Source organism: Lytechinus pictus, chromosome 9, assembly GCF_037042905.1.
Source record: "Lytechinus pictus isolate F3 Inbred chromosome 9, Lp3.0, whole genome shotgun sequence".
NCBI lineage: Eukaryota > Metazoa > Echinodermata > Echinoidea > Temnopleuroida > Toxopneustidae > Lytechinus > Lytechinus pictus.
Genome location: NC_087253.1, coordinates 5,250,123 through 5,322,211, shown reverse-complemented (window position 1 = coordinate 5,322,211; position 72,089 = coordinate 5,250,123).

Genomic DNA, 72,089 nt, shown 5'->3' with positions numbered 1-72,089 from the left:
TATGGGTTAAGAAAGACAATAGGTGGTTTCAGACCGCCTCGAAGTTCGCCAGTTCCAGGTATTCTCTGATCGGGAAATTTACCCTGATCAGAAAATACCAGGTATTTTGGCGGTGTGAAAGCAAACTACGCGTAATATCCCCGAACGAAAATACCCGATAAATAGTAGGTACTTGGCGAAATTACGAGAACTTTCGTGGGGATTTTTCCAAGGTCGTGGGTATTTTGGCGGTCTGAAAGCAAATTACGGGAACTTTTAGCCCAGCGTGTCGTTGGGTGCGGCGCCATGCATGGGTTGCTGCTGGGCTAGTGATTTTGAATTTCGCGCCTTGCTGCTTATCAGACCATACTGCGCATGCTCGTAACTTCAGGAACTTATCCGAAGGGTATGTTTCAGGGCGGTGTGAATGCAGGAATAATTAATGGGTATTTTTCAGCCTAAAAAAGTTCTCGTAATTTAACGGGGATTCTTGTGATCGAGGCGGTTTGAAACCACCTAGTGTGAATCCTCCAAAGATAGTATGAGGTGTTAACGATAGTCCGTGGTTAAGGATAGCACAGGTTAAGGAAATTCAGTGTGAAAAGCATATAAATGTAGGTATCAACAGCCTGTGAAAAAACAATGTCATAATTATTTAACCAACTATATCCTTTTTTTTCTATTAAACTAGGCATATACATGTAGGCGATATATATGCATTTTAATGGGGGTAAGAGTGCTCAAAATTTAGCATGAATCATCTGGAACATACAGTAAAAAAATCCCCTTTTTGGCACCACAATCAGTACATAAACATGAAATTACAGGAAATTTCCTTGAATTCTATCTGGCCCCAAACAGATAAAACACACAAAAAAATGCAAGCCTTTTTCCTATACAGGATATGATTCAGTCACGATCATATAGGCCTATAGTCCTGCTATTATTCAGAGCAAATGTCCAACAGAACAGAACAAAACTGCGCAAATGGTACTCAAAGGTTGAGTAAAACATTACCTAAGATTGTGTAAAAGTCTGATATTGTGTAAAAATCTAAAATTTAAAAAGAATATGCATCTTTGTTTTTTTCCTGAAAAATAAATTTGGTAAAAAGCATGTTTCATAATGGGTGAAGATCTGTGTAAATTTTGCACAGTATTTGGTAATAGTTTACCCAACAAATATGTATGTTCCCTCTTTTCCCAATATTTGGTTAAACCAAGGAGATATTAGGGGTGATATCTCCTTGTTTAACTTTGTTTGATTGTATTACAAGAGGGATATAAAAACTATACTCTAAAATGTAAAGACCTGCTTCATTAAGACCATGATTAGACCAACTCTACTATCAATTTGTCCAACGTACATGTAACTGATACAAGACTACCTAACGCCTACATTCTGAAAAGGTCATATAAACTTACACCAATATCCGTTAAAATGACATAGAAGTTTGTTTTCAGTATTAATGTTAAATTACAAAATGATATGTTTCAAGGCCAAAGCATTGTGTACAGTACACTTTGCACAATATTTGGTATTTTTTTTACATGCATGAACACTTAATCAAACATTGGCTGAAAATGGTGCACTGCCAAAAAAGGGGAAAAGATAAACATAGTCAATTTTCTTCCTCCTCCTTTTCATACTGAATAGCATTCGGTATCCATGGCCGTACGGAGCAGGGGGAAGGGGGGGGGGGCAGTTGACCACCAGAAATTTTTACTGACAATTTTCACAAAACTCACCAAAAGTATGCAAAAAATCCTTCAATTCCACTTTAAAAAGGGCAAAAAGCGCCCCAATGCCAAGCACGGTCGCTTTGCTCCCTCGCTTTTGAGTTTTTTTGGAAAAAGTTTACGCGTTCGGTTCTGCCCCCCCCCCAGCGAAAAATACACGTAGGAAGTGATGTAGGCCTATGTTTCAGTCTTGTGTGATTGTGTATACTATCAATTTATCGTTTATAATCGAAGTGTGACAACATCATTTTTGTGGGTGCACACATGTGTGCATTTAATAGTTTATAGGGGAAGTTCACCCTGACGAAAAGTTTGATGTAAAAAAGAGAAAAAATAGTAACAAATATTGGTTAATGTTCAAGGAAAATCCACAAAAAATTAAGTTATTAGAATTTTAATTTTTTTTTTTTTTTACTTGTGACGTTATATATGAGCAGCTGCCCCATATGTTAATGTATGTAATATAAAGAGCATACATTTCATCTTTTTATGGCCAGGTTCGTGATGAATAAAAAATTCTTCTTTCACAAGTGGGTGAGAATACCAGCCTGTTGATATAAAAGGTACAATAAAACCTATCTTCATTTTCAGTGGGTCCCTTCATTTCAACAGATATTGATAAGTAATGTATGATGCCTCGCTCTTACATTTTATGTTTACTGTGATAAAGAAGAATAGTATGAACAGTATATACATGTACATGTACCTTGATTTATACTGTTTAATGATTACATAAATGTATAGGCCCTACATACAATGTCATAATATTCTGTTTTCTGTTGGAAATGAAATCAATATGAATTTGAAAAGTCCTTCACAAGTTTGTCTGTCTGATGGTGTACATGTATAGTTGTCAAATCTGCCAGAGTGCCAGACAAAAATAAATGTTGATGAAATGCGCCAATGTTACCATGGCAATATTCTGAACCAATGACCCCATCACATCCTCTGACTTGTAAAACACAAGGTGTATATAGGACGACAAGTTTGAAGGCGATATGGCGACAGGGTATTTCCTGTGGTAGGTAGGACTCCTATCTATTCATGGTCCCTGTTAGACCGTTGACTTTCTGGAGATGCAAAGTTCAAAGACCAGCTTTGTGCGAGTAGAGGTTTTGGGTAGGGAATCGTGAATTGGCGTGAGATCACCATCCACCGGGCTTTTTGTATGATCTATATTGGGAATTGCTGCGATACAGGCATGAGGAAGAGATTTGAGCAGATCAGGGCCCCCGTTGCATAAAAGTTACTATTATGGTAACTTGATCATTCAACTAATAAACATGGTAACGATGATCAACAACCAATCAGAATCAAGGATCCCATGCAAGTTAGCACTGGATGGCAAAGTTACCATAATGGTGACTTTTATGCAACGGGGGGGGGGGGGGGGGGGTTGCCTGAAAGAGTGCTAATGCAGAGAGTGTCATGCCAAATGTGTGACACTTGGCAGTCTGGCTCTCCTTCTCCACATGAAAGGGGTGCTCCAAATCAAAATTAATGATAGAGCCTATAGCATGACTGCATCACCAATTCCATTGCACTATAGAGCACCCCTTTATAACTCTCGATTCCTTAACCCTGACCCCCTTTCTCTGAAGTTCTCCCCCATTCCTACCCCTTTCTATGTCCATATTTCATGACATTGGAATCAGTTGCATTGGTGAAACCAACTCTATGTACTGACCACTGTTATCATGGAAGAAAGGCGTTGCTGCACCAGCCCGAGTTTGCTCAATTTCGAGATTCTAGAGCGATCAGCACTCTTTGCGATTAATCTCGAGTTCAAGAAACCTCATCTCAACCAGCGAAAGAAGAGTGATTCCTGCTCGAGCAAGGCATCGGGCCCGATATTTCGAGCAGCATGTGACTGTGGCTGATACACCTTGATGCCAGCAGACTGTCGGGTGATTTGGAATGCACTGCTGGTGTAGCGATGAAAGCATGACTCATTTCATAACTTTGGTATTCCAAAATGATAGGCAAAGTTCCGCACTGAAAATGATCACACAAACCACACTGTATTTGTCATCAGTAGGTGGTTTCAGACCGCCTCGAAGTTCGTCAGTTCCAGGTATTCTCTGATCGGGAAATTAACCCCGATCAGAAAATACCAGGTATTTTGGTAATGTGAAAGCAAACTACGCGCAATTTCCCCGAAAGAAAATACCCGCTAAATAGTAGGTACTTGGCGAAATTACGAGAACTTTTAGCCCAGCGTGTTGTTGGGCGCGGGCGCCATGGGTGGCTGCTGGGCTAGTGGTTTTGAATCTCGCGCCTTGCCTGCTTATTAGACCATACTGCGCATGCTCCTAACTTCAGGAATTTCGGGGCGGTGTGAATGCAGGAATAATTAATGGGTATTTTTTAGCCTAAAAATGTTCTCGTAATTTAACGGTGATTCTTGTGATCGAGGCGGTTTGAAACCGCCTAGTGAATGAGGACGGAAAGTCAATAGTGCAATGATTCGGTGATGCAGGCATATATTTATAGGCCCAATTTGTTAACAATGTTGCCTTGTAAGCTGTACGTTTGCAGAATATATTCCCATATGTTCACCTGTGAGTCTTGCCTGCCTCTGGTTATAGGAAAAGAAACTTCACATTATTTGTTTAAATGTTTGCATATGATCAAAAGCTGAAAATAATGAGAGAGAAAACAAGAAGAGAGTGAGGCACAGGATATGTAGAAAGAAAAAGAGATAAAGACCAAAATGGGCCTACATGTACAGAATAGAACCCCCCCTCCCCCAAGGGTAAATATAAAAAAAAATCATTAGGTGGTTTCAAACCGCCTCGATCACAAGAATCCCCGTTAAATTACGAGAACTTTTTTAGGCTGAAAAATACCCATTAATTATTCCTGCATTCACACCGCCCTGAAACATACCCTTCGGGATAAGTTCCTGAAGTTACGAGCATGCGCAGTATGGTCTGATAAGCAGCAAGGCGCGAAATTCAAAATCACTAGCCCAGCAGCAACCCATGCACGGCGCCGCACCCAACGACACGCTGGGTTAAAAGTTCCCGTAATTTGCTTTCAGACCGCCAAAATACCCACGACCGTGGAAAAATCCCCGCGAAAGTTCTCGTAATTTCGCCAAGTACCTACTATTTATCGGGTATTTTCTTTCGGGGATATTACGCGTAGTTTGCTTTCACACCGCCAAAATACCTGGTATTTTCTGATCGGGGTAAATTTCCCGATCAGAGAATACCTGGAACTGGCGAACTTCGAGGCGGTCTGAAACCACCTAATTAAAGGAGAATGAAACTCTTGGAGCAAGTTAGCTTTTGTGAAAGCAGACAAATCAAAGAATAAGATCAACAAAAGTTTGAGTAAAATAGGACTAGCAATAGAAGAGTTATGAGCATTTAAATGTCGAGATCACTAATGCTATGGAGATCCTCCCATTGGCAATGCGACCAAGATCTATGATGTCACAGATGAACAACTCTCCCCTTTTGGACGCTGAAAATATACCCCAAAACATCTCTTTTTGCTCATTCTAATCATATGACAAACGATTCATCAATGATATAATGTTGTGAAACCTTTGTACTTGTCCTCTCATAAAGAGAACACCTCACCTTGTGCTAGACTCTGTAAAAGTGAGAATATAAGTGAAATAAGTACTCAAGTAATGAGGGAGTTGTACGTGTGTGACATCACAGATCTTGGTCGCATTGCCAATGGGAGGATCTACATGGCATTAGTGATCTCAATATTCAAATGCTCATAACTTTCTTATTATTCATTCAATCTTCCTCAAACTTTCAACAATATGTTTCTTTGATTTTTCTCTTTGATATGGATTTAGCTGGTTTCAAGGGTTTCATTCTCCTTTAATGAATTTAAAAAACTTACAAATAAATACTAAAATAGGCCGGGGAAAAAGGGGTATTATAGAGCCATTTTTTTTGGGGGGGGGGGGGAAGAAAGGGCATATTATAGAAAGGGATAAAATTTGCCTTCATAATACTATATGCTCTCTAAACTCAACATACACCCAAAATTCATGTCTCACAATATTTTCAGAAGACTGTTATAGTGTAAAGTTGATTGCAGTCTTCGTCCTATATTAAAGCCTATATGTAGAGTGTATTGAAGCAATAGATCCTGCATTATAGCAGGGTACAAGTAAAAAAAAAATCAATGGTTCTCCTATCCTGCCTGTTCATCACCATACAGTTTCCTTTATCTATGATTTCGATCAAATTTTCATGATGGATGCCGTTTCCTAGCAACCAAAATCCATCATTACTTTCTCGTGGTAGTATGCGTTTTGTTAGCAATTATGGCTAAATAGCTTTTCTAATACACAGTAAATCCATGATTGCCTTGTATGCATGGTGGTAGTATTTGCAAACAAAGAGTGTTTCATCTATATATATCCACTTTCCTTGCTACTACTAATACTATACTACCAGTGCTACTACTACTACTCTACTACTATTACTACTACTACTAATACTACTACTCACTAGCGTACCTATGGGGGGGGGGGGCAGTCTGCCCCCCTGACGAGCCACAACCCATGCAAAGGACGTATCCCTGCCCCCCCTGACGAGCTTGAAAGACCTTTTTAGCCCCCCCCCCCCTGACGAGCTTGAAGACCTTTATTGCCCCCCCCCCCTGACGAGCTTGAAGACTTTTTTTTTTTTTTGCTTGTCATATTTTTTTCTGGTACGAAATCCGTTATTTGTGATTGAAGATCTTTTTTTTTTTGCTTGTCATTTTTTTTTCTGCTACGAAATCCTTTATTTGTGATTGAAGACCTTTTTTTTTTTTTTGTTTTTTTTTTTGCTTGTCAAATATTTGGGCGGATGGTTTTGCCCCCCCCTGTGGAAAATCCTACAATGTAGGTACGCCACTGCTACTACTACTACCACTACTACCTCTACTACTACTAATGATCTTCCTTGCTCTTAAAGCACTTATTTCAGGGTAAAAATACACAGGCCTCAATGACATTTTGGCCCCGTAAATGCTCAAATGAGCCCTGGAATATAGTAATATACAATTCACTGCAATGTAAAAGCTCACACTCATACAATGCTCCATATGAAAAGAACCCCCCCCCCCCCCCGAAATAAAATAATGATTTTTTTTTTTGGCCCACTTATTCACAAATTCGGAATTGGGTTTTCAAAGCTCACACATTATGCAAATATGGAATAGGCAACAGAAAATTAAAGTCCCAGAGAATGTTATGTTGTAACAGAAATATTAGAAGTAAACAGGCATGACCTACTGATAAATTGTAACTGATAACAAATTCAGACCAACACACTTCTGGGGGACATGCTTGTGATTACTAAAGCCAAGGTAATATAATGGCAGCTGAAAATTACACCATGCTAGGATAAACATGTCATGTTTGGTGTGGGCGGGTATATGAGTGGGATGTTGGAGAGACGAGACACCTTGACATGTTGTTTTCTGTTCCTCATCATCCACGCTTCATTTCTTCACCATACTCTTCTCTCCCAAATCTACAAGCCAATATCGCCTCCCTGTAATAACAATGATTTTGTGTAGTAGGTCCATGGTACAGCCATGATACAGCCCAGGAGCTTCAAACAGAATTCAGCTTACTTTAACCTGCCATGGTTAACCCATAGTAGAGCCTGTATCCATAAGGAGACACCTGGGGGGAGGGGGTGTTTCACAAAGATTTAAGTGTGTCTTCAGAGTGCTACCAGTAGACATACGTGAAGCTAAATCGGTCGATGGTTTTAAGACAAGGCTAAACAAAATTCAAATGTCTACTTTCATCGGGGGGGGGGGGGGGGGGGGGCACATCATTAATTCAAATTCATCACTAGCCACACACGCCTGCAGCAATTATATCCCGATTGAGGAGTTTGCCTGCAGTAGAAGAAGAGTCGCACTTAACTTCCAAGTTTCATGAAAAAAAATGTATCACCTCATTGGTCAAATCATGCTAAGCAGACGCTTGCTAAGCATATTGATCGATACGACAGTGTGCTAAGTATCGCATGCAAGCATGATTATTTTGTCACATTCTACTCTTTGTGAAACACCCCCCTGGTCATAATAAAAACTAAAAAAGCTAAAACAAATCTTGAGAGTTGAAAGTCTGTATCAATCTCATTTAAAGTCTTATCATGAGACTACATATTTCTGCAAAGATCCTGGGGAATTCCATAGCTCGAAATCTGTGTCGATTATAATAAATGTGATTACACAGTGCCAATTCAATTTTACTTTCATTTTGAAAACCCCTCAAGACTATTCATTAATTAATTTATCCTTTCATTTTCACTTAATAATGTATCATTATTGTAGCTTTATGTGTTTGTCTGGCTAACAATTTATATATGAAAAGTGAACAAAAATATATAAAAATTATAAAGAGGTTTTTACCTATCCTTGAAGAACATTTAGGCACAAATTTTCTTTAAGGAATGTACTCAGTGACATGTAAGGGGCTCGGGCAAACATACACAATCAACAAACTAGTCAAAATGACTATTTTTAATATTCAGCTGGTTGCAACTATATATGTCAATCTTCTTTCTCATTACTTCTACATCAAAAACAATAACCATTAAGAGTCAAATATGAGTATAGGAAACAATCAAATATGACTATTAAAACTAAAAGTTGGTCTAAGCTGACTTTTTATTAGTCATGAAAAAAATAGCTTGTGTTTTAGAGATCTTTATTTTAAAGTACTTTCAAACCCAGCAAGTATCGATTGACTTGTAAACAAAGGGAGAAATAAACTGGCAATGAATTTTGTAGACTGCTTTCGGAATATTCTATTATGATCAAAACAAAATGACAGAGAAGAGGAAACAATGATATTCTTCCTGGTTGCACTGTATATTTATAATGGAAATGATCGTTGTAGGACAAAGTGTGCATTTATGCTAAAAAGGAGTTAAAGGTAAATGCTAGTTTTGGTAACGATATCGAAATTAGTTCGTACAGAATCCAATGAAATGACCACCAAAGTGTCTGTTTGTATAAATAAAACGCATGTGCCAAAGGATTCTGGAAGAAATTGTGTGAATTGCTGATAAATCAGCAAATAAGCACAGGATTCGGGTAGAGCGTCGGGCCCGACGCTCAAAGCAATAATTATACACAGTCCCACGTGCGCTTATCTGTGTTGGGGAAGTTCAGTCTGAACATTTTTCAGCGTAGATTTCAAGATTTCACAAAGTTCAGTTTATGTAACTGTACCAGATCTAGATCCTCGATGATATACTGACAATAAAGCCTGGTTTTACAGACTTTCTCATGAAATCAGTGTTTACTGCAACTACTGGAATTTCTCTTTAAAGGAAACCAAAACCTAAGAAGAGAAGCCATCTTATTGGAAAGAGTAAAATAAGAGGAATAATTTCAAACAAGTTTCATCAAAATCGGTTATGAAATAGGCAAGTTATGGACGTTTATAAAGTCTTGGTATACTTTCTATGGGGATCCTCAAATTGGCAAACATGCTTCAAAATGGCTGATTTTGTGGACAACTCTCCATTTGTTTTGTTCACAATTTTTCAGATTTTCCCTATTATCTTTAAAATTGCATATTGCCTCATTTTGAGCATATAACATATGTCATGGGAAAATATCATTAACACCATATATGTCAAGGTCAGGAGGAGATGATGTGAAATAAAGGGGAAAAATAAAGGGGAAAATTTGAGAGGTGGTTTTCTGAACCAGTTTGGAAGATCACTTTCAAGATCGTTTCAACCATCCTCACTGGAAGTTGAACCAGTTTCCACTAAACTAGTTTGTAGTAAACTAGTTTTAGGAAGGTAGTGAGAATGGTGTTTATGTGATTCACACTGTTGGAATGCCCAAATTTAACAGTGTGAAGGTGATTTAACACAGTGTGGTCCACACTGTGAATACACTATGGCACACACTGTGGGGCATTGCGTTCTTTCCAGTAGGGATAGGCTAGGCCTATATCTCAAATATACAGCTCCAGATCACTTTGGTCTCTTTCATACTTTCTCTTCATAATGCATCATTTCTTTAGAAATGCAATTAAACCAAGTAGAGTTAGGGTGATACGACTTTGATTAGACTATATTGCCCCGGTCAATATTCAATTAGTTATCAAGAAATATTTCAATCAACAAAACACGTCTGTTGATGGACAACAAAAATGCAATAAATCCTGCAAATACATGTATGTGATCAAACCTTTAAAACCAATACTACTAGCCTACTGTATGTATATTTGATGGCCATCATATGCCAATGGCCTTACAAATTACTCCCAATCTAGCCCTTGACCCATGACTTTAGTGACTTGATTTATGAGGGTTAACCAGAAATGTTGACAAGACAGTAGCAACAAAATCTAGGCATCACATATTTTATGATCATAGTTCATTTTACTAACAATTTTCAAGCAGAAAATAATGAAAAGAGATTTGAAGTTTCAATCTGAATATTTAGAATAAAAGGGGGGGGGGTTAGACTATTTTAAATCCATGTTAGTTGAGGATTCGTACTTTGCCTTTGCTTTTGGAGAGATGATGCTGACATTATTATTAAAAGCATAAGCAATATGTCTGTGCAGCGAGACTATATCAATAACACTCCTGTCTTGGTTTAGTTGGGTTTTTTTTAATTTGTGAATTCAGGCCAATATGTCTCTCCATCACTCCAGCTGTACATGTATGTAGGGGTACTGTACATACTACATAAAGACACCTTAACATTCTAAATACATTTAAGTACTTAGCACTTAAATACTCAATTTAGCTTGAGTTGAAAGTGTTTTTATTTCATACATTAAGTTGAATTTAAGTTGTTTTTTCCTATAGGCCATTTGCTTTTGGTCGATGCTGGATTTCTGACTTTTTTTTATCAACAGAAATTGCAGCATGCAGGTCCCATACATGTAGGCCCAAAACCTATCTCTCAGTGAAATGAAAATAATTTCTCAATCGCTTTAAGATTAAATCATCAGAACATTTTTATCTTCGCGTGACTAAAGTAAATGTCCTACAGTTGTATCATTTGATAGTAAGCATGCAGGCCTAGAGCAAATTATTGTTAATGATTCCTTTTTCAAACAAACGTTTTATAGAGAGCCTTTTTCATTACAGGCGGAATAGTAACGTAAAAAAGCAATTAGATGAGTCAATACAATCCTCTGCCGATTCAGTCGAATTGAATACTGCTATTTCATCCGCTTAATTTAGAACCCTCTTCCCCAAATTACAGCTCTCCATTACTTCATCAGGAGTGCAGTCGCACCAACGAAAACAAACTCCATACACTGCAAAAACACCGGTGTTGATGTAACACCAGCCTGGAAGAAACTATATATGTCCACACCAGAGAAGTGTTAAACTACACCAGATTGGTTTTGGTGTAACACCAGATAGGTGTTTATACATTAACACCAATTAGTATTAAAACAGCATGGGTATGACCATGGTGTTGTTTCAATACTTCTCCGGTGTGGACATATCTAGATTCCTGGCTGGTGTTAAATCAACACCGGAGTTATTTAAGTGTACGGACCAATGATACGCCATTCAAAATAATGGTAAAAATGGTGGTGATTTCAAAGGCTTGGTCCCACTGCACTTACAGATGCAGATATGATGTAAAACGCAAAAGAATCTTGCCATCTATTAGAAAACGTTATGTATCCATTGTATACTCTTTGCATACGTGTTTCATACGCTCTATATCCATCAAGCATTCCTCCACTGTGATTTCATTGTTCGCCCAATTTGTCCATTGTCTGGAGAGGATGAAAACGGAAGGAGCCATCCCGAAATTTTGCTTGTCCGCTGTATCAGTTAAGACTAAGAGTACGTTTTGTGTCCGTTGACTTTGCTGGCTTTCCATAGTTGCGATTGATCGGGTCATTCGCAACTCTTTGTAAGACGGGCCCCTGGAGTTCATTTGCTGGTGAGAATGGGGTCTGAATATGAACTTGGGAGGGTAAGTGGGGCGTTCAGGTATGCTAATATTCACATAGCTGGAGCATGGACCTACAATGCATGCACGTATACTAGCTGTATATCTTCAAGGCTAGAGACAGAGTATAGACGTAGGCCTACACTCTTGTACTACCCGAGAATGACATCTGCGCCCTAAATGAAAATAAAATTGAATCAGGGCAGACTCCATCAACCCTAGGCCCAGTTACATGAAGCTTTGTGATCGATCATAGGACTTATTTCTACGACTGATTGCATCGACTATTGTGTATGATGAATCGTAAAAACAGCCCTTTAATCAATCGCCAAGCTCTATGTTATAGGGCCCTGGATGAGCTGCTAGATTCAAGCTTGAAGCGCTCTCCGCTCTCCTCCCTCTTTCTTCCATCATCTCCCTATCTTCGATGTTTTCTTTCCATCTTTCCTATCCCACATAGGCCAAGGCTTATCTCCTCTCTCTCTATTTCTCAACCCTCTATATCCTTCCATCAGCCTTTTCCTTCTTTGTACTGCAAGAGAGGCCCATTTTTCTATGTTTTTACTTTGGCTCAATAAAATAATCTATTCTGTATCTCTCTTTTTCTTTATCTTTTGTCATTCTTCATCTGCTCTATTCTTCATCCCCAGCTCTCTCTCTCTCTCATTCTTCTCTATCTTTCTCTCTGCTTCTGTCCTCTATACCTTTCTACCCCCATCCCATCTCTCTTGCTCTCTCAAATGAAGTAATGGCAAGCTCTCCCAACTGAATACCATTATTCTCTCCCTTCCCTTTCTATTTTGTTCAACACACATACATGCTCTATCCCCTCCCTCCACCTCTCGCTCTTTCTCTCCTCATTCATCCCTTCATTCAAACTCTTTCCATTTCTTCTCATTTCTTATATCTTTCTAGTTTCTACCCCCCCTCCCATCTCTCTCTTGCTCCATCAAATGAAGTACTTGTAAGCCCTCCCAACCATTCACCACTGTTCTCTCCCTTCTCCTTCTATCTTCTTCAATTAACACACCCTTCCTCTATCCCTCCCCCTCTCTATCTCTCCCTTTCTATCTTCTTCAACAACTTCCCTTTCTCTCTCTCATCAATCATCCCTTCATTCAAACTCTTTCCATTTCTTCTATCTTTCTACCCCCCTCCCATCTCTCTCTCTTGCTCCATCAAATGAAATAATGGCAAGCCCTCCAAACCATACACCATTCTTCTCTCCCTTCTCCTCCTATCTTGTTCAACACACTCTTTCTCAATCCCTCCCCCTCCCTATCTCTCCCTTTCTATCTTCTTCAACAACCCCCCTTTCTCTCTCTCATCAATCATCCCTTCTATCAAAGTCCTTCCATTCTCTTCCCATCCCCCATCCCCTTCCCCCTATTATTTTCTTTTTCTCACTCCATTCCATCAAAGCCTAAGGGTTAATATACTCTCGAAACCATCTGGAGAGCTAATTACAACATCTCACAGAATAATTGTATTATCTAATTACACAAAATGTAGGCCTTCATAAATGTACTACACGTAATCTACTAAACACTTGTACATGTAGTTAGTATGAATATAATCAAGTTACAGAGAAAGAGGTAATTGGAGTCCTCGCTGTGGAGTGAAGACATTATGAAGAAGAAATGCATCATACATAAATAATGTTCTAAACAAGATTAATTGGCCTGAATGTAAACATAGTCACTCAGGCCTATATATATATTTCTCTATGATATAACACAACATTCACGGTCACCGAGGTCCCCCAAATAACCTTCAAACATGAACTTTATTTTGAAACTGAGGTGTTATTAAAGCTGTACATATATATAATTTAGTTTTCGCACAAACTGGTAATATGCAGAACAATGCATTGGGCCTACAATTTCTGCATTGACAATTATCAAGATGTCTTAAAACCAGAATGAAGGTGATAATACTTGAGGTCAAAGAGGTTTCAAAAGATCTTGTCCTCCTGTCATTTATTATATCCATGCTGCTATAGGCCATTGTCCTTGTACAAAAATGTTTAATTTTAGTACAAACTAATAGATGAAACTTGAAACTATACAGCATATCCATACAGAACAAAAATAAGACATCTGCAGACAACATTTTCAGATAAAACTGTATACTTTTCTGCAACAGTAGGTATTTCAGGATTTGTTTCTTGAGCTTTCACTTAAATAATAAAACTAGGTCTGGAGAAGTCAAGACTATGTTTAATGTTCTTAGGAATATGAAGGTATGGTATGCACAGGTCACATGACCTTATTTATGTTTAAGGTCACCTGTCACTCGAATCCTAAAGTAAGTAAACTTTGGGGAGGCCAGGTACTGAACACATTAATGTTCCAAGTTCATCTCTCAAAGACTGCGATCATACAGATTTTAAGCCAAGAAACACATTTGGGAGTGTTTTTTTATTTGTGTAAGCTCACAACATTGCCATTTCCTAACTGGAAGTGGGGAACGAACACAGTTGTTCCACAGTGTGTTCACAGTGTGGAACACAATGTGAAATCACCTTCACACTGTTAATTTTGAGCATGTCAACAGTGTGAACCACATATTCGCATAGTCGACAATGTGAACACGCTTTGGTCAGTCACACTGTCGAGGTGTCCACAGTGTGAAAATATTTTCACACTGTTGAATTTGAGCATTTTAACAGTATGAATCACATATTCGACAATGTGAACACGCATTGAACAGTCACACTGTCGAGGTGTCCACAGTGTGAAAATATCTTCACACTGTTGGATTGGAGCATTTTAACAGCGTGAATAATATTTTCACACAGTCCACACTGTGAACACATTGTGTGACACTGTATTCTTTCTAGAGTCTAGGCAAATCTTTGTTCAATATCCCTCCCTCCTCCCTCCCCCTCCCACTGAAAATGTTTCTCCATTGCATTTAAACTTATCACTCCAAACGTCCAACTACATGTAGGACGACATAATCATGTAGGCCTTCTTGTTACAGTGTGAGTAGAAGTTATTTATGAGAGCTCAAGGCTGACATTTAAAGGATGAATCTTTCCTAATCAATAGACCACATAAACATCTTTGCGTTGTACTCCTACTCTCCACTATTCCATCATTACAATTTGGAATTACAATTAGCAATCACTGTTGGTAAACTGCCGATTCGTCTATTGCCAACTCGTCTACTCATCACATGGTCTACCTTCATTTTAATAGTCTAATGCCATTTCGTCCATCAACATTCCGTCTAACAACCATTTGGTCCAATAATCACTTCGTCTCATCACCAGTTCATCTATGACCATTTCGTCTAATAACCAGTCGCTCTAATACCCATTTTCTTTCATTCATTTCTCCCAATTAACACTTATCCAAATAGACCAAATGGTTATTAGAGGAAATCGTGAGTGGACAAAATGACAATTAGACCATGTGGATAGTGGACGAATTGATGATAGACCAAATGATAAAAAAGGAGTTGGCAATTAGACAAATTGGCATTGGACCAATTGGAAATAAACCTCACTGGTTATTCCTTGGCTAATACTGTAGGCCTAGACTGCTGCTACCAGCAAATTACCAATTAATAGGTCTTCCTATCTTTGATAAGATTCTGCTTGATTTGAATCGTTGTCAAACCACACACATTTCCTGCTCATTGTTTAAAGATTTATAAGCTAAACCTACAAGCAAAACATGAAAGGAATTGAGATAAACTACTTATTGTTTAAATAGGCCCAATCAATAGGTGGTTTCAAACCGCCTCGATCACAAGAATCCCCGTTAAATTACGAGAACTTTTTTAGGCTGAAAAATACCCATTAGTTATTCCTGCATTCACACCGCCCTGAAACATACCCTTCGGGATAAGTTCCTGAAGTTACGAGCATGCGCAGTATGGTCTGATAAGCAGCAAGGCGCGAAATTCAAAATCACTAGCCCAGCAGCAACCCATGCACGGCGCCGCACCCAACGACACGCTGGGCTAAAAGTTCCCGTAATTTGCTTTCAGACCGCCCAAATACCCACGACCTTGGAAAAATCCCTGCGAAAGTTCTCGTAATTTCGCCAAGTACCTACTATTTATCGGGTATTTTCTTTCGGGGATATTACGCGTAGTTTGCTTTCACACCGCCAAAATACCTGGTATTTTCTGATCGGGGTAAATTTCCCGATCAGAGAATACCTGGAACTGGCGAACTTCGAGGCGGTCTGAAACCACCTATTGTCATCCAAACTTTGTAATCAGAAGGTGGTTTCAAACCGCCTCGATCACAAGAATCCCCGTTAAATTACGAGAACTTTTTTAGGCTGAAAAATACCCATTAGTTATTCCTGCATTCACACCGCCCTGAAACATACCCTTCGGGATAAGTTCCTGAAGTTACGAGCATGCGCAGTATGGTCTGATAAGCAGCAAGGCGCGAAATTCAAAATCACTAGCCCAGCAGCAACCCATGCACGGCGCCGCACCCAACGACACGCTGGGCTAAAAGTTCCCGTAATTTGCTTTCAGACCGCCCAAATACCCACGACCTTGGAAAAATCCCTGCGAAAGTTCTCGTAATTTCGCCAAGTACCTACTATTTATCGGGTATTTTCTTTCGGGGATATTACGCGTAGTTTGCTTTCACACCGCCAAAATACCTGGTATTTTCTGATCGGGGTAAATTTCCCGATCAGAGAATACCTGGAACTGGCGAACTTCGAGGCGGTCTGAAACCACCTAGAGTAGGCCTATTTCTTTCCAGGTATGTACATGTATCAATTACTAATTCAATAGAAAGTGTTTAACATATAATATAGGCATGTCTGCAGTTTTAAAGAGCAATATCAGTCCTTTATTTTCATCAAGGCACATTACATGTATAATCACAAGCTTGATGTTAAAATTTGATAAATAAGGGTACTTGATTGAAAATACAAAGAGCCCTGAAATTCCCATGGGTCCAATGTAAACTGTTATTCAATGTAGCAAGACTGGTCTGGTCAGCTAAAAGTTACATGTCTCAAGGAAGGTCCTTGCATGTCTGCAGGCACAGACAAGGTTTTGCATTTTGCATAGTGCATAATACAGAGTCTGAATTAGTGAGACTAGATTAACTATGTGCTGTCACTACTGTCACTGGCTTTATTTGACACAGATATGATTTTCACATTGCATTTCCTTAACCGAGACTATCCTTAACCCCATACTATCTTTTTTTGGATTCACACTGTCTTTCTTAACCCCATACTATCTGCTCAGCCGGGGTTAACGCCTTAAACCCGGACTATCCCACCGCTCATGAATATTGATTATTTTACCATACAGAGTGTGATTAACGTGGAATTTCGACTTCTGTGATTGGCTATTGCTTAGCCCCACTTTTCCTTAGCCCAGTTGCGTTTCACACTGCATCTCTTAGCACCGCAATTGTGGTGCTACATGTAGCTAACCCTGCATTTTTGCAGGGCCAGATAGTACCGTACCATTTACCGTGCTAGCCCATGTTGCTAAAACGTAGTGTGAAAACAAAGTGGGCTAAGCTTAACCCCGGGAAATCGGTGGGGCTAAGGCCCCCCCCTTAGCCCCACCAATTTCCCGGGGTTAAGGAAAAAGAGTACAGTGTGAAAAGCATATTTGTATCTGGATTTTAGTCTTTACTCTAGACCTGTCATTTACTTATTAGTTAAAAAGTGTCAAACATGAGTCTGTGTTTGCAGACTACTCAAAAGTAGTCGTGTAAAAATATATACTGATTTGTACTGTCCTATAGGAAATAGGCCTACATCCCTCTACTATCAAAAACATGAGTGACCTGAGAATCACCCTCACTGGAAGATGACCTTCAACCTTTGAACTCAGGCCTCGACCTTGCTTTAATTGTCAACACTACTTTGTCAACATGATCTCATCTTGCGCACAAATATGTGGATTCCATCTATTTTTCATCTGTTCCACATCATGGTGGCTGGATCTGGGAAAAAAAGAAGCAGCTAAAAATTCCAGGCTTGCATCTATAATCAAACAATTGGTTCCCAGATTGAACTCTAAAAAACACTTGTTCATGGAATTCATTAAATAAGCTACTTTTACAGATCTGCCAGACACCCCCCACTAAAAAAAAAACAATTTTACTGATCAATCAAGAATTCTACACCAACATATAGGCCTATAAACCAAACACATTAATTACAAGCACATGAAAACTTGTTACATCTCCAAAAGATTTTACCTTCACATGTACTAAAAGCTTGTACTTCTGAACATTTTCAGGATTTCCAATAGTAGTAGACAAGGGAGTGAGAGGGAGAGACACGTCCCTGGTAGGACTATGTAGTAAATCCAGTTTTGTCCCCATGAGCCGGGGGGGGGGGGGGGTGGTGGCCAGATTCACCTCACACTCGCAGCAATCATCCTTACCCCCCCCCCCCTCTCTTTAATCAGTGCAAAGTGAAAATAACAAATCAGTACCATTGCATTTCTTCAATTATACTATACGAAAACCATCCAGGTTTTATGTAGTCACTAATGTCTATACGCTGCCTTAAAAGGAAAGGAATAAAAAAGGAAGGAAAAACAAATCATTCGCTATTGAAAACCAAGCATGCGTGGTAAATGGCAGTCTGGAGATGTAGTCATGTGTAAAACCCAAGTTTATGATATGGTAATAACACCTTGTTGAGAAGTACGTTTAGAATAATGTGTTTTATACTTTTTCATGTTGGTTTCAATTATAGGCCTGCATGTGCATATTTAAAATTACTTTCAGATCATAAATTAAGGATGACTATATAAAATCTTTACCATTTAAAAAAAAACAACCAAGGTTAGGTTTATATAATTTTATTGGCCTATTTAATCCTTTAATAACTTAAAGCTGCCATAAAGAGATAAGGAAAAAGGAAGTAAAAACAAATCACTCGCCATTGAAAACCAAACATGCATGATAAATAACGGTCTAGACCAGTAGTTATGTACGACTCAAGTTAATTTCATTATTATGTGTTTCATAGTTTCACACCCTTTTTTTAAGTTGGTTTCAATTCTAATTGAAGGCTTTATAAATTAATTAAATAATTGATTTGTTTATCACTGAGGTCCTTCAATGTCATATTGTTGAAATGATTTTAAAATAGAATGAATCCTCTTCAAGACAATGCATTTATACATGATGTTAATAAAAATTGTTTATCCATCAAAAGATTTCAGAAAATGTTCATTATTCTGACATAATTTATTTTCAGTTGGAGCATTATGTTGTAGGCTTTTAGTGTGTATTACTGTCAATTACTTTTTCATAGTTCAGTAATTAATCCCTTTAAAAGTGAACAACGTCTTCTTAAATCATTCAAAAATAAAACCACACATACAAGCATCAATGATTTTGTCATTCAAGTAGGAGGCTGTACACCCAAAATCCAAAATTCATGATTTAAATCGACTCTCGTTCAACTGTGAAGAATGACCAGTCTATTTTTGGATTTACGTTTAAAATTCAATACTTAACGATTTGATTAAATCTAGATAATTGGTTTTACATATTTGCAAATGAATCTTAATGATTTAAATTTCAATTCACATATTGCCAAATCATTATTGACAGTCGATCTGAAAGTGCAATAATAGAGAATGACTTGCAATCCACTATTGTTGTTTTAATTGACAGTCGTTATTTGAAAGACCCAGCAATATACAAAAGGCAGCATAAACACCCCCCTAGAATGATTGGAAACACCAGTTGCCTCCCACAACGGCCCATTCGCAACATACAAGGCTATTAGGCTAGTTCATTCTGTAGAAAGACATACATGTAGGGCGGAGTCCAAAATGTCAACAAACTTTTGCTATGAGAGGATATTTAGATAGAAAATTCAACTGCCAAAAAAAAAAACATCTCACAAAGTTATACTGGATATAAAATATAGGGCCTACATGTAATACCACACTGCTTTAACCTTGTTTTCCTCCCACTGCGCTTTTAAGTTCCAGCTGTCTCTTAAACCTTTATAAGTTTATATACAAATACTTCAAAATGTTACTATGTCAACTGTTTAATAATTTTTAAATAGGAAAAATTGAAAGTGGAAAAAAACAATTAAATTGAAATTGAATTGAATTTATCAGTCTGTCTCTACTAGGTGCTTAATCATACACCCACTTTTAACCGCTAAAATGCCTCTTATTTCATCCTTGTTATGACAACAGTGGTGGTTTTGAACGTGGGCGGGGATGGGGGAGGGGTGGTGTTGGGGACCACGTAAAAAACACAATCAGATGGAGATTTTTACAGTTTTTTTGTACATGCATGTTAATAGAAAGAGCCCCAATTCTCTGTTTCCATGGCTCCTGATAATAAGCCTTCCCTCAAAACTAGCCATATTCTTCTTATTTACATAACAAACATATCTGATACAATTTATTTTCAGTTCACAGTCATACACACAATAAATGATAGACCTTTCTACTATTGTGAAATAAAAATGGACTTTGCACAAATTTTAATTTGAATTAGAATAGTAGCATACTTGTACAAACACAGCCTTATAATCTCGAGATGGAAAAACTGAATATTACATTTCATTCAGGAAATCATGGGTCTGGAGTACCTAGAGTAGTCAGACCTAGAGGCTGTTCTCACTACGTTCCTAAAACTAGTTTACTGGAAACTAGTTTAAAGGTAAATGCTAGTTTTGGTAATGATATAAAAATGAGTTCGTACAGAATCCAATGAAATGACCACCAAAGTGTCTGTTTGTATAAATAAAACGCATGTGCCAAAGGATTCTGGAAGAAATTGTGTAATTGCTGAGAAATCAGCAAATAAGCACAGGATTCGGGTAGAGCGTCGGGCCCGACGCTCAAAGCAATAATTATACACCGTCCCACGTGCGCTTACCTGTGTTGGGGAAGTTCAGTCTGAACATTTTTCAGCGTAGATTTCAAGATTTCACAAAGTTCAGTTTATGTAACTGTACCAGATCTAGATCCTCGATGATATACTGACAATTAAGCCTGGTTTTACAGAATTTCTCATGAAATCAGTGTTTACTGCAACTACTGGAATTTCTCTTTAACGCGTAGTGAGAACGGTCGAAGTGGTCTTGGAAGCGATCTTGCAAACCAGTTTGGAAAACCACCTCGCGATGTAGTTTTCAAGATCGCTTTGCCTCGTTAAACTGGTTTTAGCGTAAGTGAGGACACAACCGTTCTTCGGGAAGCGATCTTCGCACATTTTGAGCGCGCTACTCCACATGACAGGTGTAGAATGCCTATGCTGCGGTTTCGAATTTCGCGCGAAACGTGTCACCCCACTGAGAGCGTTTCCATAGCAACAAGAGCGCTTTACGTGAAGTGATTTTGAAAACCACTTTCGTGTGATCAAGTGGAACGCTAGCAAAGCGATCTTCCAAAGTGGTTTCCTGAATCGGTTTCCAGTAAACTAGTTTTAGAAAGCGTAATGAGAACGGCCTCCTAGTAGTCAGACCTAGACTTCAAATGATCATAACTTTTGCTAGACTTGTCTCCAGACCCGCTCGATGATTGATTATAATCAATGATTATAATGTCAATCAGTGTCTGTGACTGCAGACTAGACCAAAACCTATTGATTATGTCTACTGCCTGCAGACTGTTGACTAGCTAACGATCAAGTCCAAATATATGCCAAATAAAAATGGGCGTTTACAAGAACAACCCTGATGATATCATTACAAAAAATACGACTGATCTCAAGCACAATTTTTACCTCCATGAGTTAACCTACAATTTCTTATAAAATTGTAGGCCCTCTGCCGCCCTCAGAACCTCCACAATAAAGGTATCACACTGATATTTGCTGGTAGTCTGGTACAATTTTAGAAAATGGTAGAGCACTCACAATTGTATCACACATGTATCCCACCAGTAAGATACATGTAATATGAAAATTTGTTCAGGTGGGAATTTAAATTACATGTGACTGGTATTGTATTTCATGCATTGATAGTAAATACAAGCTTTAACTAATAAAGTGTTTGACAAACGCTAACATTATCTTTTTTTTGCATATATCCTTCCTAGTTCTTTTGTCATAAATTTCCTCCTTTCTTCATTATCTGCCATGATCTACATCACAATGCATTTTGGAAGAACGTCACGGCTGTGTAGTCAAAGTCTCTTATTTCCCCCTTTTAACCACAAGGTCTGAAGTTCAAATCCCATGGCAGCATTCACATCCTTTTGCAAAGCTTTTATCTACATTTGCCACTCTCCACCCAGGTGTAATAATTGGGTATTTATTCGGTAAGAAGAAATTCCATTAATGCTCGAGCGTCCGATTAGGGTAGCCATGCTAAAACGCTTAGAAACATTGTCCTATTTTATATATAAATGTTATTATTAATAACACATAAAAAACACTTCTCACTCCCACAATGTAATGTGTCAAGGTATGGATAAGGGCTGAACTCTATCATGAAATATAACTGGTAAAATGAAAGTAGCAAGGCCTATACATTATGAACACAACATGTTTTGCATATGCGGAATATGTTGTGTACATACAGTACATGTAGGCCTACTGTAATTTTACCAGTTTATGTTGATGATAAATGTACAATCATAGAGCTATTACAGATAGCTCTATGGTACAATGTAGGCCTAAATGGATCTGAGATTCAAGAAACCCACGTCTACCGAAGCTAGTTTGAAGGAAACGGTGACTGGCAATTTTATGAATTAGGGTACATTATTTCTTCAAGTACGGTTCAATTTTTCCCCTTTCATAATTAACGCTGAAATGCAGTTCTTGAAACTTATGTGTAATTTGTGCCACACCCTCTCAAGTTTGAGCATGATTGCTGGCCAACATTGTTTTGATCATTTTAATTGTAGATAAAGTACATTCATTTGTACAATTTTACAAATTCGGGTTAGCAAGCAACAGTGTAGCATAATGCTCTGTACCCACATTTGATCAATATTTTTTGCACGTCACTTCCTCTCTTCATATTTCTTTTTCCCAGGGAGATTCCAGCTTCATCCTACCAACAATAGAATTGTACTCAACCTTTTTCAGAAATGGGGACGGCGATGATGTTCAATAGGCCTACAAGACAAATCATGAGAAACTCAAAGAGGAACAGATGAATCTATAGTAGAAGGGAATTTCAGGCGAAAATTATGGTTTCTTTCTACGTTTATTTTTAAAGGACTAGTCCACCCCTACCATAAGTTGATTTGAATAAAAAGAGAACAATCCAACAAGCATAACACTGAAAATTTCATGAAAATCTGATGTAAAATAAGAAAGTTATGACATTTTAAAGTTTTGCTTAAGGAGACTGATGACGTCATCAACTCACTATTTCTTTTTGTATTTTATTATATGAAATATGAAATATTCTAATTTTCTCCACATTGTCAAGTGAAACAAAGATAAATTCCTCCCTGAGCATGTGGAATTAGCATTATTTTAATTAAAAATAGCCTATATGGTTCAGTCAAGTTGGTCCTTATTGTCAAATCTGTACAAAATTAAATTGAATAATTTAAACAATAAAAACAAAATAAATAGTGAGTGAAGGAACTCCTAGACTGTCTCATTTTGCAGGTCACTGAGATGTGCACCTCATTGTTTTCAAGTGAAAATAAGGGAAACTTTAAAATGTCATAACGTTCTTATTTTACATTCAATTTTGATGAAATTTTCAGCATTATGCTAATTTGATTTTTCTCTATTTATTCAAATCAACATTTTTTGTTTACGTGGACTTAACCTTTAAAAAGAGTAGTCAGTAACATGCTCTGGGTTTGTCTGGAAATGACAAAATTATTTGGTTATAATTATGAGAAATATTAAAATTTAGGATAAAGGTTAATTTACTAATGTTTATTTACCCTTGGTAGCCACTTCAGTTTGGAAACTGCTTTATCAGCGTGCCCTGGATAACATGTTATTATTACCCTTCTCCAATCTAAATAATGAGCGCCTAGCTAGAAGGCAGAAGGTCCCACTTTTATAAGTCTTTGACTCGGCTGAGGATTGAACCCACGACCTCCCATTCATGAGGGAGAGGCTCTACCACTGAGCCACCATGCCCGGTCAGTTTAATGGTAGCCACTACGGAGTCAAGGTCAAGGACTAGGTAGCATGGATTTAATTTGAATGCAAAAGACTTTTTTGTCAACCTCAAATGATTTAAATTTAAATCCCTTGAGATGAAAGGATACCAATTAACATTGAATCCAAAATTCCATTGGTCCTCATCTATATGTATCTGGATTTATTGTTTAGTCTATAGATGTTTATTGTGAAGATTAGCAAAGTAATATTGAAATAAGATGATAAATTGCTCTGCCCTATGATAAATAGACTAGCAACTAAGATTGACCAGGGAATTCCGTTTTCACTAAGCGCCGTTATCTGGTTTAATAATAATATTACACAAAAAGGAATCAACCTAGTAGTAGTATGCATTATTTATTATCTCGGTCTCTCTTTATTCTAAACTAAGTAAAAGGTAGAAACTTATACAGAAAAGAAACGGAACAATAATACGAATTGAAAAGGGAGCGAGATCTAATCATCAAAAAGTTAAAGTACCAACCACAAAATGCGGTCTTTGTGGCGAAAATCAATTTTTTCATTGTAAACAGATGATTTGGCAAGCGCAGGCGATCGAAACTTCGCACTCGACCCCAGCCTCCATTACCGCTCTCGCATCACGCAATGACCTGTGCGTGGAAAGTCTACCAGTCTTCTGGTGGAATCCACTTTTTTGGTATCGCATGTAAATATTGAGGGAGAAATCTCACTTACCCAAAACAAGAAGTTGAAAGCGAACATGAGATATTTCACACATACGACACATCCAGTCAACGCCATTTTTAGATGGTTTCAGAGGTCCGTCTTGAAGAAAAAATGGGTGTTTATTACTGATGTATACCAAATATTCTTCCAATCGTATGTGGGAGCATGAGCGTGGAGCATCTGGCATTAGCTGAACAGTGATTCTACGCTCAGCGCATGATGTTTAAATTTATACACACATGCTGCATCAATACAACACCGCATCCACATTGGTGTGTGTCCGCGCGTCAGTGCGTCCATAGAAAGACAAGTGTTTTCGGAGAAAGGGGAAGTCCCCTGACATCACAATAAAGAAGATGGATGGAGATTGTCATTGGGCGTGGCTGCTTAGGTGAGGGTGGTCGCCGACGCCTCTTTGTGGTGGTGGCAGTGGTGCTAGGGGTAGTGGTGGTGGTGGATGGGTAATGGTGAGATAATGGTGATGGTGATGTCTGATGATGGTGGTAGTGGTGACAGTGGGGGGGGGGGGATGGTTGTGGTAAACATGGTGAGATGAAGATGACCGTGGTGGTGGTGGTGGTGGTTATAGTGGTGGCGGTGATAGTGGTGGTAGTGATGGTAATAGTGGTGGCTGTGGTGTTCCAGGTGTTGTTGTGGTGGTGGTGGTGGTGGTGGTTAATATGATCAAGGGGCTATGCATAAGAATGGTTATGGTGTCGGTGGTGATGATAGTAGGTCTAATGTTGCTGCTGTTGTTGTATTGGTAGCGCCGTGGTGGTGGTAGGCTATTGGTGACAGAGGGTGCAGTGACGCTGATTGTAATTTCGTTCTTGAAAGTGGTGGTATTGATAAAGGTGCTATTGATAGTGGTAAAGTGTTAGCTGAAGAGGTGCTAACATGGGGTAAGTGAGGGTGGTAGATATCATGTTTATGTTGTATTGGTGGCTGTGATGTTGGTTGTGGTGCTAGTTACCGTGGTAGGTCTACACCAAAATGGGTTGTTACTATGGTGATGGAGCTTCTGGTATTGACGGGAAATAGTGGTAGGATCGTTCATTTGTTGTGGTTGTAGTGGAATTATTGGTTACGATAATGGTAGTGTGTTGGTATGGTGGTCAGGACCAGATGTTGTTGGTAGTGGTGATAATAATGATGTTGATGTATGATAATCATGGTTGGAGCGATGGCGACGTTGGTGATGTTGTTAGTAATGATGGTGATGATGATGGTGATGTTGGTGGTGAAGATGATGAAGATGGTGGTGATTGTGGTGGTGGTGATGATGGTTCCATAGTCAGTGATGATGGTGGTGATGATGATGATGACGTTGTGGCCCAGTGGATTAGTCTTCGGACTTTGAAACAGAGGGTCGTGGGTTCGAATCCCAGCCATGGCGTAATTTCCTTCAGCAAGAAACTGATCCACATGGTGCTGCACTCAACCCAGGTGAGGTAAATGGGTACCGGTAGGAAGTAATTCCTTAAAAAGCTGTGTGCGCTATGAACGCCTAGCTTAGCCGGGTAATATAGGAGCGCCTTGAGCACCTAACAAGGTGGATATGTGCGCAATATAAATTTCCTATATTATTATTATTATTATAATGGCAATAATGGCTATGGTGATGATGATGATGAAGATGGATTGGTGATGATGGTGATAATGATGAAGATGATGATAATGGTGGTGATGCTGATAATGATTTCGAACTAGAAGGTGTAAAATGTATTTGAAAAAAGAGGGGGCGCGGATGACAATTTTCTTTAAAATACCTTCTGATATGTTTGTAAAAGCGATGGTTATCAAAATATAGAAGGGGCGCTCATCCCTTGCGCCCCCAACTGGACCCGTCACTGCTTTAGCACTTCAACACACTGGATGATACCAAGTCCTGTATTGGTGTTGGTATTAGAAGCACAATTTGGATCGCGTTTTCTAGCTCCAAAAAAATTATTTTGAGCTTTCACAAATAGTCCAGATCAGGTCAACACCACGTGAGTAATTTTCAGGACCATCTTCACTTTACGTTTGGTGTTATACTCCTGTAAAAATTTGGCCTAACACTAACACCAAATATCAACACTGAACTTGAAATCACCCACTCGGGCTACATAACTCTCCTTGTGCGTGAGAGATTACAAAGGGTAAGGGTTCTCTTAGGTCGCCCACGTGTACATTCATCTTTGGTAACGTAAAGTCAGACTAGTCCTTGAACTTTCGTTTCTGATATCAAAACCCGATTGACTGCCATATGCTCTTTAAGGCAGGTGAGGAGACCCTCATCTGTTCTTCACGAAACAGCTGAAGAGTACGGTCTCAGACGACCGCTTTCACACTATCGAACTCTAAGAGGGTATATACTATACCTTTTCTTGTAATGTATTCAATTAAGTATTGTGTTTTTACAGTGTATATATATATATTTTTTTGTTTATTATAGTAAGTATTTACGTTGAAAAGGAACCCATGGAAGAACAGTGGTTGCTGAAATGGGCAAGCCTCCATTTTATATTTGAAGATTTTTATTTTTTTTCAATTTAATCATGCATATTTTTTGTTTTACATGGAAATAAATACAAACAAACAAGGATAGGGAGCAGTGCTATATAAAATATTCATCCAAGTAAGTCCTCCCCCGAAAAAAATACACTAATAACATTACAAAAATGAAAAATAAATAAATGGAATAAAATTAAAAAAAGAATAAATGTAAAACGTATATAAAAAAAAAAAAGGTTAATGATCACAAACAAAGTAAATTCGGCCCAAATATTGACAGGTTTTTTTTTTAATGGGGGAGTGTGTCTTTTTCGGGCGGGGCCCTTCAACCCTCCCCCCCCCCCCATGGATCCGACCTATTCCTCGGAATAGAAATGTAACTCGGGTGATCAATTGTTATTACAAACCGGCTGCACTTAAAACAAAAACCAACCAACAACAAACAGGATAGGCCAATACTATACAGTACTATGACTTTGGCCATAAAGAAATGTCATAATGCCTCACAAGAAAGAACAATCCTGATATTGTGCAAATTGATTGCAACACAAATCGCGTTCGAATTTCGGTATTTGCTTGTTATTCCAGTCGCCACATAATGGAAATCCACTGACATTTTCTTCGAAATCATACACGGAAATTGGAGTGTCACTATAAGTATCTAACACTTCGAACTCAACAATGTATTTCCCGTTAATGAAATGATGAAAAATGAAAGAAAGCGCGAGTAGGCACAATATCGCAATGAGTACAATGATGCAGAGAAACCATTGCAACAAAGATTCAGTAAGACGAAAGTAAACAAGAGATGGCGCTATATCGCAAATAAATTTTGGCTGATTGAACGAGCCTTCACCGCAGTTACGGCAAATCCACGGTTGATCAGTACGGCAGACCGATGACGGCTCAAGCAGAATAACTTGTAAGAATGGTTAAAAATAATCGGAAAAAACTGAATAGAAAATGTTAACATTCTAATACCTTTAATTAATTTACTTATTCATTTATTTATTATTATTGTTATTATTATTATTTATTTCATTTATTTCTTTCTTTCATTTTTTTCATTTTTTGTTGGGGGGGGGGAGGGGGGGAGTTGTAATTAGTTTTGGGAAGAATGATGTTTAATGTAGTGGGGCTCGGGTGGAGACTTTTCCATGTATATTTTTGTGAAACAATAATGGGGGGGGGGGCTAATATTACAACAATGGACCCTCAAATGCATATGAAACATTTAAATGATTGATCTGAATTTGGCATTTTGTCTAAAATAGAAGAAATTGAAATGTTATATTTTGAAATCCAAGGGGGATGAGTGACCCCTTATAAAAAGGGGGGGGGGGGGTATGGTGACATATCTATTCCCCTATCTCAACAGAGCGCTGCCTATACTTCATACCCTTTACTTCGATGTACGGTTATCGCATTCGGCTGATGAAAATGCATGGCGCATCGTGTGCCGTGGGAACCATCATAATCATCGACCAGCATCCAACCCTGCCCGTCGTCGTCACCGAACCGTGTGTCATCAACGCGAGCGACCAGCGGCCCGTAACACAAAGCTTAGCAATGATCGTAGAACATTTTTCTACGATTTACTGCATTGACTACAATGTACAATCAGTCGTAAAAATCAAGCTTACGATTGATCCCTAACCTTTGTGTTATGGGACCCAAGCCAAGGATTTTCTCCCGTGAAATAGCGACTGACCACGACGCGGTTGACCAGGCATGCAGGCCTGGCCACTCAGCCAGCCCATCTGGCGCAGATGTTAAACTACTGCCCCCACGGAATGCATCACTGCGTCGAGGTGATGTAGCCTCGTAGCGACGTGAAAGGGACATGCCATGGTGATATTGATTAGAAGCTGTGAACACAGAGAGAGAGGGTTGGTAGTCGAGGGCGGACCAGGGTCACATAGAGAGAAAGAGAGGGAGAGTGAGAGATGTGAAATAAAGAGAGACAGGGAAAGATAGAGAGACAGACAGAAGAGAGAGGGGGAGAGAGAGATCAGATAGAAACAGATAGATGGAGCAACCGATGGGGAGCGGGGTAACATAAACACAGACAGATGGAAAGAAAGACAGCGGGGTGAAGAAATAGATAGATAGAAAGATAGATAGATAGAAAGATAGATAGATAGAAAGATAGATAGATAGAAAGATAGATAGAAAGAAAGATAGATAGAAAGAAAGATTTGGGAGACTGTCAGAAAGAGGGAGAGACTGATGAATAGAAAGAAGGAAATACGCCCTCACACAAGCACACGCTCACATCCACCCACACACATACCCAGAAACACAGGTACACAGAGACAGGTGCGTGAGAGTGTGTGAGAGAGAGAGGGGGTAGGGGCGATGAGTTATGGGGCTAGAAAGAAAAAGCGGAGGAAATTACATAGCGATGAAAATATAGATTTCCTGATAAGCGATTAACCTAACAGTCAAGCGACCCATTGGCATCTGTAAAAACTAAATGGTATTTCTCTGTCTTACAGTGATTACAACTTGGTTCACCATTTCTTCAAATTTCATTATTTTTGAAAAAAATGACCAACCATGGGCCCTGGCCTAAACTTGAGGCTAAATTGACATAATTAGGTACCTGGCAAGTAGGCTTATTCATTCCTTAATTATTATCATTTATTTCGGCAATGAAAAGTACAAGAAATTGGTACAGTGTAGTACAACACATAATAAACATAACATTATAGATTGAGCACCCACTGGACTGCCAGGGTCAAATAAAGTTAACTGAATTACTGTAGTCAATAAAGACAATTTGACCCTATCCAGTGGGTGCTTACATAAAACAGAAGCGGATAAAAGAGTGAGTATGAACACAAAGGTTTAAGATCAATTATAATAGAATAACATAGGTCTACGTGCTCTTTAAAAGGCTTGCCGGTATTAAGCCAGGGATATCAAAATCCTCTGGAAGCGCAACTGCGCAGAGACGTTAAATGGTACAGATATGTGTCATAGAAGAGCCGAACGTGATTACTAACAATGTTAATCCGAATTTTCATTTGGAAAACGTCGCAGTTATCATGTCTCTGCGAAAATATCACTCCCGTCCTTTTCCTTTAAAATCTTATATATTGATATAACATCAATTGGTTTATTTCAAAACATATTACTGTTATATTTTTATTCACACATCAATCACGCATCTTTTAAGGTAACGTTCGGTATTTCATCCTTATTCTTGTTGATTTTTCCATGTTTTTTCCAATCACCATGTTATTGGGCAGAGCCGGCCTTTAAACCATGGAGAAAACTGATCCGCCTCCCATTCGGCACTTCACAAGCATGCCAGTTGCAGAGCTATGGCATGCTACATTTTCACTCAATATATGAAACTCTCGATATGTGAAAGATGAGCAGCACACAATGCGACATTGACAAATACAGTCATTCACTCAAAGTCCGAGCGCCATGAACATGTACTCTAACATACATCTCCATTCGTTTACACAGTGCTATCTTTACCAGATGTGAAATAACCGCACAGTTCCATTACATGGTTAACTTATTCTCATGACACTACGAACAGAAGGTATTTAAATTGGAGTACGGTTTATGTAGCGTGTGTATTCTTTACATACATACAAACACATAGATAGATAGACACGCGCGCGCACACCTATCGCACACGCACGCATCAGCACCCTCGCGCACACATACGACAAATTAAAGGGACTGATAATCACTTGTGAAAATAACATCATGTGTTTAGGCAATCAGATACGGAGATCGAAAAGAAAACTCGATTTGTGTCGTAGCAAATCAGATTAATTTAGCACTGCTAACATATTATAAACATTATCAATGTTGGTTAAGGAATGCATTTCTTTTACATGTATATATTTTTAAACCAACCGTTGGTAGGTTCATATTAATTTGAAAAATCTGATCTGCTGATAGCAGACATACAGTTTAGAAAATTAAGGTTTAGGCCCTAAACCTTGGTGATAGGATGGGGAAAAAAACATACTTCCCTTGAAACCAGCTACCATGGCGTATATCTTAACAATTCGGACAAATAATGCATGAATGAATACAAATATTTTTTTTTCTTGCAGGGGGGGGGGGATAAAGTAGAATTAACCGAATACCGAAACAACATCATAGGTTTCGAAAACAATTACAAAGGAATACCTAATAATCATCTAGCTACATGTATGTGGATGAAATTGTTTTGTCGGAGTACAATCTAACTATTAAAGGGCATGTACTCTCAGAATTTTCTTAACCAATTAGCCGTGAGTTGACAAAGATAATCCGTTTGTTAAATATACAAATCGTTGGTCAAAATAAAATTCGTTGATTAAACAGACAATCCGTTGGTTAAAAATAAAATTCGTTGGTTAAAAAGACAATCCGTTGGTTAAAAAGAAAATCCAAAGTCATTATGCATGCAATTCTGATTTCACAAATAGATGGAAGGTTCATGTTTTAACAAACTCATCAGTTGGTAAAAAAAACGTGAGAGAGTACTGACTCATTCCTTCTCTTTAAGATAAATGACCGCAGCTGAAACCTTGCACGACGCCACAAAATGATATACGATGACCATGTGTTTTACATGCCTGAATATAATTCAACACGGTTGGTCATCACAGATAATGCACAATTACATCCTGACAGCTTGGGACGCACAGAGGGGTAGCCAGGTAAAAGGGCGGGAGGAAATGTAGAGGGCATATATATTTTCAAGAAAGGGAAAGAGAAAAGGACCAAAAACTGATGTTTATTGTTTTCACTTTGATTGATTATATCTAAGTATCTATAGATTGATTTATCTGTATTTCATATTTATTATATTAATTGTTCTTTTTTAATTCTTTAATCTCAGTATATATATATATATTTATAAATGTATACATAAATATATATATATATAAATATATTATGTATTATCATTTTATACATATTTACGTATTTGTATATTTATCTATTCGTATATTTTATATTTCATTTACGCTTTAGGATGAGAAAGTCATCATACCTTATCCAGTAATGGTTGGGCATCAGTAATCATGACTGGCTGGATACTCCGCAGGGAGTGGAGGGTGTGCTTACATTGTGGGAATGACTGGTTGAATCCGATGACCCGGGTAATAATAAATTTGTAAGCGCTTTAGTTACGTACAATACATGTATTAAGCGCATTATTAATAACTATTATTTATTCATTCGTATATTTCATTTTATTATTTCACTATCTATTCATTTCTTTTTTAGTATCGTTATTATTAGTATAATTATTATGACTTAACATATTCATCTATACTTATTTATGTTTACTTGCATTCGTTTTAATAACAATATTCATACAGTAGGAACAATGCCACAATATATTGACAAATGGATACAGTTTTCTACTTTGATTTCTTTTTTAATTCATTTCACCGAAGCAGGGCATTTAAATTTCCCCTTTTGTCAGTTCACTTCACTGTAGCAGGGCATTGAAAGAATATCCTTTCATGTTAGTAGTATGCCCGACACTTCCAGAAAAAAAGGTAAAAGGGTAGTGTGCATATGTCTGAGCAGGGAAGGTCTGAAGTTGATTTGTTTAGCAAACAAGTGCTAGCGGAAATTTCTAAATTAAATAAGCTCCTTAGTCTAAGATATCTGCGCTGGACGTGTATAATCAAATAATCTTTTTATTTGCTACCATGGAATTCCCCGAGCTCGCAACAAACCCCTTTTCGACCCGACCACTTTCTTTTCCCACCGTCAACCCAAAACATCCCAAACACGGGTAACCTATAGACTCTAGGGACAGTCGTTCTTCGCTCGTACAATGAACCCTCGACTGCATATCAAACGCGTTAATATCATCGAAACGACCGTGGGGCAGCTGTCGAGTTAGGTTTTCCGCGTATTTTGTCATTCGCTTTGACGGGGCGAATTGATGCAGACGAGTTTTATTGACTTCCCCTAAGGTTAGATGGGCTTATTGCATAGGCATAAGAGAGGTTGTATCTTGTATCGGTATTGGAAGTTACCAACTGGGAGTGAAGAAAAAAAAGAAAAAGGAGATCGAGTTATAACTAGACAGTGCGGGGGGGGGGGAATTCTCCTTGAGGAGAAGTGGGGAGATAGAAACATATAGAGAGACAGCTAGTGAAAGGAGGGGGGCAGATATATATAAAAGCACGAAGAAACCTACGGACAGAGCTTGCAAGAAATAAAACAGACATGGAGAGCGTGTGAGATAGACAGTTTGAAGTATAATGCTGGACCACACATACACACACATAAGTACCCTCCAAAATAATGTAGCTTCATGGTCTCACTATATATGGATCCTACCGAAATGGACCATGGTCTCACACAAGAACACGCACCCCTCCACACACCCTCACATTCTCTCTCATTCCCGGTATCTATGCTTCCTCTTTCTATCGCACACAAACACACTTCTTACACACACATACACGAACCCACACACACAAACACCCTCTCTCTCACACACACACACACTTTTCTCAATAACTGATAAAAGGACAGTGGATATATGCCCCCCCCCCACCACCCCGAAGCTGTAGCCAGGAATCCGAACCTCTGGCATTCGTGTGTTTAACAGAAGCACCATTCGGCCACGGAACCTCCACAATACTTTCCACTTTTCAGCCCCCCCCCCCCACACACACACATATTCTCCCTCTCTCACTCTCTCCCTCTCTTATTACTCCCCATCCTTCCCATCATTTCCACCTCATCAGTATTCGTTACTCGGACTGTCGGTCATGATCAAGTTTTTTCGAGGTGTCAGCCTTGACTACCCGAAGTTGTGACTACTTATCGCTGGCTGTGAAAGCCCATTGACGTCTATGTGAAAATAATACCAGTAATCATGCACGATGGATCTACCCTACTACCCAGCATGCAGTTTGTCATGATATCCACCGACAAAATGTTTACCGGTATGGCATTCAGAATAGATTAACCAAGTGTTCACATTCTCAATTTTAGCATGGTATTCTGTAATCGATAAAATTGTTACAGTATTCGAATTTCAAACTTTTATCGGACCTTCTCCATCCATATGAGTGAAACAGTTAAACTTCTTTTTTCTATTCACCCCTCCCCCCTTTTTTCTCTCGCCCTGCCTCCCCTCTCATTGTATTCAAGTTCACTGTAAATCACAAGTGCTTTGATTTGCAACAAAATTGAATATTGGGGGGGGGGGGGGTAAAGACAGGAAGGGAAGGCAATAGCAACATGTACAATGGATGAAAAGGAAAGAAAATAGAATGTAGAGGACGAAAAAGAGGATATGAAAGAGGGGAAGGAATTGGCCTAGAAAGCTGACGGAGCAGAGTTACAGGTGCCTTCAAATCCTCAGGTCGATGAAACGAGATGATGTACAGCTGGTATTGACAATAAGGAGTGATTAAGTCAGAGAGATTTAAAACAAAAGGAAAGAAAGGAGTTGAACCGTCGAAAGAGGAGAAGAGAAAATGGAAGAGAAAGACAGAGAAAGAAAAAAAAAGTACTGTCGTAAGAGAAGAAGAGAGAAAGAAAAGGGAAGAAAGAGGAAGAGAAAGGGAGGCTGTACCGTTGCAAAAGGAGTAGAGAAACAACGAAAGAGGGATAGACAGGGAAAGAGACAAATGAAGAGGCAGGCACAGATAGATCCAGAAAAAACGAGAGGAAAAGACAGTTAAAGAGAGATAGAAACATTGAGAAGTAGGCCTATGTCATTCTTTGGCATGTTTGGGGGATGTGCGAGTGTGTGGAACGAGCTTGTATGAGTGTGTGAGTTGGATGGCGTGTGTATGTGGGAGAGACAGACATGTTATAAAATAATGAAGAATTAGGATTATGAATAGGGAAGCAGTACGAAGTGAAAGAATATAGCATGCACTATAATATCTGCATACTATACCTGAATATCATGACATTCGTCATGATCGTGCATGAATGTGTAGTGTAGAAATTGTGGAACAGAGTAACTGATTTGGAAATGAAGACAGGAAAGGAAGGGGAGAGTGAGAGAGAGAGAGAGAAAGAGAGAGATGGGGAGAGAGAGTGATTGGGGGGTGTGAAAGGGTAACAAATGACATTATTGTTAATCCCATCGTTCTACGTCGTATATCATTCACTTTATTATACTGTTGATTGATTGACATCTCACAGGAAAATGTCACAAAGTTCTAAACACCCGTGTTCCACCATGCATACCATGTACGGCCCAACTCTTGCATCAAAATTCACAACATGGTCTCGTCTTACAAATATTTGCGATTGATCCGATCAACCTCAACTACATGTACATGGAAATCCATCATTGTCATAATGTTTTCCCTACAGGAAATTTGCACAATGTCCTTTGTAAACAAAGAGGGCACACCCAATTTTCGAGACAACGACGAATGTACGAGTATACATCGTGTCTAAAACATTTTGAAGAAACATGCATTTTAGATGTTGACGTTGCTGGCTTTCCATAGCTGTGGTTGATCGGATCCATCGCAACTCTTTGTTAGACAGAGCCCTCGGCCCCGTCTTACAAAGAGTTACAATTGATCCAATCAATCGTAACTCTATGGAAATCCATCAGTGTCAATTTTTTCTACAGGAAATTTGCAAAATGTCCTTTGTAAACAAAGGAGAACACACCAAATTGTCAAGAAATCAATTAATTTATGGATATACATTCATACCTAGAAATCTTTTGAACAAACATGCATTTTTACATGTTGACTTTGCTGGCTTTCCATAGTTGCAATTGATCGGATCAATCGTAACTCTTTGTAAGACAGAGCCCGGTGCTACTGTACGCACATCAATATTCAGGCTCTCATATCAGGTGTTCGATTGCGGTAGATAATGCGAATTCTGATATCTTAATGCCTTTGAAATAGGGTAAATATTGCAACAAGGGGCGTATCGGGTTTGCAAGCAACAGTGTAACATAGTGCTCTGTACCCACATTTGATCGATATTTTTTTGCACGTCACTTCCTCTCTTCATATTCCTTTTTCCCCAGGGAGATTTCAGCTTCATCCTACCAACAATAGAATTGTACTCAACCTTCATCAGAAATGGGGACGGCGATGATGTTAATCAATAGGCCTACAAGACAAATCATGAGAAACTCAAAGAGGAACAGAAAAATCTATAGTAGAAGGGAATTTCAGGCAAAATTGATGGTTTCTACGTTTGATTTCAAGTTTAAAATTGGTTCCATGACATTTGCTCTGGCGATAGTTGCTCCGCTCAAAATTCCACACACTAATCAAATGACCGACTTCAACCTTGGGTTAACACTATACCCTACCCTACCCTAAACTTAACATAAGACCATATTGATACCGTAACCCCACATTTTAGACGAAATTAAGCTCGGAGCAATTGTCGCAGGAGCAAATGTCGTGTCACCTTAAAAATATGTATATGCGGAAAGCGAGGTATATTACAGAAGTATGCCATGGCGGTCGGGGATCTGGCTAAAAATATTCAAATCGAAGGAACATTAACTCAACATTACAATCCGAGCACGTCCGTGAAGTCTGTTAACGTAATCATTATTTGGGTTGACTGGTCTTTAGACGAGATTGAATATAGGTTCATAGGCTCATGTCAAATCTGTCCTACAACTTAATTGTAAAGATTGTGGTGGCATTAAACATTGTGATGGGAGAAAGAAAATCGTAACAAAGCCGTACGGCACGCGCATTTTCCCTCCCCCTACTTACCTTACAGAGGCAATCCGAAGTGGGAGATACGATGTCTAGATACGACATGCGTAAGTGACACCTGAATATGCATGGACAATGATGGAGATGCAGAGAGTGATGTTTATTTAGCAATAAATGTATGCATAGTCATGATAGTATGAAGAACAGAAGCTACCCACACCAAAATGAGGTGTAGATCTTGCCAATCTTCTCCCATCAACTTTCCATTTCGACTGCGTAGAGCAAAAACTACGAAGTGGCCAGGTATACATACAGTAGATGGCCACACCGGACATTTAACTCCGCTTCTATGTGTGGTGTTACTTCAACCCCTTTGGGTGTCTTTACAACACCTTTCCTTGTAATTTTTACACCCTTTGGTGTTATGCTCAGTATTTAGGGTGTCATTTAACACCTTGGTGTATGGTTCTCTATGGAGTCCAACTGGTGCTAGTTTCAACACCCCAGTTTTCATATTGCGTGTATAGAAGTATACATGGGCTCTTCGAATCCCAGTCTTCATGGAGAGATGCGCGCGGAAGATGTGGACTTTGTGTATGGCGAAATCTGTGGTCCATTTCATTAAAACTTGTTATAATGACAAACTTGCAGTAACAGTTAAAAGCTACTGTAATCATTCAGTCTGATTGGCTGATAGCACATTCGGAATAAATATTGTACATTTGTTACTATAATAAGTCTTTAAAGGACAAGTCTACCCCAACAAAAAGTTGATTTGAATAATAAGAGAAAAATCCAACAAGCATAACACTTAAAATTTCATCAAAATCGGATGTAAAATAAGAAAGTTATGACATTTTAAAGTTTCCCTTAATTTCACAAAACAGTTATATGCACATCCTGGTTGGTATGCAAATGAGGAGACTGATGACGTCATCCACTCACTATTTCTTTTGTATTTTCTTATATGAAATATGAAATATTATAATTTTCTCCTCATTGTCAAGTGAAACAACAATTAATTCCTCCAGAACATGTGGAATTACTATTGTTTAATACGATGTGGTTCAGTCAAGTTGGTCCTTATTGTCATATCTGCAAAAAATGAAATATTGTATAATTCGGACAATAAAAAACAAAATAAATAGTGAGTGAGTGACATCATCGTCTGTCTCATTTGCATGTCTCTGAGTTGTGCATATCACTGTTTTGTGAAAAATAAGCGAAACTTTAAAATGTCATAACTTTCTTTTTATTTTACATCCGAATTTGATGTAATTTTCAGCGTTATGCTAGTTTGATTTTTATTTATTTATTCAAATCAACATTTTTCTTGGGTGGACTTGACCTTTAAGAACGAGACCTACAGTATCCTTATATCTCTTATATCTCCCCTCCCTTCTCCCATGCTTTCGTCAATTTCTACTCCAGGGGCCAGTTGCTGAAAGACTTGCAATCAAACGCATATTTCCAAATCAAACACAACTTGATGTTCAACCAATCAGAAGCGTGCATTCGAGACTTACGGTTGATTTTTTTACTTGCGTTTAAACACAGCACTCTATGCAACCGGGCCCCAGATAATTCGACAAAGCATTCGTATATTTCAGCTAATGATAAGAGCAGGCAAATGCAACTCACTATAATTCACTGGGAAGAGTTTCATGAGGGCCCCGTCTTACGAAGAGTTACAATTGATTTGATCGACCTCAAATGTATGGAAATCCATCAGTGTCATTTTTTCTACAGTGAAATTTGCGCAATGTCCTTTGTAAACAAAGAGAATCACCCTAACTTTTCAAATAAGCAATTAATGTATGAATAAACAGCATATAAAAAAAATGATCAAACATGCATTTTAGATGTTGACGTTGCTGGCTTTCCATAGGTGTGGTTGATCGGATCAACTACAACTCTTTGTAAGACGGGACCCAGGGATTCCTTAGTTAAATTTGGCTGGAAGAATCTGGAAATGCGCAAGGGTTTGATTGACAGGAGGGTATCTCGCCAAACAAACAAGTATGATGGTATTCTAAATTATTGCTCAACTGTGTTTTTACATATAATTCCATTTAAAGTACTTTAGAATGGGTTAATTTCCAATTCGTCTAATGCCAATTCGTCCAATTGCCAACTCGTCTGGCCTACCATCAGACCGTCCACTTGCCACATGGTCTACTTTCATTTAGTCTAATGCCATTCCGTCTAACAACTAGTTGGTCCAATAGCCATTTAGTCCATATACCATGTGGTCTAATTGAACTAAAGTGTTAGTTGTGCAAAATGAATGAAAAGAAAATGGGTATTAAACCAACTGGTTATTAGACGAAATGGTCATAGACGAACTGGTGATTAGACGAAGTGATGATTGGACTAACTGGTTATTGGACTAAATGGGTGTTAGACGAAATGTTGATGGACGGAATGGCATTAGACTAAATGAAGGTAGACCTTGTGGTGAGTGAACGAGTTGGCAGTGGACGAATTGGCAATTTACCTTGAAAATGCATTACTTTTAAAATCAGTTTCATTTACCAGTCGTATTCCAAATTTATTGACGTATGTGCTTACAAAAAAACGCTCATGTATCTTCCCTCGTTTTTCCCCCCAAAATACACAAACTGAAATAACCCACGTTAACTTTAAAACTTCAATTTCGCTGCTTGTCATCTAAAATCACCATTCAAATTGAGAAAATAATAAAATCCAAATTAAATTTTTCAATTACGTTTCATAAATAAAACACACAGTCTGTTAGAGCTTTGAAATGTTACCCTGTTTCACTGCTGTCAATATTATTTTTTTTCTCACATCTGGCATGATTTGCATCGAAAGGTGAGGCAGTACTGCTGTCGGATGCCAGGGTCAACTATAAATCGCTTCGATTATTGCTCACCGGGTTACTAATAGCTCGAGCACATAAACATGAACTCTTTCCGAGAGTAGGAGCATGGAGCTACATTGGTAGGACAAAAATAGGGAGGGAAAACAGTAAGGGGGTGTGAGTGACGAAGAGACAGGGGGTACTCTGTAAATGCAAAGGGGCTAATCTGGGTCCCGTAACACAAAGGTTAGCGATTGATCGCTAATTTCAAAGAATAGTTCTGATTGGTTCATAGTCAGTCTACTTAGCAAAATGCGCATGCAACGATGATCTTGATTGGTCATTTCATTTAAGGATTAGTCGCTAACCTTTGTGCTTACGGCGCCCTGGTCCATAATCACGCTCCTCTCAGAGTGAGATGAGGTATCAGTCCTGATAGAGTGAGATTACCGTCTTTCAAGAGTGAATTTTCACCTCTTTTGGAGTGAAAGTGAATAACAGATGCACACTTTCACTCCTAAAACGGTGAAAACTCACTCTTGGAAGACGGAAATCTCACTCCATCTCGACTGGTCCCTCATCTCAACCTAAGAGGGGCGTGATTAGGGACCAGATTAGCTCCTTTGCATATACAGAGTAGGGTAGGAAACGATAGAGAGGGGTTGATGGAAAGTGAATAGGGTTATCCAATTATTAGTCTTTTCGTCAATTGTAGAAATATTTCCATATATTATGTGCAAGATTTGCACAAAAGCAGAACAAAGAAGGGAAATGAGGAGGGGCGGGGGGGGGGGCGAATAGGCAGCTGCCCCATCCAACCTGATAACCGAGAAGACATGCATTTTTTTATGAAAATAACTAACAAAAACAAATTCCAATAAATATTAGGTAGCAATGACATGGATATTAGCAAATTATGTGTTATAGGAATACGTTATATGTACGAGGAGAGACTTAGGATGCTTGAAAGAAAAATATGATATTATACTTATGTATTTGTATATGGGTGCATTAATGTTTAGGTATATTATGTATGTGTATGTATATTGTATGCATTTATGTATCTCGTATCTAACATTTCATCCAAGATTGGTATTTTTCTTCTGTTTTTTTTTCTTTGTATTTTTTTTTATTTGGATACCTCGTTGTTACTATGTTATGTTTATGTTGTATTATTATTTTTTTCTTATGTTTCTTTGTTTTTGATGATGATCCTTAAATGTCAGGATTTTATATCAATAAACTTTTGAATTGAATTGAATTGAATTGCATGGCCACAAAATATAGAACAAAAACAGAAGCATCTCCGCGTCTCTCACGTACCCTAACCCGACCCATCCCATCCCCCAAAAAAATATAAATAAAGATAAAAATCAGAGCCACCCCCCCCCCCGAAAATAGGTGGTACAACATGTACAAGGCGGGAATGGGGGTATAAGAATTAAAATGATGCAAAGGAGAAGGTTGTTGGCGACTCTTATGACTCCTTCACCCCCCCCCCCCCTCATCCTCTTCAGTTTGCAACCTCCATGACAACCGTGCATCGAAACCTCGCAAAACAGTTTAAATTACAGGTCATAAATCTCACTAGGTCGGAGCTGTAGCGGTAACCGGTAAACATATAGCAACATACATCTCAATAAATCACCACGGTTGTTGGTGGGTAACTGAATTTCCCGAAATGATCTCGCTCAGAGAAGCTTTAATTTCCGCCCTTTTCAATCAGGTTTTATTCTCTAACAAATTGTGATGCTGCGTTGCGTTTTGCATTGTGTTTATACACACAGCTAATGATAACGTTGAACTTCCTTCGAACCCATAATGCATACGACATGTATGGGGTCACCCACCGATTACGTGCAGCTTTTAGTTGGAGAATTTCGGTAAAAATACCAAAACATGGGATGGATGTGAAATTGAAATTAGGAAATGGTGTTGTAGGTACCTAAAGTTTTGTTACAAAATTTAAACAAATAAGGCCATCTCTCCCCGAATAAGTTGTTCCATTTTTTGACAACATGTTCCCCTTATAAATATCAATCTCATTAATAACATCTTTATGCTGCTGATCATAATCTTTTAAAAGTATAATCCACTCAAAATGTTTGACTCCGTTTACTTGAAAAACAGTTTATAGTAACTTATACATCACCAACACCCAATTATTTGCAAATGAACAAACACAAAAGTAATATAAAGTTGAATAAATGATTAAAAAGGAGAGAACCCCCCACCCCTATCTTTTTTTCTTGTCGTCTCGACTTGTTTCATATGAAGGTATCTGATTTTACGCTTAATAGTTAAAATTAAATTGAATTCGATCAAATGCTTTAGCATTAATGGATGCCGACATTTCTCAAAGCAAACACTCTCAATTAAGGGCATCATTGATAATAGACACACACTGACAAAAAGAGCGCGTTTGAAATCTATAGATTTATTCGGCTCCCCATTCCATAAATCTGGAAAGCCAATTTTCCCATATATTGTCTGACATCACCATGATCACGATTCCAATCTCTGACATGCCTGATACCACTAAAATTAGAGCTATGATAAAAATAAAATATCGCAGATTAAAATTGTGTTTGTATTGTAAATATGTTTCTCCTTAATTATTTCACATTTTGTGAATGGCTTTACCGTAAGTCAACTCAGTTTTTTCCCTTTCCTGTTTTCTATATTTACATGTATATCTATCATGTCTATGCCAGGGACCCCTCTACCATGTCTGTAAAACAGCGTTGATATGTTATCAACGCTGAGTAAGGCAATCCCTCCATCTTTTTACTGATCATTTCTTTGTTATTGTATATCATTGTTATTATTTTTAATTGACGGAAAATAAATACATTACAATTTTACAAATTGTAATTCTTGATATGACAAGATTTCAATAAGAGGGAAATCCCAGCCCCAATTAGATTGATTTTAATAAAAACTCTAAACGGAAACAAGCTTAACGCTGAAAATATTTTATCAAACTTGGATGTAAATAATCCAGTTATAACGTTTTAATGTTTAGGCTGATTTCACAAAACAGTTGTATGGATGTCATGTCTGGGGGCCGTTTCATAAAGCCGTTCGTAAGTTAAGAGCGACTTTAAGAACGACTGGTGATCCTCTCTTGTGGTAAATGATATTCACCATTTAATGTTCTTTGGTAAATATTTAGCGCGTAAGAAAAGATCACCAGTCGTTCTTAAAGTCGCTCTTAACTTACGAACAGCTTTATGAAACACCCACCTGGTATGCCACTGATAGTACCAATGGCGTCAGTCATTATTCTTGTGTAGTTTACTATATCAAATATGAAATATTTCAATTTTCTACCCATCATAATTTGAAACAAACTTCGATTCCTTCCGGAACATCATTTTGGAAAATCCACTTTTGTAACATTTTGTCTTTTGATAAAGAGTCGCCTTATTGTCAAATCTGCCAAATGTGAAATATACTAAAATTCATACAATACAAATGAAATAGGGAGTGACAACACCGACCACCTCATTTGCATATAATGGTGTTGTTGATATAACTGTTTTGTGAAAAGTACGCGTAAATATAAAGAGTCTTATAAACTATCTTCTATTACAATAAATCACATCCGATGTTGATGATTTTTTCTTCTTCAGTGTTATGCTTGTTTAATTTTCCCCTTTTATTCAAATCACCTTTTTGTTGGGGTAGACTTCTCCAGCCTTTGAATAACGCCGAAATTTCTTGCCATGGGGTACCATTTTCTGGAGAAACGGTCGGGAATCGAAGTACAGTTCATGTACATCTACGGGAAAATTAAATTCTGCGTATTTCTGCAGTGTGAATCTCTAGCTCTCACTAATTGTATCTCGGTGTGATGGGGAATTTGATTAATTAAATCATATCGCGAGCGAGCTCTCATGCATGTACTAAAAGCGACAAGCGTGATCGGAGAGTGAGTCGGGTTGTCATGACCATACTCACGCGCGATTGACATTGAATAATATTTTTTGACAGAGAGGGAAAGCGTTAGGATACCGAAAGGGAAGGGGGGAGAGGGAAATGGAAGGGGACCGAGGACATTTAGTGTAGTCCCACAAACTTATTTTACAGGTATGGAGAAAGAACTCTCTATTTGCAAAAGAGCTAAACTATAGTCCCTTATGACACTCCTCTATTGGAGTGATACTAGAGACGTATCCCTTTGACATGTTTGAAGTGAACTGTTCATCCTGAGAGTGCATTACAGCTCCTTCTGGAGTGAACTGGACATCGTTTTAGACATTTTCACTCCATATGAGGTAAAAATCCACTCTTAAAATATGTAAATCTCACTGGAAAAGGGGAACGTGATCGCCCTAATCCGACACTAACTAGTAAGGGAGTGTGATCGGAGACCAAATAAGCAATTTTGCATTGGGAGATCGCCTTCTATCGGAAGGGAGTGAATGTATTCTTATTCCAGGTACTGCTACATGAACATTATACTTTTTAAATATTGAAACTAGATTTCTTGTGACACCATTGATATCGAAGATATTCATGTAGAGGAAATCCCTGTGAATTCTGTACGATGTTTCGAGGTCTACCACTCTGCATTACCATAAGGGTGTGTGCCTACCTTTCCCTACTGGGCAATTCCATAAAATATGCACATCCGAGAATAATGTGTGACCTTCATGAACATTTCTGGTTCTGATTTCTTGCTCTTTTGACAGTCTGTACTAATGATCTCAAAGGACCATGACTTGGTCAGTTTATCATGTTTATGAAGTGAAGTAAGCCTTGAGAAAAATGGGGGTCGGACGTACAAAGCGGTTGATCATTTTATGGAATTGCCCTAGTGTAAATTGTATAAGAATGACTGATCATCTGGCAAATAATACATATTTAACATGTATAAAACAACGAATTTTACATGGGCGCGTCATGGTTCGGTGATTCTGGAGGGTCATTGGGGTTCGAATCCCAGCAACACAGTGTTTTCCATCAGCAAGAAATTTATCCACTGTGCTGCACCCGATCCTGGTGAGGTTAATGATGACCAGGGGGCCGTTTCATAAAGCTGTTCGTAAGTTAAGAGCGACTTTAAGAACGACTGGTGATCCTTTATCACGCGCTTAACTATCGCCAATGAATATATCATTTACCACAAGAAAGGATCACCAGTCGTTCTTAAAGTCGCTCTTAACTTACGGACAGCTTTATGAAACACCCACCTGGTAGGATTAATTCCTTGAATGCGCTGAGCGCCCCTGATAAAGAGGTAGCTCGAACTAAAGCCGGGGTAATAAGTTGCGCTTTGTATCCTCTTGAAAATGCTATGTAAATCCTGCTTTTGGTATCACTATTCTTATCTTATTATTAGTGTTATTATTATGATCATCATTGTTATTATTATTACTATTATTATTTTTATCAGTATTTTTATTATAATGCAAGCAAATTTATCATGGTGTACAATGAAGTATTGTTTGACAGTCTTGGATGCAATTAAATATGCAGCAATATATCACTAATGATATGGACACCATTTAGACGTGAGCAAACAATAATTCATCCCGTTGCCATGGTTACAGGCGCTATCATAAATCGGACTGATCTCGCCTTTCCCATAATCCCATCATCTATTGATTACGTTTACATTGTCCAAGGCGTAAACACAATAGGTGAAGGTACAGTCACATCATTCCGATCGGGTCCAAACCAAACAATGGTAGGCCATTCGAGATGGCGTATTACCTTTGATCGGGCTGGTACCGGTTCTCTTGGTGTGACCGCGGCATGAAGAGGACGTATATCATTACTGCGCATGTAAGCGGATCCAGGCGATGCGCTATCGCATGCTTGATTGATGCCCTAAAAATCCCTGTTAAATATGGGATTGAAACACAAACTTGGTGGTACATAACAGAGTTCGGGATACATCAACAGGATGCAGGCCAGTTGATAAAGCGTCTGCCTCTTCTGCAGGAGGTCATTGATTCAATCCCCCAGCGGGTAAGACATGGTGATACCCGGAAATACTAAGATTAGAATTCTACTTATTTCTTAATTTGTACTGAACTCTGTTGTTTCACGTACATGTAGGGACACAGTGACTTTCTTTGTACTATACAAGAACTGGTTATTCATCATCATCATCATCATCAAAATCATTATCATGGGGCCAAATTATACAAGCAGTTGTGTTTTCTTTGACCCCTCCACATGTAATATATCTCTTATTGTCAATGATTTGTATAATGTATATTTTCAACTGTGGAAATAAAATTTGAATATGAATTTCTGTTTTATTTCTTTTAATTGGAATATCATTTTGATTTGATTTGATTTGATTTGATTTTATTCACCAACGATAACAACATATTTACAGATGTTTACATATTACATTATTATGTCATGCATATAAATATTACAGAAATGAAACATACATGTATATGTTAAGAGCTGATAAAAGGGACCAGAAAATAGCACAAGTGCTAGTCGAGCCTGGCCCCTACACATATTAGTAATATAGGCGAATATTGAACTTTAAAGTATGTTTTTTTTTTAAACACAACAAAAACAACAACTACAAAAAAAAAAAAAAATATGAGTGTAACATTTTATGTTATATACAGAGCAATATGATAAGTTATTGATTTAATAAATGATTTTGTAATGAATTCCTGAAATCGTTTCTGGATACTTTTAGTTTGATGGCTAATGGTACATTATTCCAGTAATCACTTCCTAAAAAGATAGAGAGAATTGTCCTTGAGTAGTCCGTAATTTTGGTAAATGTACTTGTCGACCTTCTTTTTGTCTTGTTGGGTATCTATGCTCTATTACATCGCAATAATCTACTAAAGAGTGAGGTAAGTTATTATTACCCAGGTCATACATGAAGGTACATATAGATAAATTGTGCATTTCAAATACATTTAGCATCTTTAAATTCTGAAATAATACACGTGTATGAGCTCGCCAATCACTGAATGCGATGGCACGTACTGCCATTTTTTGGGTGTAAAATATACAATTTAAGCTACTCTTGTAAGTACTCCCCCAAACCTCGATTCCATAAGTTATGTGTGGCTCTATGAATGCCTTGTATAATAATACTAATGTATATTTTGGTACAAAATGTCGCAACCGAAATATAATTCCTACTCTTTTACGTATACATGAATTAACTATTCTAATATGGTTCTTCCAAGTTAGATGTTTATCTATTGTTATACCTACAAAAGTTGCTTCATTAACCTCTTCAATCTCCTCTCCGGCTATTTCCAATTTACCAGCTAGTCTAATATTTTTCCTTCTGCTACCAATCAACATGAATTTCGTTTTCATAGAGTTGATAGTAAGCTTGTTTGCAACACACCATTCTTGTATTTTATTTATGTTAATATTGACTTCATTTACATCAATTTCATCTTGTCCAGCTGGGAAGGTATGACATAGATTAGAATCGTCTGCAAATAATCTGAAATTGAAATAATTAGAAACAGATGGTAGATCGTTTATATACAGTAAAAATAATGTAGGTCCTAGAACCGAACCTTGAGGAACACCGCATGTGATTTCCATTTTCTTAGAGACTGTCTCTTCATATTGAACAAACTGATATCTTCCTCTAAGATAGTCTTCGAACCATTTAAGCGGGAGACCGCGTATTCCATAGTGAGAGAGTTTGTTGATTAAGACATTATGATTGATCGTATCAAATGCTTTTTTGAAGTCAATGAATATCCCAAGTGTAGCTTTACTCTCATCAATTGCTTTTAAGAGAGTGTTGGACAAATTTATTAATGACAACTTAGTACTGTACTTCTTACGGAAACCATACTGGTGGTGGTAAAAAGCATTGTTTGTTTCTAAAAACTGTACTAATCGCCCGTTTGCTACTTTTTCGAAAACCTTTCCGAGCACTGCTAAAACAGATATTGGTCTATAGTTTCCAGGTTCATCTTTTGGTTCCTTTTTGTGGATAGGCGTAACTTTTGCTATTTTCATTTCATCTGGTACCCTCCCACATTCTAAAGATAAATTAAAGATATATGCCAGGACACCTGAAATGTAAACAGCACTATCTCTTAACAATCGTGCTGGTAAATTATCATGACCACAAGCTATCTTTTCATCTAGAGTTACAAGATGATTAAAAACCTCATCCTCAGTCACAGGTTTCCAAAATAAAGAATTGTTAACTCTTGCCCCTAAGTAACGTCAATGTGACACATTTTCATTTGGCAAAGTATCTGCTAGATTCGGACCAATATTTACAAAGTAGTTATTGAATTCATTGACAATATCATTTATAGATGTAATGAGGTTATTGTCTCCATTGACCTTTTTGATAAGCCTGTCTACTTCAACAACCCTTGAATTTTTTTCTTTCCAACCAATAATTCATTAATGATTTCCCATGTCTTACTCTTGTTACATCGGTTTTCATATAGTAAATTGGTGTAATAAGTACGTTTTGCATTCTTTGAATCATCATCATCATCATCTGCTGTATCTTCAAAGGGATCTGCATCTCGAAGATGAAATTAGACTTGGATGCACATTAAGAGAATGAATGAGGGGTATTTTCAATTGTTATTAATATCATTTTATAATTTTGTATTTTAAAGGCCGAATCTGATGAATTCATGATGTAGAAACGATCAGTGGCATAATGATGGACTGATAGAAAAAATATAATAATACAATTTATTTTACAGAATGAATTTTGCAACTTTATAATGAATATTTATTTTGTTCGGGTGCCCAATCAGAATAGAATATCTGCGTCTTTTTCTCATTTCATACACACCTTAAAAGCTCATCAAAAGCACAAAGTGATGATTACAGGACATAATATTTATACTTTTCGCCCATCTAATTACTTGAAAGAAACATTAAAGGGGAATGAAACCTTTGGAATAAGTAGGCTTTTGTCGAAACAGAAAAATCAAAGAATAAGAAAAAAGAAAGTTTGAGAAAAATCGGACAAATAATGAGAAAGTTATAAGCATTTGAATATTGCAATCACTAATGCTATGGAGATCCTCCCATTGGCAATGCGACAAGGATGTGTGATGTCACATGTGAACAACTTTCCTTTTGATGGACTATAAAATACCCTCAAAATGTCTCTTTTTGTTTTTTCTTATGGTGATACAAACTCTTTATCCATGATGTATTCTCTAAAAATCTGTATTATATGCCCTCCTGTAGAAAGAACACATGATCTACTGATAGATGTGATAAAAGAGGCAATTTAAGTGAAATATATACTCAAGTAATGGGGAGAGTTGTTCACAAGTGACATCACACATCTTTGTCGCATTGCCAATTTGAGGATCTCCATAGCATTAGTGATCGCAATATTCAAATGTTCATTATTTGTCCGATTTTTCTCAAACTTTCCTTGATCTGTTTCTTTGATTTTTCTGTTTTCACACAAGCTATCTTGTTCCAAAGGTTTCATTCTCCTTTAAGTGCTCAAAGAGACCTCTCTTTATAAATAAAATTGAAACATTGCCGAGAGAGGGCGTGAAATACGTAATAAGTCCAAATTTGAAGTGTCACAAAAAACACAAAAAACAATGACCACCACACTGGTGTAATATTGGGACGTTAGATGATACTGGAGAATAATTCACATTCGTGACCGTCTACCAAAGCTTTCAGACAGGATTTTAAAATGCGATGCCATAATATAGCTTAATTACAAATGTTCCCCGCTGGGAAATATCCATCTTTTCTCGGCCATAGTGATATTTACCAGAGCAGAATGGAGAATGTCAACACGATACACAACTCCCTAGGGTGGACAGGAATGAGAGTGGGTGAGTGTCTACATATTGAAAAAAAAAATCCGGTGTTGATTTAACATTAGCCCGGTATCTATATCGTAAAACACCAGGGAAGTGTTGAAACAACACACCAGTTAAGAATCAAACCGACATTTGTTTAACACTGATTAGTGTTGTTCAAATGCCTATACCGAGCTAGTCTACAACTGTAGACCCACATCTGCAGTGTGTGTATCACAGCTGATTCAAGGAGTCTGCATAGCAGACTAGGTCTACTAGAGTCTGCAGATCTGAAATGGCTCGCTTCGCTCGCCCTTCGCAAACCAGCTGCAGATCCCACTTCACGAGCCATTCAGAGTCTGCATAGCAGACTAATACCGAGCTGGAGTTAAAATAACACCGATATTTCTGCAGAGAAGTTGCATGTGGATGTGTGTCAAAAGGGGGAATCTTCGTTCCTTCTTTATAGCAAGAAGTTGTCCGGGGAAGTTGTAAACAACATCGCGGAAATGACAATACTCACAAATCCTCACTTATTATCATCCTTAACGACCTTATTGTGACGGGCCCTGTATATAATTCGAGAGTTTTCGCTCTACGACGCAAGATGGCTTCAAGAACATAGAAAATAAATTGTCAAATGCCCTCCATGACAAGGCACAACCAAAAAGTCTTTGTCGAAAACGGTGAATCGAAACAGCAGTTTCGTCCTGGACTCTGGACAAAAGACACATTTTGGACTTTTTCGTCGCTCCGAAACGTAGGACGGAACTTCTGTTCCGGCTCACCAATTTTCGACAAAGCCCTCAGAGCTGTTCATTAGCTTTTGACGGACATCTTCAATACATTTACTGTGTTCTTGAAACTGTCCTCCGACGATGAGAGAAAATTCCCTGTGAATTTATAAGGCCGTTCCTGAATGAAATCAGACAAAAGAGGGGACTCATACCTCACTATCCTCCTAAACAAATACCAGTTGTGGTAACGATCTCTAAATGAGTTCGAACAGAATCCAATTAATTACCAAGTGTTTGTATGTATAAATAAAAAAAAAAAAATGTGCCGAAGAGCTCTGGAAGAAAATACGTAATTGCTGAGAAATTAGCAAAATAAGCACGGAATTCCATCAAATGTCGGGTATTTTTCGAAGCAATATTAATACACTGTCCCATATATGCTTTTCTGAGTTAATGATAATCAGAATTATCGATTTTGAGCAAAGATTTCATGATTTTACAAAGATAAGTTTACATTAAAATACCAGACCTCGATGTATGATAGTTTTTGACAATTAAACCCTTATTTAAAGGACGTTTTCACGAAATAATTGTTTGCTGCAGCTATTGTCTGTTACCTTTAAAATTATCGACCCACAAACGAATAACTTGTTGTCCGAAATAATGAAAGCTAAAAGAATGCAGGTGGAGCAAATAATTATTTACAAAGTCTTTAACATTAAAGTTAAAATATGTCACCGTATTTCGTATATCTACATGTAGATCTGGTTCATATCATACTAACGATCACCAACATAGACATGGCAGATAAGCACATGCGAGAGAGTGTTTTATTATTGCTTAGAAAATACCGCACATCCAGCTGGAATGCCATGTTTATTTTGCTTATTTCTCGACAATTACACATGTCCTCTAAGAATCATTGCACACACATTCCTTATCTTATTTTTCATAAGATTCTGTTCGAATGCATTTTGAGATCGTTACAACTGAAATGCATCCTTTTAGATTCTTCTTTTTCTTCGCTGATCCTAAGGGCCGGCCATACCCGGTCAATTTGTCGAAGTTGGCATTTCTATACCGCGTCGCACAATATCACAAGTTTCCGATTATATTTTGCGTTCTCCCAAAGCCCATGCATAACCCCAAACCTCAACTTGAACCTTGAGGTCGGGTTATCCGCAACAACCGGTCCGGATTAAACGGATTACCAAGTTATCTGCTGCCTCGCGTGGAGTATCCATTTGCACCATGGCAATGTACCTGAAAGTCACGGTTTTTTTTTCGAATCATTTCATGAGATGAGATATAGGCCAAAGCCCGAGAGAAAGGAAATGGCGAGATACAGTTTGACACTTAAAAGTTTTGCTAAAGTGATTAAACACGTTACTCGTCACATTTTCAACATTTGCTAAGGTAATTTTGCATAAGACCTCATTTTTAGTAACCCCTTTTCAAGGACAATACAGAGAATGAGCGAAATAAGGGGGGGGGGGGGGGTAAAAAGGCAAGCTTTTAGCGTGTGCTTAGAAAAATGCTTTAATAGTGGGATAGGACTTCTTTTTTTACCCGGTTGATTATCGAATAATTTCAGTTTTGATTCCCCCCAAAAGCTTGATAAAGTAGACGTAGCGAAATTCATTATTATATTGTAAAATAAACAGATAAACAAGACAAACTTGTGCCCCCCCCAAAAAAAAACATTTTTCACCTTAACCATGTTAACTGCATTTTTTTTTTGGGGGGGGGGCTGTTGTATGAATATGAAATCTATTCATAGATGCATTACTTTTCATTCAGATGCAATGCCATTATGTGACCTACACCAAACTGAAAGGGGTCACTTTACCGCAGGGGAAAAACATATTTTGATGGATAACTTACATAATAAAGCTCACCACGACATAGATCTCTCTATAATCATTATTATGAACACAGTTTAAAACAGTGAACGTCAATCCTGCTAACATGAGTAAGCATTAGACTGTTAGTAGATTTCAAGTCGAATTGGATTATGAAATGGACTCTCGCATTCATTCCAATGCACTGACATAAGTTAAAGTACGAAGAAAACAGGGGAAAAAAGAATAATAGCACGAAGACAAAAATTAAAAGCTCAATTGCAAAAGGGGTTAGGTCCATTTTTCATAAATTTTATTGTTTTCTGTCTCAAAACCTATATAATTTTTAGTCGCTCTGATGGTACCAAAGAAAATGGGAAATTCACATTAAAACGTGAATAAAAATGGCAAAGAAAAATCCCTTTTTTTATTCAAAAGAGATTGGATTCATTTCAGTTTGCTTGCAAAAGAAGTAACGTCCACAATGATACCTTTTGAACAAAATATATAGAAAAAATTGAAGACAGGTAGATTTCTTTTATGTCCAATTTTATGTTCACATGATAGGGTAGTACATCATGAAAATTTAGTTTCTCATAAGAATATGGCAATAAGTGAGAATAAAAAACATTATTTTTCTCGGAATGGTCAAAAGTGGACCTAACCCCTTTCGCAACCAAACTCTTCAAATATAGATAATAATGATGAATAAGATGGACAAGAAGAAGGCGAAGCATTTAAAAGAAATTAAAAGGGAAACAAATAAAAAGGAATCAGGCATTTATGCTACCGAAGAACAATCCAAGGGGACCCCTCATCCCCCCTTCCTCCTCTCCCTTCGCTAATGTCATGTCTTGCGGAGAGATGATGAGTTATCAGACTGCTGGGTATTTCAAGACACTGTTGAAGCCATCATACAAATTTAATTTGTCTTATCGATCAGCACGATCTGGCGGGAGAGTAAACCAGGCTAGTTGATTTCCCACACGTGTCATCAGTGTCATAGGTGTATACCAACTCAGAAATAAACAGACTCCGAAATTGTTTCGTGGAGATATAAAACTTCCATCTCCATCATGACTGTTTTAGTGGCCCAGTGGATCAGTCTCCGGACTTTGAATCAGAGGGTCGTGGGTTCGAATCCCAGCCATGGCGTAGTTTCCTTCAGCGAGGGATTCATCCACAGTGTGCTGCACTCGACCCAGGTGAGGTAAATGGGTACCGGCAGGAAGTAATTCCTCAAAAAGCTGTGTGCACCTGAATAGGTAGCCTAGCTTAGCCGGGGTAACAATAGCAAGGCCCGCTGGGAGAACAGCATTCAGAACTGAAGTGGCTACCCTGGGTAAATACACCGTTATTATTATTGTTATTATCATTATTAACCAACCCCAAAGTTGGTTGATACATTATGAACCGACTATTCTCCGCACAAAGAAAGGTCTAAACATTACAAACTTTTATCTTCATGGTCTAAAGTTGTACCCTTTGAAAAAGATTCAGATTTGCCCCTACGTAATTAATCAACGAAGTAAAATTAATATTTTGACGTTGATACCATAACATGGTCAAAGTTCATTGACTCCTAATGACCGCTGACCTTCATTATGTCATCTCAACCCCATGTCAGATGAGTGATGCCTAATGCCCACGTTTCATGAAATAGGTTAAACCTATAAACCTAAACCTAACCTTGGTTAGGGTTTCAATATTGACACCAGGGGCCCATCTTACAAATAGTTGCAATTGATCCGATCAATCGCAATTATGGAAAGCCAGCAAAGTCAACATATAAAATGCATGTTTGTTCCAAAATGAAATTCTAGATATAAATGAATATCCATAAATTCATTGATTTCTTGACAATTTGGTGTGTTCTTCTTTGTTTACAAAGGACATTTTGCGATTTTCCTGTAGAAAAAATATTATGACACTGATGGATTTCCATAGAATTACGATTGATTGGATCAATCGTAACTCTTTGTAAGACGGGGCCCAGAACATACATGGGTAAAGTTCACTAACCCCAAACGACCTTTGACCTCGATCACGTGACCTGAAATTCATGCGAAAGTCTCAGTGGTACCTGACCACTATTATGCCTACGTTTCAGGAAATAGATTTGTTACTTTAAAGTGCTGATGACAAAAACTTTATCCTTGGTTAAAATTTCAATGTTGACAACGCCACCACCGCTGCCGCCGCCTCCGTCGGAAAAGCGGCCCTTGTGTATCGCTTCTGCTACGCACGCGATGCAAATGAAAACCCGAATATTTGTTTTCCAAGGAGATTTTTCTTGAAATTTAAGAAGACATAAAATAATGAAAATATTGGAGGAGTTTTCAAGAATGCATTTATAAGTAGAACACGGAACATACAGCCCTTGGCTACAATTTACCTGATGTAAATATCAGTCTACTACTACATGTACACGCTGTGACGTAGCCGACGGGGACATCGATTTCCTGGAAGGGGAGGGGTGAAATTAGTCCAGCTTGGGGAAATTCAGGGGGAAAATGGAAATTGAGAGGGGTTTCACATTACCACGGTATTAAAGCAAAGGTATTAAACCAACAGTTTGGTCTCCTCTTATACGATCTCCTCCTTCCCCATCCTATAAATCTAGTCGATTCTTTCTCTATCTCTCTCTTTCTTTCTAATAATAATAATAATCCGCTTTTAATACATCGGAACGACGTGCCTTAGCGCTTTACAGATATATTATTACCCCGGTCATCGGATTCAATCAGTCATTCCCGCACACAATGTGTGCACATCCTCCACTCCCTGGGGAGTATTCCAGTCAGTCGCCGGTGAGGCGCACACAGTACTGGACAAGCTACAATGACTTTCACATCCTACCGGGTACCCATTTAGCACCTGGGTCGACAGTGGCAAAGTGTGGAAAGTATATGTCTTTCTCACACATACCACGACCCACAGTCCCGCATACCCTCATGCACAAAGTTAACATCTAACGCAGATACACCCAGCACCCACACACCCTAACACACAAACGCACAGAGACACCCACCAGCCCCCCCCCCTTCGTACCTAAATCTACCAAATTCTTTCTCACCACCCCCACCCCCTCGTAAGCTACACCATTGTATCAGTCACCCTTTCTCCAGCACATCGCCTTCCGGTTTTGAACGAGACGAGTATTATTGATTGTGAAAGCATTCTATAAAGCATGATGGATGATCGATGCAAATGTCATTTTCTCTATATTTACTGTCAGCAAACTTAAAGATAAAACATATACATGTATTTTGGAGTTAGTATAAAGACTTCAAATCTAATTTGTTACACAGGAAAATGTACTAGTATAAGATTCTATGATTTTTTTTGTTTTTGTATTTTTTTTTTAAACATGTGACCCGTTTGAACATAGTATATCCTGAAGACTGTTTCATAAAAATGTTTAAGTGTGATTCATCCAGGGAGTAATAACTAAAAATTGTAACATTTAAATTTCAACAAATTATTCGTAATAAGAACTTTCAAAAGATTTATTTAAATAAATTTTCCCCTTTTCCATTTCTCTTCGGTTATATCCTGAAGACTGTTTCATAAAAATGTTTAAGTGTGATTCAACCAGGGAGTAATAACTTAAATTTGTAACATTTAAATTTTAACAAATTATACGTAATTAGAACTTTAAAAAGATTTATTCAAATAAATTCTCCCCTTTTCCATTTCTCTACGGCGTATTAAAGGAATCACCGCGGCTACTGCCTATTCGTTCCCTCGATAGGAGGAGCGTTTTTAGCATTATCGTTCAGATTGATTAATCCTTTAACATATACATCCAGAACCAAATCAGATTAACGCATTTTGCAATCCCTTCGCTGCACACCACTTATATACTGTACAAATATTTTTACGATGTGTCACTCAACTTGACTCGAAGACATGATAAGGGTTAACCGCTTACACAGTAAAAACGCTGTTAAAATTTATACAGTGTTTTTAACTTTATAAACCTTAAAGGGATGGTCCGGGCTGAAAATATTTATATCTAAATAAATGGAGTAAAATTCACAAAGCAAAATGCTGAAAATTTCATCAAAATCGGATATAATGAAGTTATTGAATTCTAAAGTTTATCAATATTTTGTGAGAACAGTTATATGCACATGCATCGTCATGAATATTCATTAGGTGGGCAGTGGGCTTATTATATCACACCTCCACTTTCCCTTTTCTTTTATTATTACATTAAATCACAAGTGTTTCATTTCTTCATACATGTGTGAATGATGTGTCTCCATTATGATGAAATAAGTTGCGGCAATAAATAACTCATGCAGTTAATCAGTTGTCAATCCAATTGTTTAAGTTCTTGGTAGAAAAACTTTGAATATACCTAATTTCATGTAATAAAATAAAAAAGAACAAGTGGGGATAGGACATCATCAGCCCACCTAATGAATATTCATAAAGATATGCCTTGTTTCACTGGAATAATGCAAATCTTTAAAATTCAATAACTTTGTTATTTTTTTATCTGATTTTGATCAAATTTTCTGCATTTTGCTCTGTGAATTTTACTCTATTTATTGAGATATAAATATTTCCAACCTGGACCATCCCTTTAAAGTGGTTGTTTAAGAGTTAAAACAACCATGCTTATTTTTAAGAATAAGGTATCAAAAATTAAATTATGTTGTTTAAGATTTTATACACTTGTTCAAACTGTTTAAACGACTACTGTAAGGTTCATACAGTCAACATCGTTTTATAAAAGTTTTAAACAGCGTTTTACTGTGTATATTTCTTCTTAGACTAATTCACTCCTTTGGCATATAGCTAATCTCGAAGCAAATCAGATTAACACAATTATCAAATCCTTTCGCTGCACTCCACTAATAAACTGTCCATTTGATTTGACGATATATCACTTTGGCTGCGTCGACGGAATTCAGCGTTTTCGCTCCGTGCTAAAGAGGCCGTCACACTTACACGATTTAGCCAACGTTTATGCCGACGTACTAGGCGTGTTGCTAGTCGTTTTGTCCATTAATCATATTTCTCGATATCAAATACTTCATTCTTGAGATCAAGAATTGCATTTCGGTAACAACGCAAAATATAAAGAATTCTGATTCCTTATATGAATGATCTTTGTGTTCTCAAAAAACATACAATTCTAGATATTAAAACACGTGATTAAGAGAACGACTTGACGTAGCCTAGTACGTCGGCAAATCATATCATGGCGCAAATATTCACTAATGAATGATACGCGCCGTATAAGCTAAAACAACAACATATCTGATTGATACACGTCTGACAAAACTCAAATACACACACACACACACACACACACACCCCCGCTGGGGAAACGTTCCACTGCGTGTGACCGCCCCTTTCGCGTTTTGAATGAGTCACTGATTAGAGTAGAAAATAAACGACTTATCCCCCTCGTCCGAACTAATCGAATCAATTTGTCTGCCTGATGAAGCGAGATGGATGTTCGTTCAATTTGATTTTCATAAGAATATGAAGGACAAGCGATACGCCATTAGGGTAGTTTTTATTATGAAATTAGCATCGGAATATGATAATGTGCGACGTGGCCATTTGAGGAAAGGTTTGAGGAAAATCCATCCAAGATTAAGAAAGCAATTATAACTTACAGTTTTTGATTTGTGACGTCACATCTGAGTAGCTGCCCCTTATATTATGTAATATGAAATGCACAAATTTCAAATGGTTCGTGAACTTCGTGATTAATCATTAATTTTTCTTACAGGAGCGGGTGTGAAATGGCTTGTCTATTCATAAACTGAAGGCAAAATAAAAAATATATTTTCAATTTTCTGAGAAAATGACCTTTCATTGATTTTTTCACCAAATGATATGTGGGAAAAACGGCAGCAAATAAAAGTTATTAGAATTTTAACTTATCTTTTCTTCGATGGATTTGCCACAGACCTTCACCAAAATTAATTTGCCGTTTTTGGTACTAAAATATTCTGTCTTTTTTTAAGGGGGGGGGGTTTTAAACCATTTCACCTTATATGATCTCATTGAGGTTAGATTGCATCTTCTTCACATAAATTGGAAAATGAACGGTAACAAAAACTATGAAATAAGTTAATAAATGAAGAAAAAATCGATCACTCCAATATCGGTTTGGTTTTAACAGAAGCAGCAAATAACAAGAAAAGCGGACCAGGGTCTGAGTAAAAACTACACAGTAAAAACTTCGTTATCAAAATTCCACACAACGCTGGTTAGTAAATAAACCTCACAAACGTTATTTATTTACGGTTTAAATTCTTAAACAACAAAGTTAAAAATTTTAAACAACAAAGTTTCATTTTGAATTGTCAATAAATTAAGCATGTTGTTTAAACTGTTAAGCAACTACAGTAATCTCCATATAGTAAACAGCGTTGTATAACAATTTACACCGCGTGTGTACTGTGTTAATTCAATCTGGATGACAAAGTATTGTAATATTTGTTTGTTTTGTTGTACACGTGGTTAAAACTAATGAATCCCACAGGCTAGCGCCATGATCGTCTCTGGACTGGACGGTGCGTGCGCTCAATAAGATATCACTATTATTTATTTATTTATTAATACCGTTTTCTCACGACGTTTTCTTATATCTAAGAAAAGAAGCACTATTATCATGTACGACGAGGAAACCTATTATCTATAATAAAATTGAAAACAGAAAGTACCTTTTTTGTAAATAATTAATCAAATATGATAAAATTTGAAAAAAAATACTTATCAAGAACTCGTTCCGCCTTCAACAACAATAGTCATCGCAAAGTACTCTCTTTTTCAGTAATAAAGTGCATCATGGAATGAGTATAGAATAATTCCATCTACATCATTTGATCAGTTTCCATTGTGAAGCTTCACTCGAAAGTGCACACATCCCACTCAATATACACAACATTAATTTGAAAATGCATTTCCTATTAGACGTCTGCATTTCATATGAATGAAGATTCATTGATTTAAAATTCGATTCGTCGATGGCAGATTATACCACTTCGCGGTGGTACGATGTGCCAATTATCCTACTCGAGGCGTCTTTTCGGAGAAGCTTGTCAGATTGACCACCATGCTAAATCCGAGATGGAATGAGCAATTATGAGTATAATGAAATGAAAGAAAATATCTTTTTAGATGTTTGAAATTTCATATTAATTAAGATTAAGTGATTTCAAATTCAATTCGACATTGGCAGGTTATACCAATTCGGTACGGTACGGTGTTTAGATTTTCTTTGTGTGTAATAGAATATTACTGAAATGAAAGATTACTTTTATGACGGTCAGGGATCAAGTTAACCAATGAACGAATCAGGGAGCATTATCTTAAAATTGCAACATTAAATTTCCACAAATTATTGCCAATGAGAACTGATTTATCCAAATAAATCACCCATACTTAGATTTCATCTGAGTAAAATAATATATATTTCTAAATCTTTAAAATTGAATATTACTAAAATGAAAGATTACTTTGATGGCGGTCAGGGATCAACTTAACCAATGAACGAATCAGGGAGCAATATCTTAAAATTATAACATAAAATTTCCACAAATTATTGCCAATGAGAACTTATTCATCCAAATTAATGACCCATACTTTAATAGATTTCTCTACCGCGTATGAACTACCGGGTAATATAATATATATCTTTTAAAGACACTAGTGATAAACTCTTTTAGGTAATTATGGAAGTCCTCATTGCCGGGTCATTGCCCTTTTCCTGCATCCGCTATACATTTTCCAGAGTTACATGAATAATCCTTTTTCAATTAATTTGCTTTATTATTGTTATTGAGCTTGAATATGCTTTATCGAGGATATACCCTCACTCACCATGCATATTGTCCCACTTACTTATGTAACTGGAATCGTTGAGTTTGGGTTAATGAACTTTCTTTGTCGCTGTGGCGTTTAGTTCTGAATCAATAAAGGTATTTTAGCAACCTTTTTCGCAGACGCTTCCTATAACACAGAGAAGCTTTTGTCAAAAGCCCTTCATAATAATGCAGCCTTTGTCAAAAATTGGTAAATCAAAACAACAGTGTCGTCCTGGGGACCGTTTCATCAACATTTTTGTACGACAAGTTGTCAGATCTGACATCTTTCCTTGATTCTGATTGGCTGAGAGGCACTGTTACTATAGTAACTGTCGGATCAAATGGGACTTGTCGGATAAAACGTCCGACAAGTCCTTTAATGAAACGCTCCCCAGGACTCTGGATAAACGACAAACAATTTTGTTTTATCTGGTCCGAATCTCAAAACGATGTGCTGTCCCGGTCCACCAACTTTCGACAATGACCTCTAATCTGTCCATTGTGATTTCACGGGTATTTTGAATAGATTATTAACGTTGCAGAAAGCGTCTACGAAGTGGATGCTAAAATACGTTGACGATGAACTTAGTTATGGAAAGAAATATTCTTGACATGCTAAAAGGGATTTCAAATCATGTATTATACATTCAATAAAAACTCACTCCTTAAATGCGCGTAATGTGTAATTCATTGCGTAGATGGGACAATATAATAGCAAAAATGAGGGTATACTATAACACTATTAATGTTTTAATGGATGCTGAATAAATGAAATGAACAGTAATGAAAATGAAACTCGTAAAAAAAAAACATTTTGCTTAAAGATAAAAAATAAAGTGCATGTTATTTGTCTATACACCATCCGTCTTTAAAAATCATTAAAGATTTTATATTCTTATTAGAACTAGCCGATGGACTGCGCTTCCCCAAATTGAACGGAAATATTAGCCAATAATAATTCAATTATCCATAAATTGCAAAACAATTACATTCGGCAAAGAGACAAATATTTGTAGCTATACTTAGTGATTGAAATATATAATTATGTTCATCTGTCTTTCCACACTGCCCATTTCATTCGTTTATTGATTCACATATATACATATCAATTGACTTCTCCTATATCTCTTCTATTTCGTCTATCTCTCTCTCTCTCTCTCCCTTTCTCGTTCTCTCTTGTATATCTCTCTTTCTTCCGTATATAGAATAATATTCCAGGAGTTTTCATTTTATCTCCTTTTCTTCTCCCCTCTAGACTCTCTTTCCCTCTCTTTATCCCTATCTATTTTATTTAGATTATTGAAACATTATTTTGTTTAATAAGTTTTAATATATATTTTTTATTTTCATTTCATCTTATTATTCATAAACTAATCGCGGACTTCTCATTACTCTAACTTTTCTTTCTTTTCTTTCGGACAACCCTCCTTTGTCAATTTAATCAATTTATTCATATATCTATTCATATATTAATTCATCTTGTTCATTGAATTGGTTGGTTAGTTATTAATTTGTTCATTCATTCATTCATTTGATTAAGTACCTAAATGTATCGTTCATGTCTACTGATTTGTGTATTAATTCATTTTTTTATTGCATATCAATCAATTGATAACAAGCTTCATCTGAGGCCTGTGAATTTTCTACACTGCAAAAACTCCAGTGTTGATTTAACACCAGCCTGGAATCTATATATATCAACACTAGAGGGGTGTGAAACAACACCAGTCTGGTTTGGTCTATAAACACCAGATAGGTATTTATACAACACCAATTAGTATTAAAACAGCATCGGTTTAATTCCATATAGATTCCGGGCTGGTGTTAAATCAACACCGGAGTTTTTGCAGTGTACGCGCAAGAAGCCTCAGGCATGCTACGCTTTGCTAATGGCGTCGCCGATAGAGGGGCGACTCACAAGCTGACCTACAGTTTATAGAGAAGGCCCCACTGACCGCATGCATGTTCAATTTAATACATGGTATATTATCCACTCAGCGTGGCATCGCAGATCATTTCAGAACATTTTACGAACAGTACGTGGAAATTTTACTGACAACAGATCAGAGACTACCCCCCCCCCCAAAAAAAAAAAAAATAATAATAATAAAAAATAAAAAAAGACAAAAAGATAATGAACACAACACATAAGATACTCATTCTGCGCATGCGGAAATGTTACCGCACTCTTCATGCCATCATTCAGAGCAAATCCACACGACTGGCATATGTTCTTAGTGGTAATTCAGATACTTGGAATAGATAATTTAGCACAAGAAAGGATCACCAGTCAGGCGTAATGAAGCACAAACCATTGTGTATCTGGTATTTGTATCTTCAGCATATACGCGCATTGGCTGGAACGCACCAATCAATGTCCGCGCGTGATTGTTCTCATAACAGTTGTACGGTTGTCTGCTTTACTCACCTGTTATTCGAAAGATGAGAACATGACGTCATCAACGGGAGCGGACATGGAAAAGAGAAAGAGAGAGAGAGAGAAAAAAATGAAACATGAGTATTCAATTGGATCAATGAAGTAATAATAAAATGAGCTCAAATATTCACTATAAAAACTGGGTGTCAAAATCGACATCAGGACCAAACCTTGTGTGGCCGACACCTTAAAATTACACCAAATAATTTGAACATAACACCAAAGAGCATTAGAATAACACTCAAAGGTGTTGTAATGTACACCCATTGGTGTTGAACAAACACTGTAAATCTAACACTGGGGTAAAATGACTGGTGTTGTTTTCTACGTACTCCGGTTAACGATTTTTTTTTACACTGTGGTTCACTTACACACTGCAGTGGTGCTACGTACACAGCAAAAACTGTGGTGTTAACCGGTGTACATAGAGGACCACACCAATTATTTTACCCCGGTGTTAAATTGATGGTGTTAGTTTAACACCTATAGGTGTTATTACAACACCTTTGGTTGTTACGTTTACACTCTAGTGTGTAATTTTAACACCTCGTGGTGTGGTCCTCTATTAACACCAACTGGTGTTAGTTTTAACACCACAGTTTTTACAGTGTACATTTCGTAATGATATAACAATTAAAAATGAAGAGTACTAAAGTGCTGACGTCACATTTTTTTTAAATTCAGCCCAATGGACCGATTCCAACCAACTTTGAGTCATGGAGGTATTCCATCATGCTCAATCCAAATATGGTATCAAAAACGAAGAAAATTAAGAAAATTGATGACGTCACACTTCGGTAGTAATCTGTACGGCCTATATTTTTCATGACATTAAAGAGGGATATGTCCTCCATAGGGGTCAATTTCACACTGGGGGTTCTCCATTAATAGGACGGATCACATCGGGGTCTGGACGCCAAGACTAGATTGATGTTAAATGGAGGAGACATGAATAAGACATTATTAATACGCCGTCAGCCTCTCGCCTCATCAGACGGCTCGAACCGCCTCGCATCTCATCGGCACGCATCATCACTGGTATGCGTTACCATGGTGACCATTATTACTGGCATACCAGCGGGTTAGACCGATTTGGAGTCTACATCCCCGTGATCCTAACCCTTCCCGACAAGCCCAAACAGGAGCAACAAAACTTCGTGGGGGTAGTAGGAGTTGAATTTGGAGGAGGGGCAGGGGGGGGGGGAGCAAGGTGAATTATTAAAAGTTATAGTTTTTGTTTCATATTAATTTTCTTCCCTTCTACATAACAACCGAGGCATCATGATGATCATAACATATCATCTGTTTTCATGGGGTTGACATTTTTTTCAAGATATCTGCTTATAATGACATTCCTTCTCCTGCAAACTGTTAATGTTATTTTTTTTGGTAGTATATCATATTTGTTTAGAATAATTTCTTTTATTTAGTATTATTTTGTTTCTTTATGATTTCTGCCAAAGATCAATTACCAATATATCATGTTTGTTATGTAATAAAAAAATGTATTATATACGAATGTTATGAATGCGGAAGAAAACTATAAATCAAATCAAATCATAATTATCATGTTGTATTGTATCATATTGTGTCATATTATTATGGTATCATATAAGTTTGTTCACATACAAATTTTATGGTGAACTCTCAAGTTCGCTACTGCCTCTAGTCATGCTCGAAGGTGTAGTTCTCTTTCAATCTTATCCCTTCTCTCCCCCCAGAGTCCGCACCCCCCTAGGGCGGAAATCTGTTCCAAAGGTAGGGGGACCAGGGGCTGGAAAAAAAAAAAGGTTTTCACCCAAAATGTAAGGTCATTTAGTCCAAAATACATGAATTATTTCGATTGTGAATGATGTATTTTTCTCCATCATAAAAGACCAAAAATAGTAGGGGGACATTTGATATTAGGTCCCCCTACTATTTTTGGTAGGGGGACGCGTGCCCTCTGGGATTTCCGCCCATGCCCCATACTCTCCTCTACTTCTTCATATTATATATTTTTTTAAATCTCATCTATCACTCATATTCTCAAACCACAAATTAAAATGAAAGTTTGTTAAATTCAATAAGAAAAAAAAAACAAAATAAAAATTCTGTGCGAGTCTTTTGCCACGCTCCCTTGGTTACACATTATCATGTTTATTATTTTTGGATCTACATTTTTGCAACCTTCTTTCGCAATTGCCTTGCATACAGTATTTCCCTTTCCTTGTTCACAGCAGTCCTTCCGTTGGTACCGCTACCGTAGACAGGTAGATTTTCAACGAAAATTCCACTTCTTCTTGCCCCCCCCCAAAAAAAAAAATACTTGAACAAAAAATAGCCTTCATAAGAGCACCCTTCCTTTTTTCTGGGTGTTACCCCTCGCTTATATCAACTCTATTGCTTATACTCTCAAACATTTCAGTTATTCTTGAGGGGAAAAATGTTGCATACAGCCACGCACCCTTTGCTTTCTTTGTGGTTGTTGCCATCTCTCACTCCTTCGAAGCCTTCTCCAGGACAAGGGGACCGAGTTGGGGGAACGGGGGCTTCAAGCTCATATTTTTTACAATAAAAGAGTACAAGAACGTAAAATGCAATTTATTTTTAATTTCTGGCAAGGTCAGCCCCCTCCCATTCGCTCACCTCCCTACTTTCAAAACCGTTCCGCAGTATATGAACTCCGTTGCTTCCGATACAGGGGCCGCGGAACGGTTTTCAAAGTGGGGGGAGGGGGGGGGGGGGGCTGAGCCAAAAGTGGGGGGGGGGGGCGCTGACCATGCAAAAAATCACAATCATATGGTTATTTTTACGTTTTTGTACACGGTTTTGGAAAAAAAACTTCCGCGGCCCCTGCGATACATAATGCTCTCAAGTTCATTTACGTCTCCTCTACTAAAATTCTGTATACGTTCTTTGCGGCTATTGCCACATCTGGTCACACACATCTATCTATTTCAGGGGCCATACAACTAGGGGGGGGGGGGGCTTGCTTATACAGTCACTCTCAACCATTTCACTCATTCTTGCCTCCTCCCTAAGGGGAGAAATCCTGCACACGCCCTTCTTTCTTTGCGGTTATTACCGCCTCTCGCCACCTCCATCTCTCTGCTCCGTTGCTTGGTGGCCTCTAGTCATGCCAGTTAATGCCAATCATCTACACTGAAACGCACCGCTAGGAATTACCTCGTTAGCACTAACAAGATTAAAGGGGCACATCACACAGTATACGTTTCACGATCACAACGTGGAGAATCAAGCCTGCTCCATCGTCCATCTTGGAATAACCCCATAACTCTGAAAGAGGGATAGAACCATCCAAAGGTGACTTAATCTAGTTTCTCAATTAATTTATGAGGGGTGACATACAGTAACACGACCGAGACCTTACATTTCCGATCCCCTTTTCCCCACGTCTTCTCTCCCCCGATTTTCCCCTTTTCACTAGTAAAGTAGAAAGTTTAGTAGTGAGCGCTAAAAAAAATGATGATTGAAAAAAACTGAACAATTGAAAAATAATCTCAGCCTACATTTGCGTTACCGTCTTAATAGCCCCAACTGTATATTGTGAGTTCTCCAAGTTAAGTATTCCCGGTTTTTTTTTTTTCTTGAGAGAGTGGCATGATTTCAACTTCTTTAAACCCTCCAAGAAAGCGCCATTCTGATTTAAACCAACAATAACCGCCCAGGTATAGCTTTGTAACCATGGAAACTGCAGAAGATCAAAATCATATTCATGACTAGATCCCCATTAAGTTGAATACTATCGAACGCGATATTCCAACTATCAGGTAATACATTTGAACCCCGATAACCGTGGGGTCTCTAACCCCAACTATGACCCATAAACGTGATAAGCAATCGTGTAATCGTGTTTCTTGATAGCGCTTATCGACTCTCTACTAACACATCAACAATCGCCATCATGTATCTATTTGACCTCTGTAAATGATTAAGTCTGCAACTCTGGCGGAAAGGTGTAAAGGGGCTGTTACACCAAGGAAGTTTCATATAACTTGTTCAAATTTGCAAAAACAGTTTAAAGGTACTGAAATCCTTCGATTTGATTGGCTGACAGTGAACTCGTTATAGTAAATGAAAATTTGTTATTATTACATTATTACAACAAAGTCTTTCCGAAACGGTACCCTGGATCTTCGAGGCAGCGCATGCCGACATACGTAGGCTATGGCGAGCCTCTTTACTACTTAATGCTTTTTCTTCAGACCAATAATTGTCATTTGTTGATAACTAGACAAAATCGAGTTTCAAGTTTCAAGTTTATTTCATTTCTCAACTCAATACAACATAAGAAATAATTACACAGATATAAAATGATAACCATACAAATCAATACAAATGAATATACATTGCAAGCAATATGACTATACAAGAAAAGTAAAATGTTTATGGAAAACACTAAATAACGTTATAATCATATTAACCAATAACAATATATGCAATGGAAATGGAACCAAATGTATACCATTCTCAATAACACGATTTGCAAGGCTACATGTATAACTCCCTTTTTTCAATAAATAAAGTTGAGTAAATGGAAAGATCCACTAAAAAGCAGGGCTTGTTAAGTGTGGATCCCTCATGATTTGATTTCGGGAGCATCAAATTGATATCAAGGCCTAAATATTGAAAGAAGTCAAAGTTCAAACCAAAGATATCCATGAAAACGTCTCCTTTTAACATGTTTAAGTACCTAAAAACAAAAAAAATCATACGTACGACCTATATGCACAACTCTCAACGGTTTGATTTAAAACCAGGTGAGCTTTTCACGAAAGGACTTGTCGGACGTTTTATCTGACAGTTATCATAGTAAAATAGATACGCAGCCAATGAAAATCCAGGAAAGTTGTCAGATCTGACAAAATTTTTTGATGAAACGCTTCCCTGGTTGCATCTGAATGCAGCTTGTTTCTCTAGTTCTAAACAAAACAAAACCATGGAAGCACAAGGGATGGCATTCAGTGTAACCCACTGGGCCCTGGCCTGAAAAGAAGTCGGAATATGTTAAAAACTCCAAATATTCTCTTCAATATAAACCCTGGAAAGCCTGAAATTGGTATTATCGAGCCTTAAATCGGACAAAAGCCTGTAAATTGGCATCTCTGGACCCCGTCTTATACAAAGAGTTACGATCGATCCAATCAACCACAATTAGGGAAAGCCAGCGACGTCAACATCTAACATGAATGCTAATTCAAAATATTTGTTAAATATGCTGTATATACATAATTTTCATGAAAATTAAGTGTACTTCTCTTCGTTTATAATGGACATTGTGCAAATTTCCTGTCGAAAAGGGTATGGCATTGATGGATTTCAATACAGTTGAGGTTGATCGGATCAATCGTAACTCTTTGTAAGATGGGGCCCGGATCTCCTCCTTCACAATAACAATAATAATAATAATAATAATAACGCAGTTCTTATATAGCGCATTTCAGACCTGAAAGGACTCTCAATGATCTTTACATAAATAAAACTTATACAACATAAGGAATTACTTAGAATAACACTTAAACAACATCAACATTAATCAGTTACATACATGTATGGCATAAGTATTGGGAAAGGTCTATTTTAAAGCTTCATTAAAGAGAAATGTTTTAAGTTGTGATTTGAAAAATCCAGGATTATTTTGTGATCGGAGAGTACTGGGGAGGGAATTCCAAAGGGTTGGGGCACTGTAGGAGAAGGACCTTTCGCCATGCGTCTTAGTTCTTAGTCTGGGTACTTGAAGGAGTAGTTGAGTTGATGATCTAAGTGTCCTAGAGGGGGTGTAAGGATAAACAAGTTCAGAAATATATTGAGGGGCAAGACCATGGAAAGCATTAATGTTATTAGAAGGACACAACCCCGGTCAGCCAGGCAGCACCCCACCCCGACCATAGCTGCGGGGTTCTCTCAACAAACAATCGGCTGTTTGTAGATGTCTCCTTGTTAGGATGACGGGTATAGGCTATGTCAACGTAGTTCTGCTTCTGTGCATGATCGCAGCGCCGGACCCAATGTTTACACAAGCGTGCAACGTTCAGGACACACAGACTCGGCAGTGCATGTTGTTACACAGTGCACTATCGCTAATGATCCACGATCTAACGTAGATTGGAAACAAGTGCGAAGTCTTGATTTTGTTTAGTTCTTCAATGTTCCAAAGACTGTCCCCATGGCATTAGGCCTTCCGCAAATGTATTCACTTGATTATAATAATATGGGATTGTAGCAAAAATAAAGCCCTTTTCCTTAAACTAGGAATTCATGTAACATGACAGAAATGTTCCCTTGACTACATGACAAAATCGGTAACGATATTTATCACCGTCGTCTGCTATTTCATTGCGTTATTCAGCCAAAAGGCGTAAGCAACCAACCCCTCGTCTTCCTCGGATGTGGGTAAATTTGTATTTTATCTTTTACATGTATGTGCAAGTTCGACTGGGTTCTATAAGTATTTAGTGTTCTCTGGAATTTTCCCATCCAGCCATCTTCTATTAAAGGGAAATTTAACGCCAAATGTTCTAAAATAGAGAAAACAAATCAAAGAAGATTGGTAAAAGTTGGAACCAAATGAGACAAAGAATTAGAAAGTTTAATATGGATTTTTGGATGTTGTAATCACTTCACTTAATATAATTACAAATTGACCACTTTAGGAAGGAAACATGATGCAAGATCATAAAACTTTTGCTTCAATTTGCTTCAATACAAAAAATAAATAAAATATCCTTTCTGGGGAAAAATAAATTGTTAGAATTTTTTTTATTCACGGGGGCCTTAAAAAGAAACAAACCAAAAAAGGGATCTATTTTTTTATTTTTATTACTGCATCAAGGGGAAAGGGACTTAAGGGAAATCATAAATTCCTGATAATTAAGTACATGACAAATGGGAAAGTTATAGCATAAGACACTGTTGTCCTTGTCACTTGTCACAATATACTCACTAAGTTGCCAATTTAAAATTCACAGAGGTTTAATGATCTCATGTTTCAAAAATCCATAATTATTTTTTCTTTGTCCGATTTCTTTCAAATTATTACCATTCTGATATCATTATTTTCTGCTTTCACCCAAATTTAGTTCCCTTTAAATGTAAAAATTCCTAATACCTACTTGAAGATCCATACGATATGCCGGTGAGAGAACGTAGAGAGAGAGAACGGTCAAACACATACATCTCATTAATGATACCTCTCTGCCCAGCATATCGACACTCTAATCTACCACATGTGTTTTAACACGCCTTGTACATTAAACGCTTATTGATGTTGTGTAGTTATGCAAACTATGCCACTTATGCGATGTGTTCAGATTCATGCAGTCGTATTGCTGCGTGCACTGAACTCTGGCTTTGCCAACGGCCTAAAAAAATCGCAAATCATTCAAGACAAATATACGAATTACTGTATATCACGGTACAACCACAAGCTTCTTAACCCGATATAAAATTCGGAATAAGCGATGCCATGCAGGACAAATCTTTCAAACTAACCCCAATAATCTGATTTCTTTTGCTAAAATACAGTAAAAACAACAACAACAGTAAAAACAACAACAACATCCGGACAGGGTAAGGTTTACACATATAACTGTGGTCTAAGCTGTGGTTTAACTATGGATAGCCAATTGTGTTAGAAATCTCAAATAAATTAAATTTGACAGCACATTCGGTGCTGACCGCATTCAGAACTGGAATGATATAGTTTTCTTCACCATTAAAGGAGAAGAGAATTAATCTCATTGGAAAGAGTCAAATGAGAGGAACAATTTAAAAAAGTCTCATGAAAATCGGTTATCAAATAAGCAAGTTATGGACGTTTAAAAAGTCTTGTTGTACTTTCTACGGGGATCCTCAAATTGGCAAACGTGCTTCAAAATGGCTGATTTTGTGGACAACTCTCCATTTGTTTTGTACACAAATTTTCAGATTTTCCCCTTTATTTTACATATGTCACATTATCTCCTCTGGACCTTGATATATGTGGTGTGAATTATATTTTGAAGCACGTTTGCCAATTTGAGGATCCCCATAGAAGTACAACAAGACCTTTTAAACGTCCATAACTTGCTTATTTGATAACCGATTTTCATGAAACTTTTTCAAATTGTTCCTCTCATTTTACTCTTTCCAATAAGATTGCTTCTCTTCTCGGGCTTTGGTTTCCTTTAACATGTTTAAAGCTTGTAAAAGGAAACCTTTTTTTAATACATTTTCGGTTTGCCATAATTCGGCACAGAGTAAGACCATGGTCTCTTAAAACCAGACTCAAAACACGGGCTATTATTCTAATTTATTTCGATAAAAAAATCCCAATGATTCCAGATAAAGTACTGAGTTATGCATGTTAACAAGTCCTTTCGCTTGTACACTGTTTGAAAAAAACCCACAAGTGTGAACGACACCCTCACATTTAATCGAAATTTAGTAGGAATAACCAAGTGACCAGAATCTCGTGGGAGCCAAAAGAGTGAGAATAAAAACCCCTTTTAGATAACTGCCAGGGACCTTTGCTTCTTCCGAAATGAACTCAAGCATGGTAGAATCAATTTCAATATTTATAGGTTATTCAGTGCAACCTTCCGTGTTTTTTCTTACATATAAGAGTGTAAAATGCATGGTGAAAACATGATCAATTTCAAATGTATCCTAAGGAGTGCGAAGCTATAACGTAATAACGGTAATTATACCCTAATACTTGGACAACACAAAATAATGAGAAAATTATCTTTGAATTTTGAATACAATAACGTGATATGTCAGTTCCTCTGAAGTAAAATGGTAAAGTATGCGCTTACATGTTTCAAACAAGTGTTTCATGCGTACTAATACCATAAATACATACTGCAAATTATGACTTGGTCTAAACCTGTTTTTCGAATTTCCATTTGGTCTCATCCCATATGGTCTAATCCCAGTTCGTCTACAACCAGTTCGTCAACTACCAAATTACCATTCAACCCATTTCCCATCTTGTGTAATTTCAACTTAGTCTATACCCATTTCGTCACCTCTCCACTTTCATGGTCTAACACTGATTAGTCTAACAAAGATTAGCTGTTTGTGAACAAAATTAACATCAGACAAAGTTAAAAATAATAAGTAGATGAGGTGGAAATTTCATCTAGGCATTAGTGTAAGTGTCAGGTAGACCAAGTGAAGATTGGCGCAGGCGGTTATTTATAGAGCAAACTGATGGTAGACCAATTGGGGTTAGCAACGATGATGTTCGACGAGTTGAGAATTAGACCATTGGCTGGTAGATCAAGTGGGCTTAGCCATGATGGTTTTAGAAGATCTGAGAATTAGACAATCTGTAACTAGACCAAATGGGCTTAGTACTGATGGTGTTAGACAATCTGAGAAGTAGACCATCTGTTAATAGATCAAGTGGGGTTAGCCATGATGGTTTTAGAAGATCTGAGTATTTGGCCATCTGTAATAGACCAGGTGGGCTTAGTACTGATGGTGATGGTCGAAGAGTAAGACCGTCTGTTAGTAGATCAAGTGGGTTTAGCCTTGATGGTGTTATACAATTTGAGAATTAGACCATCTGCTCATAGACCAAGTGGGTTAATATGATGGTGTCAGGCAATCTGAGAATCTCCCGATAGTCAAGTAGCTCTATCGTGTCTGCACGATTTATTTCAGTATAATATTCCCACAAAATCCAGAGTGTAACTTCAAACGAACAGATTTCTCAAAAGGGAAATGTCTTGAATACAGATGTTTGAAACCTGATCGCATTTAGGACGTTCTGAGCCTTTTTGCAATTCCATTTCGGCGTCAACATACGACATTCAGACGACAAAAGGGATGTAATATGTTCCTTGTCGCATTTTGTTCTAAATTTGTCTGACTCGTCTGTATTTTTTTTCCAAAATTGTCACTAATTTTTTCTCTCTCCATCTCATTTCTTGTTCACTTAAGGGCTATTTATAACTAATCTCCTTCTCCTTCACGGGTTCCTCCGTGGATCCGTCTTAATCCCTTTCCATCTGGATCTGCAGCCCCACTCCATCTCCTTCCACCACCTCCCTTTCTCTCTCTTCCTCTCTCCTTCACTCACCCTCACTTCC